The 72,089-nt window shown below is 46.0% G+C and overlaps 1 protein-coding gene and 1 pseudogene across 1 annotated transcript; both read right to left on the bottom strand.

The window, feature by feature from the left end:
• Positions 1 to 20,008: 20,008 nt before the first annotated feature.
• On the bottom strand, positions 20,009 to 54,130 carry Ankrd50 (ankyrin repeat domain 50). The gene is made up of 5 exons (XM_038348023.1): positions 53,982 to 54,130; positions 52,010 to 53,300; positions 33,982 to 34,211; positions 24,241 to 27,776; positions 20,009 to 22,787 (listed from the first exon to the last, which is right to left on the bottom strand). The coding sequence occupies exons 2-4, from the start codon at positions 52,519 to 52,521 to the stop codon at positions 24,244 to 24,246; spliced, it is 4,275 nt and encodes a 1,424-aa protein (XP_038203951.1). The 5' UTR covers positions 52,522 to 53,300; positions 53,982 to 54,130; the 3' UTR covers positions 20,009 to 22,787; positions 24,241 to 24,243.
• Positions 54,131 to 62,217: 8,087 nt separating this feature from the next.
• LOC121677354 overlaps positions 62,218 to 72,089 on the bottom strand; it is a 17,666-nt pseudogene continuing 7,794 nt past the window's right edge.

The raw sequence follows: 72,089 nt of genomic DNA, 5'->3' as shown, positions 1-72,089 counted from the left end.
TTCGCAGGGAGGTTTCAGCCCTGCAGGAGTGGCAGGGCCACCAGAGCCACTGTGGTTCCGTCACTCTAACTGTGAACACACCCCTGTGGGTGGTAGGATGGAACAGCAGCTCTCTATTCTGTGAATGGGTGTGTGAGGGGTAAGTCGCAGTGTGGAGATTGTAGCTTTCTCTCTCTCTCTCTCTCTCTCTCTCTCTCTCTCTCTCTTTCCTTTCTCTCTCTTATTTGGGAACTTTGAGGGCTCATCTCACAAAGCTTGTAACAGCCTCCTTCTGACTTACGGAGACATCTCAAATATTCTCGGAAAAAGCCTCTCTGTGCATGTTCAGAGAATTTTCTGTGTTGTGTGCTTCTGACGCTAATGGTAACCCAAAACACACAGAACATTCCAGCTACCAGCTCTAGTCACGAACTGATGACTGCCTTACCCCTCGGAGTGCCCCTTTCCCAGAGGAGCCCTGCAAGAATGCAAAATGTTCCAATCCCTCAGCAACCACAAGTGTAATGCAAGGACTTTTTTCTGGAGCTGCCCCCCCCCCCATCCTGCAAACTCTCAAAGCCTGCTTATTTGCCATTGGCTGGATCTTCTGATCTCCACTAACACATGGGCCCTGAGCTCAGTCTTTGTTCACATTCGTTAAAGAGCCCTGGAGGACAACAGCCTCTGCCTTCATGTACTCTCCTGAGATGACTTCAATGTATGGACCTTAGGGAAACGTGTGTAGGTTTGAAAGGGAGTGGGGGGGGGGGTGTAAGGTCATGGTCACATGGCTCTAGAAACCCCACCTTTCTCTCCACCTTTTGTTCATAACTGGGAAGTGTCATCGTAATTTTCTGTGGGAGATATATGTTCTAGAAGCTCGTGTCAGTTGCTAATCAAAACAGTACCTTGGCCTGACAGTGGTGGTGCACGCCTTTGATCCTAGCACTCGGGAGGCAGAGGCAGGTAGATCTTTGTGTGTTCCTTCAGTGTTCTCTGAGCCTTACATGGATTGGTATAAAAGTCTTCCTTAGTGCTGGGGCCCCAATCATTATGCATTCTCAGCACCTTGCCAGCCTTCTATGGTGATATCTTGCTTGTACAAATAAAGCTTGCCTAAAGATCAGGCTTGCCTAGCCTGATCTACAGAGTGTGTTCCGGGATATCCAGGGCTACGCAGGGATACCGTCTTGAAAAAACAAACAATCCAGTACCTGGATTCCGTTCTTAAGAAAATAAGAGTATGTTTCCTATTTCCACTTCTTTTCTTCTGTACTCAAAGATAACCAAATGTCTGTGGTGATCTCTCTTCCCCCTGTGCATTCAGAGCCATGGGACACTGAGAGCACTCGGGGAAGGTCATACCTGTGCTAAAGTCTGACTCCAAACATCAGCTGGAGAGCTGGAGCATTGCCAGTCCAGAGACAAGCAATCAGTGCAATCCATAGACAAGCAATCCGTGCAATCCATAGACAAGCAATCCGTGCAATCCATAGACAAGCAATCCGTGCAATCCATAGACAAGCAATCCATGCAATCCATAGACAAGCAATCTGAGGGGTCTTTGTTCCCTCAGTGTTCATTCGTTGCCCACCTCAGAGTGACCTCCCATCCTTAGCTTTCTGTCAAAACCCGTGGAATCCATCATCAGTAACTTAGCAACCACCTGGATCTACTAGCCCCAAAGCTAAGAGCATCCCAAGCCGACATCTGAGACATAGTGGAGTTTTATCACTTTTTAGTAAAAGCTGTGGTTTATGGCTTTCTTCTGTTCTGTGACCCTAAGATTCAGGGACTCCCCTTACACTGGAGTGTGGCGTTAAGACAACAAGAATCTGTGTTCTCTGGCTTTGGCAAACTCTTATTTCTACAAATGTGGTACTTTGTTCTGGATCAACAAAACCAGGGTACTGTCTCAGTTTCGAGAACTGCCAAGACCCCGCCCCCTGCTCCCAAGCCTTTCTGACTACCAGTCATCTACCAGCAAAGAGCAGAAGATAGGAAGTTCCAGGGATGGACCATTGTCATTGAGCCCTTGCCACGGGATGTTTGACTCACTGACTTATTCCTGTCTTGCCATGGCTCTTCCCATGGTGCTTCCCACCAAGATTAAATATGTTTTTCTTCCTTAAAAAAAGTTTCTGGGAAAATGAATGGGATGGAGATGCATGATGTGAGAGACACAAAACTGAAGAGGAAATAAACGTTTCTGAGAAGTACTACTCCTAAATTTTTGAATTTTTGGATTATAACAAGGCTTATTAAAAATTTATTACATTCATCTATATCTATCTATCTATCATCTATTTATTTATTGTGTGATGTGGGAGGTCCTTCTGTCTGTGTGTTACCTTTATTGGTTAATGAATAAAGAACTGCTTTGAGCCTATGGCAGGAAAGAACAAAACCAGGTGGGAAAAGCTAGGCTGTATGCTGGGAGAAAGCGGGTAGAGTCAGAGAGATGCCATGGAGCCGCTGCCAGAGTCAGATATACTAAAACTGCCGGTAGGCCACTGTCACATGGCAATACACAGATTAAAGGAGATGGGTTAAATTAATATAAGAGTTAGCCAATAAAAAACTAGAGATAATGGGCCAAGCAGTGATTTAATTAATACAGTTTTTGTGTGATTATTTTGTGGCTGAGCAGCCAGGAACTAACTAGCGGCCTCCTTGCAACAATTGTGTGTTCCTGTGCCCTCTCCCACACACACTTGGAGGTCAGGGGACCTTCTGCCCTGTGAGCCCTCAGGATTGAGTTCAGGCTATCAAACCTGACACCAGCTGTCCTTGTTCACTGAGCCTTTACACTAGTTACTTACTGTGACAAAACTTACCAAAAAACTTAGCTGTGCCCATTTCTTTCTTTCATACGTAAGACTCAGAAGAGCTGTAGTCTTTTAGTTGATTTCGTGCACTCAAAAGGAATGAATACTAACTCCCTGCATCTTTACTTCTCATGTTTTACTGAACTGTTTCTTGAGACAGGGCTCATGTAGCCCAGGCTGGCCTTAAATTTACTACGTAGCTGTCTCCACCTCTCTAGGGATGAGATTAGGGGTTTGCTGCCACATCAGGTTAGCATAGTGCCAATGACAGAAACCAGGCCTCAGTGGGACTGTCGGTTAAAATTCCACAGCTCTGTTCTGCTTGTCCTCCAACATAGTATCCAAGAATTACAAGTGAATATAGAATTATCTGCAGTGAACAAACTACCTTATTCCTAAATTCCTTTAATTCCCTTTTTCCCCTTGGAGACAGGGTTTCTCTAGCTGTCCTGGAACTCACTCTGTAGACCTGCTGGCCTCAAAGACACACAGGTCCCCCTGCCACTGTGTTGGGATTAAAGGCGTCCACCGCCATGCCCAACTCTTTAATTTGTTCTAGACCGTTGCTAACAGCCCCTTTGATGGACTTTTGTAAGGGTTAAATTCACGAGGTTGTACAGTGCCCCCTCAGCATGATGCCTGGAGCACAGCTCTTGTTAAATTACTTTCAGTCCCTTTTTCCTAGGCGTATACAAGCGCAGACAAGCGATTTCTTCTTCACAAAAGGGGAAAGGGTAGAAAAATAGCAAAATCACCATGTTAGCTTTTTACCAGAACTCAGGATCCTCTACGGAAGGCATTTCCAGCCACCTTGGCAGGTTGTCGGGACTTAGCTCTTTTGGGGTGCCCTGGTTGCATTGCTTGGGTCTGGTGCCGCCTCAGGCCTCCTCCTAAGGAGGCCCGTTCCTAGCAGACAGAACCTCTGACTGCCTCACACCCCTGCCTTCTGCCTGCTGTTCTCATTTCCCCAATTCCGGAGCCAATGTTCTCCTTCTTCAAATCCAGGGCGCCCCGAGGATGGAAACCCGCAGGGAGGCAGAATGAATTTAATCCTGTTGTCATTCGTTTGCATTCTAAACTGCTCCGCAAGTGGGGGGAGCAGCTCCTTCCAGAAAGTGCTGCTGCTGAGAGCAAGGGGAAATGGATCGCAAAAGCAGATGGTTCAACAGTTCACACCGCTGCGGGGTTAACGTCCCTCAGCCTGGAGCCCCAGAATGGCAGCTCCCGCTTGGTGCCCCCATCCCACCCCTGTGCACCACCTCTTTGTCTTAAGAGACGTTTCCCTCTAGGGAGAAATATTAAAACGTATGAAGATGATCGGCGAAGGGACTAATCGCGGTTCCTTGTTATAAAAACTAGACATCTTCTGGTTTTCTTCCCCAGAATCCTGAAGAATTGACGCTTAGGTTTGGAGAAGGTTGTTGGAAGACTGCCGGGAGTCAGAAGAGAACGTGTGCTAGGCTCTATTTCCACAGCCCGCCCGCCAGTTGCTCCCGTTGATGCTCCGGTTGGTGCTCGGCTCTGCCCAAGCTCTTCTGTCTTCCCTTAAAAAGGCTGCGGCAGGGCTGCCACGTCCCTGACGAGGCAGAGTCTGCGCGTGCTTCCCAATGCTTTCATGATGTGCTCAGGCAGCTCCCTAGAGAGGAAACAGAAAATAACTCTGCCCCTTTTGTTCTACCCTGCTTTGTCTTTAGGGACAATGAGGGGTGGGGTGGTTATCGGCCAATACAGTTTCTAAACGCTTGTTTCCACTATTGAAAATCTTGGGGAGTCCCTTCGTGACCGTCAGGTGATACCAGGGCCCGTGGTTTCATTAGCAAAATAATTGAAGAACAAACTCAAACAGAAGCTTGAGGAGGTTAAAAGAAAACTCCCAGGGCAGACAAGCTGCAAAACCTCAGCAGCTTCCCAGACGGAGAAAAATGGAAGAGAGAGGGAAAAGGCTGCGTCCTCCGAGTTAAGCTGCCACGGAAGTTAGGCAGCAGGCAGCCACTTGGTAGGGAAGAGGCGTCTTAACAGAAGCAAGGAAATCTAAAGTACCAGAAGGCCCTACATCAGCTCTGGCCAGCACCTGGAAGACAAAAGAAGAAAGGGAAAAGTTACTCCTCAGGGTGCAGAAAAGCAGTCGGCCCAGCAGAGCCTTGTGGTGGCTTGTAGGGACGGCACTAGGAGAGGGAATGCTGGGAAGGAAGTGTGCATTCTATCCCACTGAAAGACTAATCACTCCTCCCACCTCCTACAGGGTTTAAGGTGAACCTACTTTCCTCTCACCTTGAGTTCCTGGGGGTGGTATCTTAGTAAACATTCTCACTCTGTCAACAAGTGCCCAGGTGACAAACTTGAATGGAGAACAGGTTTTCTTTGGCTCAGTTTTGGAGGTTTCATTTGTTTGGCGTGGTGTCTGAATGAAAATAGCCCCCATTGAGTGCTTGGTCCCTAGTTGGTAGGACCTTTTGGGAAGGATTAGGAGGTATGGCCTTGTTTGAGGATGTACGTCACTGGGGGTGGGGCTTGAAGTTTCAAAAGCCATCAAGCCCTTTGCACTGTCTGCTTTGTAGTTGTGGATCAGGATGTGAGCCATTCCTTCACTCTGCCGCCATGGACTTTAACACTCTGAGGCCAAATTAAATGCTTCTTTTATACATTGCCTTAGTTGTGCGTCTTACACACATTTGATGGTTCCTAACAACCATCACCTGGCTTAGTCACTTCTTATCTACCATCTTGAATCCCCAGTCTGCTACTACTTGGCTGTCAGGTGTTCTCATACTCTGAGGATAACACAGTGTCTTTCCATTTTGAGAGTCTCAAACCTTGGTACCTCCTGAAACAGTACCAAAAGGTCTTTTTCTTTTCAAGATTTATTTATTTATTTTATGTATATGAACGCTCTATCTGTATGCACGACAGCACATCAGAAGAGGGCATTAGATCCAACTACAGATGGCTGTGAGCCACCATGTGGTTGCTGGGATTTTCAGGACCTATGGAAGAGCAGCTGGTGCTCTTAACTGTGGAGCCATCTCTCTAGCCCCAAAGAGGTCTTTTTACCCTCCTAACAAGGGTGCTGCTGGGGACAGATCCAGGGCTCACATACTCCAAGCAATTGTTGCACCCCTGAACTACACGGCAGATGCCTGCTCCTTTCTTTAACAGTTCATTCTTTAAGTTTTCCAAGCCTCGATGATCCATTGAAGACCTCCCAACTTACCACCCAAGGGCTACCTGTGGCTTCATTTTCCCAAGCAGAATTCTTTAAGAGAACGCTTAAGATCAAAGTTACTGTAGTTTTTAATTTACCTTCATCCCATTCTGCTTTCATCCAGGTTGACTTCCACAGGGAGCTGACTGGTTTTATGTCAGAACACTCTAGCTTGACAGAAGCTAGAGTCACCAAAGAGGAAGGAACCTCGACTGAGAAAATACCTCCACAACATCAAGCTGTAGGCGAAGCTGTGGGGCATTTCCTTAATAGTGGCTGATGGGGGAGGGCCCAGCCCTTGTAGGTGGTACCATCCCAGGCTGGTGGACCTGAATTCTATAAAAAGCAGGCTGAACAAACCCTGGTGAGCAAGCCAGAAAGCAGCACCCTTCCATGGTTCTCCAGGGTCCTGTCTTGTTTGAGTTCATATCCTGACTTCCCTCAGTGATAGACTCTGAGAGGGAAATCTAAAATCAACCCGTTACTCCCCAGCTTGCCATGGTGTTTCTTGTTCTTGTTACACAGCAGGAGTAACCCTAAGCTAACCTGCATGGTGTTCTTTAGGCATACAATCTTCTCCCTCTTAATTCTAAATCACACATCATGCAACAATGTATCCTAAAAGCAATCCTAATTAGCAAAGGGAAAACGTTAGCATTTCCATGGGATGACCTTTTTCCATATAATCTGTTGTCTTAGTATTCTGTTGCTATAAAGAGACACCATGATCATGGCAATTCTTATAAAGGAAAACATTTAGTTTGGGGGCTTACTTACAGTTCAGAAGTTTAGTCAGCATGGTGGAAAGCATGGCACACACAGGCAGACATGGTACTAGAGAAGGAGCCAAGCGTTCTACATCTGGAGCTACATACAGAAGGAAGAGAGAGACACTGGGCCTGGCTTGAGCATTTAAAATTCCCAAAGTCCACCCCCAATGACACACTTCCCCCAACAAGATCACACCTACTCCAAGAAGGCCATTCCTCCTAATCACTGCCAAGTAGAGCCACTCTCTAATGACCAAACACTCAAATATGAGCCTATAAAGACCATTCCCATTCAAAGCACCACATCTATGAAATAGCTGTTAGTGCTTTTGGAAAGGATGAATGCTCCATTTAAACTCACAGAGATGTATATTATGGTCAAAACTATTACAACAGAAAGTCAACAGAAAACCTGGGTGGCTGAAGAGTTAACTTAGGTTAACGTTGGTTAACTTGGGTAACTGGTGTACAAAGTATGAGTAAGTGTCTTAGTTAGGGTTACTATTGCTATGATGAAGCACCATGACTATAAGCAACTTGGAGAGAAAAGGATTTATTTCGTTCATAGTTTCAAATAACAGTTCATCATTCACGGCTGTGAGTACAGGAACTCACACAGGGTAGGAACCTGGAGGTAGGAGGTAATGCAGAGGCAATGGAGGGGTGCTGCTTACTGACTTGCTCTTTGTGGCTTGTTCAGCCTGGCTTCTTACAGAACCCAGAACCACCAGTCCAGGGATGGCACTGGGCTGGCTCCTCACCCGTCTATCACTAATTAAGAACATTCTCTACCGGCTTGCCTACAGCCTGATCTTATGGAGGCATTTTCTCGACTGAGGCTCCCTCCTCTCTGATAACTTGAGTTCAATGGTTCTCAATTTTCTAATGCTGTGATCCTTTAATACAGTTGTGGCAACCCCCCACCATAACATTATTTTCATTGTTGCTTCATGACTGTAATTTTGCTACTGTTAAGAATTGTAATGTAAATATCTGGTATGCAGGCTATCTGATATGTGACCCCCGTGAAAGTGTCATTTCGACCCCCAAAGGGGTTATTGCCCACAGGTTGAGAACTACTGCCCTTAGCTTACGTTGTTGACATAAACTTAGCTCATACAGTAAGATACTCTTTGTACTTGAGCATTTAAACTAAAATGCTTTTGGCTAAGGTAGCAAATGATGCGGGAAATAAGCGGGAAATGAGGTGACAAGAACAGCAGGAACACGTGTTTAGGGCCACAGCAGGTGCTGGATATTTAATTCCTGTGGTTCAGTTAGGCTTTCTAGTTAATGTCTGATCTTCATTTTGCAAAAAGGAAGCTAGGAGAAGTTAAATCCTTTCTCACAGGTCACATGACTCAAAAGCAATACAGACTAGGTTTAACATTAGGTCTGACTGAAAGCGTCCATGCCTCCCAAGCAGCTGGGGCAGGGATGAGCTTTTTCACCCTGAGCTGACTCCCGAGTCACAGAAGAACCGCTCCAGCTGGTGGTCAAGGAGACAGGTGGACCAGTTCACTACTTAGAGTAAGATAAAGAGGGCTAGTGACCAGCCAACAGCACTTCGACAGATGGGCACTGATACCAGTCCAGAGAACCTGTCAGCTGCTTCATGTTGCTTTTTAAGCTGGGAGTCAATTCGGGAAGCAAATATGTAGTGTGGAGCTGCGGGCAGCTTCCCGCCGCCCTGCTCTCAGCCACCGGCTAGCTTAAAACCCAAAATAACATCACACAAATTGTATTCTTTTAAATACTGCCTGGCCCATATTAGTTTCAGCCTCTTACTCACATCTTGATTAACCCATATCTAATAATCTGTGTAGCACCACGAAGTGGTGCCTTACCGGGAAGTTTCTAGCATATGTCCATCTTGGGCTGGAGCTTCATCGCCTCTCTCTCCCTGAGCAGAGGCATGGCAGTCTGCCTAACTTAGGAGAGGCGTAGCATCTGACTGAGCCTTCTACCTCACTTCCTTCTTCCTGTCTGTCTACTCCGCCCACCTAAGGGCTGGCCAATCAAATGGGCCAGGCAGTTTCTTTATTAGCCAATGGGAGTCCTCCATCACAAATAGAGATGAGATGTTGACTGAGGAACCTGAAGTCCATCTTTGCCAGCTCAGCTCCCATCCCTCTTCTTCCGTCAGAGAAGCCTGGTGATTAATGACTGCGGCCAGGCTGCCTGCAGATGTTTCTGTTACCTTTCTTACTTAAAAGCACATGTAGGCCTAAACTAACTTTTCTTTCCCCTCATGGTGACAAAGTACCCTTCAGAATGCTCACATTCATTTTTCAAAATGTTTTTTCTCTTAAACAAAATAAAATGAAACTTTTACAAGTTGCAACACGCTCCATTGTGTAGAGCATTTGTCTTCTGCAAGACCTTCCAAAGTTTCTTTGATCTGGGGGTGTCACTCTTGGGTAGAAGCCTGCCTGGGACATGTGAAGCCCTGGGTTGTATCCGTAGAGCCTCCATCACAAAAACCAACAAAAAAAAATTGAAATAATTCCATTCTCGGGTCAGTTAGAAAAAATGACATTTTCCTAGAAAGCAGTCCATTTCCAAGGACTCTAGTGTCCCTGGAAGGCATCAAATTGGTGAGATACCATCAACTGTGGTAACTGTTGTCCCAAATGTCATCAGAATCCTACAGTTACTACTGTTCCTTTGGTCACTTCCCTTGAGGTGGGACTTAATTTCCCTCACCCAGGAGGTTCCTGCAGACCTGACCCTCAGGACTGAGTCTGTGAGTTGTCTATGCTTGCCTAAAACAGTGTGCCCATGTTCCCTTGCAGGGAGGACATGCAACTTGATCATTCTAGACATGCCAACTTTTCAACTTAAAGTGAATTAGATCTTTAGCCTTTGTATTTAACTTTGTAAACTGCAGTTTTGATGTTCAGTGGTTTGTAGATTCTCCTACTATAGTTACCAAATACTACATGTCATGAGGGTAGGTGCCCAGTCACCGTAAACAGGCAGGTTCATGACAGGAACACCTCTCTGTTTCTATAGTGGGGAGCTATATGATTCTGTGTATGTGGTATAGAATTGTTGGGGGGATTATGTATAAGAACTTGGGACATACAAATCGAGTCTGTAATCTTTCATAGTGGGCTTCAATGTCAATTTCTTGGATTCAGTCAGTGCATGGTAACGTAATATACTATTGAGAAAAACTGGGGTTAGGAACATGCTTGGTCTCAGAACAGTAACTGTTGATAGTCAAGCCATTTCTTTATCTCTCGGGCCAGTTTCTTCTCGCAGAGCTAGAACTTTTGCCATAGTGAGGCATACTCCCAAATGCTCAGGAGGCTGAGGCAGGAGGATTGGTACAAGTTTGAGGTTAACTTGGATGAGCCAGTTACCTCCAGGCCAGTTTGGGTTAGAGTGTGAGAACTTGTCTCAAGAACAAAATAAAGCAACCTCCCCATCCCTAAAAGGAAATTGGTCTTTTAGATGTATGTTAATAGTAGAAAAACCAACATGTTGGAGGGAGGGCTGCTTGTTGGTTCCTGTCCTCCCGGCTAGCTTAGACCAGAAATAATCACACAGAAACTGTATTAATTAAATAATTGCTTGGCTCATTAGCTCTAGATTCTTATTGGCTAATCTCTTACATATTAATTTAACCCATTTCTATTCATCTGTGTATTGCCATGTGGCAGTGGCTTACCGGCAAAGTTTTGGCATGTCTGACTCTGGCAGCAGCTCCATGGTGTCATTTTGACTCTGCTCTTCTTTCTCCCAGCATTCAGCCTAGTTTTCCCTGCCTACCTAAGTTCTGCCTTGCTATAGATCCAAAGTAGTTTCTTTATTCATTAATGGTAATCACAGCATGCAGAAGGGACTCCCACATCACCAATGGTTTTTGTTTTGTTTTTTAGATGATCATATTTAAGGCTACGTGTCCCGTGTGTAGAGACTGGATTCCTACCTCATGACTGGGTAAAAATATGACTTCAGTATGACATGTCTCTGTCCTGTCTCTGATGGTGATACAGCGCTGTGCTCCAAGTGACAGGCAGAAGGAAGTAATGTCATCTTACCTTTAAGATAGTGGAAAATCACTGAGGACACGCTGAAGGAAGGCAGGCTGTCAGAAAAGTCACACGAAAGGTAGGGACACAGAATTTTAGATGGGAACAGAAAATCACTTGGTGTGGATTAAGACCTGCCATACAGAGAGACTTGGTGTTCTGAGTCACTCTGTTCCCTGAGGAAGTCGAGTCAGGTAGCAGGGCAGAGTCACAGTATAATAAATAACTCAGCAAACAGGGATTGGTTGGGGAGATTTTGATTACGATTGGCTTTGGGTTCACTGATCCAAGCCAAAGTTTACATAGAAGATGTCTGTGTTGAGCAGGACAACAACTACCTCTACTAAAGCCATAGATCTGTTCCAACTTAGTAACCAAGTGATTGACAAGACAAAAAAAAGGGGGGGATGTAAAAACTTTAAACCCATACCTGCTTTCTGTATCCTTAGTAAACATTCTTACTGGCCAATCGCTTTTCATCCAGACAATTCTGAATCCACTCCAAGGCTTCATTCCCAGGCTTCCTTGTAGAAGAAAGTATTTTACTTAATATGTTCCACAGGTCAGCTTCACGTGCAACAATGTCAAGCCTTCCTCTCAGATATTAAAAGGTGTCATCATCATTTGTCATTCAAGATTTGAATGGCGAGGATATGCATACAAAGGGGACATTTCAGATACGGCTTGTAGTGTGCCTTTATAGGCGACAACTCTCTCTTATTTGATATAAGCTTTATTTTTTATATTCCCACCGGCTCTGCAGGGCTTAAATTTCACAAAGGTTTAGTTTTCTCTTCAGTTAAAAATATCTAAAAGGTGTTTCGATAGAGTCATCCACCCACACAGGGACCCACAGCTCCCGCCTCATACGCCGTCCCACATAACCCCGGGATTAAGTTTTAGAGCGCATTTACAGTAAGAGCTTTCTCTTCAGTTCTGATGATTTACCCTTGAATGACAGCTTCCCTTTTCAAGCAGAGACCAAGAGCTGTTTCTCCAAGTTTCCCTGAGAAACAGGTTGCATGAGAAATAGCTGCAGGCAGGGGAGCCAGGGACCTTGCCCACACTTGCCCTTCCTCTTCCATTAGGGCTCTGGGGTGTCACTCTTGGTTCACAGCCGGCATTTGTAAGATCATTACTAGCCTTGGGGAAGGGCTGGGATTTGCAAAGGTAGAACGTGGCTTCTGTTCTCCCAGGAAGCATCTGGAAACGTGAAGGCAGACAATTCCCATTCACAGGAAGGATCGATGCAGAAAAATATTTCAAAGTATGGCAGTGACATTTTCCTCCCACCTCAGAATCCTATGAAACTCCCTGCCGTTGGGCTCGGGATGAACACCTCAGGGAAACTCACTGAGAATAGTCTCAGAGGTCAGGGCTGCTGCAATCAGCAACCTCAGAAGTAAGTGTTCTGTCACTAGGCAACAGAGTGAAGCTGACCTCAGAGAGCAGTCCCGGTAAAGTTCCACTGGTCTCCATGTGATCCCCCACCCGCACCTCAGAGATATGGCCATGTGCTTCTTCATGTTCAGACAAACAGATGGACTTGTGATTTCCTGCTCTTTTCTTGCTAGGCTAAGCCAGCCTGGCAATAGGCATTGGAGAATAACTCACTGCATCAGCATCTGCTCCTCTCTGTGTCCGCTCACCCCAGATCTCTTCGCTGTGTGCCCCGATCTTACACTTAGCCTTTGGGCTTTGTTTAGTTACGTTCTTGACATGGGCTTTCTCTCTCATCTTTTGGGTAAATCAGATGGTCATGAGCCATTGTCTCGTCACGCACCCTAAGGACCCCCTCACCATGCTTGGGAAATAACTCTTCCCTCATGTTCCTGCCCATATTGCTGTTTATTGTGAAGCTTCCTTTGGAAGATGATTGTGTGGGCAATGACGTGCTGGAGACAAAGCAGCTACTTCTACAGTAGCATTTAACTCACTAGTAGCTGCTTCACAAGACTCCCCTTTCCAGGTTCTGGAGGTGTGGTCCATAGCCTCTATGAACAAAGCCTACAGCATCCTTCTAGTCTGCATCCTGATTGATTCCATAGGACTGACTAGTTCAAGGCGGCAAGGCCCGGCGGGCTGTGAACAGTAGTGTCCCTCATCTCCGAACTAGCCCTGGGTCTTCTGGCATCTGTGAGGATGTCGCAGGCTATCTCATCGTCTTCAGGTGGAGAATATAAGTTCAGACCATTCATATTTCTTCAGATGTGTTACTTCACTTCAACAATACAGTTAGGTTTTCTAGTTTGAATTTTCTTAGCATTCATTTTTTTTTTTTGTTACTCATAGCACCTTGATTCCCTCTTAAGTATTATGTATGTGGCACTGAGTGCTGTCTTCGGGAATTTAATTATTAGGTGTTTTGTCCTCTGCTAGTTAAGGGACAGAGGTATGACCTCACCTAACCTCAATGGAACTAACGAAGTAGCCAAGAAGTAGCCAAGACAAAGAGACAATGGGTGCCCATTCATGGTACAGTGACTCCCTAAACAAGCTCATCCTGCTTTTTCTGTGTTCTGTCTCTGAATCTATAGATAACCTGAATTTAGCTCGTGTCCAGACAGATTATTCCATTCCCCATGAATTGTGTGAGTTCCTATAGCCTCAAATACATTCCTTTTGGTCTAAGTTGGTTTCTGTTTCCTTCACCCAAAGAATTCTAACACAATAGGACAGTACTCTAAGCCATCTGAAGCCCACTTCCCATGGTCAGAATGTAGGTTTTGGGTGGTGTGAATGGTCTCTTCCTGTAGCACCATTATCCCCTCTCCAGTTTAGGGATTAGGAACAAGACACTGCTGAAGGTATAGACACGACAATAAAACACTTTTCATTTGTAGACCTTGTGTGTCTCCTTTCTGATTAGAAATCTTAGTGAGAGCGTTCATTCATTCACTGACTGATATTTAATGAACACTTCCTTTATGCTAACAACCACTGGAAAGATGATAGAGAATAAAACAGAAAAGACATGGAACCTTGATGTTTCTGTTCTAATAGACATAACTAAAATTAAGGCAGTATACCAAATATAATCCTGCTGCAGCCAGAATTACAATTTTCCTTATTAGATTTATTTATCTTATGTAGAGAAGTATACGTGGAGCTGAATGTGCCAAGATGCACATGTGTAAGTCAGAGGACAGCTTAGAAGGAACCAGTTCTCTCCTTCTACCATGTGAATACCAGGGATTGAACTCAAGGAGTCAACCTTAGCAGCAAGCCCCTTTACACACTGAGACATTTTGCCAGCCAAGAAAAGACAGTGTTCTGGTTTGTCACTTAAGTGTTCAGTCAGTATTTATGGAGGGAGTAAATGAATCTACCTTCCAGGAAAAGGTGCTGACATTGCAATAAATGCATTGTTGGCCACTAACTGTGTCCAGACTTAAGACTGGAACATAAGAATGCAGAAGGGGAGAAGCCGAGACGCTCTCAGGGGTAAGTAAGGCCAATCTAACCATTTCCTTACTTATTTGTCAAATGCTCAGTGCCCCACACACAGGTCACAAAAATCACTCTGTAACTTAAGAATTTTATTAGATGCTAAATATGATGACAGCTGATCAGAAAAAGTCAAAGTGTCAGAAACACAAATGAAAATAAGCAATAAAAGCAATGCATAAAGAAAATGTAAAGCATGTCTTACACAGAGTAGATGGCATAGGGCCCAGACCTGAAGATAAGGTCAGGTCAGCCTTCCCTGATCGGGCTTTACCATCTCATCTCGCCTTTTAAGAGGGTCTAGTTTATTTTATATTTTAAAGATTGCACTTCCTTTTGTTTTCCATCCGGGGCCATCTTCTCTTCTCTTGCTTCACTAATGTCATTCCATCTCTAATGTGTCACTGGCCCGACTGTTTCCATTTCAGTTTCTATCCAGATGTCTCCTATCAAAGGTCACCTGGTCTCAGATACACGCCTAGATTACTGGCAAACAGAGTTTCTGATAGACATGTAGAGACTGCGTAGGGTTCACCAGGAAGCGCTTGCCTTTGATCAGGAGGGGTCTGAGTGCTTAGACTCAGTCTTACTGCACTCGTGACAGTGTTTGTCCTCTGTGCTTGGAGGATAAAGAGCAAATGAATCATTTTCCCCCAACATCGTAACTGGCTTCTAAATTCTTCTCTCTTGAAAAGTCAGCTGAAGTCAACTTAATGGTTGCCAGCCAGTTCAAAGAGTTTCGAACCTGGTATCTGCTGAAAAGCAATTAAGCAGCCAGGCATGGATGTGCAGATGAATAAGGGATGTGTAACTACCTTGCCGCACTCAGCACTGTCTGAACTCAGCAGATGGGAAGGCAGGGAGAGAAAACATACACTCGCTTGGGCCATGAGTGGGGTTCCTCTTTGAGCACGGCCAAGCCGAGAGTATGTTCTGACAGGTGGTCTGAAATAGCAGGGTTTCCATGGGTCTCACAGCACACAGCTGTTTCTGAATGAAAAGAAAACACCATAGAAGTAATCGAACACTTACTCCGCAAAGATAATTCAGACACACCGGGATAAGGAAGGCTTGATTTCTACCCCTCCCCTCCAGCAGATTCCAGCGTCAGCAAGGGGCGTCTACTCCAGCTAACTCAGGAAAGGAACCAGCAAGGAAAAATACACCATCGCAGTATGAAAAAGAAAAGTCTGGGAGAGGCAGACTCAGGTCGCTGGAGGTGGAGACCCAGCCAGAGAGGAGGAAATTATTTTAGAAAGGGGAGGGAAAGGATGAGGTTCACTAAATCTTGTGGGGTTGGCTAGAGGGAATGTGTTGGAGGAGGTAACTGGAAAAGCAGATGAGTCTGAGAAGGGCCCTGGGTACTTTGACATTGCCTTAGAAATGAGAGCTGGTTAACCCAACCAGAAGGGGTAATTGGTTCTCTGAGAAAAATAGAACAGTGCCTTGGCTCTTCTGGGCATCAGCCACCCAAATGGGATCTTCCACGTTAATTTAGTAGAATGACCAACTTGGGCTTCTCGTTGGCTGGCTGCAGGGGAAAGTTGACAGTCTCAGGTGTGTATACATAGTCTTTGCAGTGTCCTTGGAAGACACACATAGGAGAATTTCAACTTTATGAGAAATAATGACAGGGTAACATTTTGTTAAAGTTTATGTGTGCGCCTGTAAAAGTGCTTATATTACTGAAGTATGGTAGTAGGGATGTGTGTGTGTGTGTGATTGTATGTGTTCATGTGTGTGCTGGTACACGCGTTTGAGTGTAGATGCACAGATGTGTGTCAGTGTGTGAAAACTGGAGAACGACCCGGGGTGTCATTCCTCAGATGCTCTCCCTGTGTTTTGAGACAGGGTCTCTCACTGTCACAGAGCTCCTGAACGAGGTTAGGCTGGCTGATAAGCCCTATGGAACTGGAACTGCCTGACTCTATTTCTTATGAAACGTAGCCAAATTATTAAAGCACCATCAAAAGTGGAAAATCATATGGTTATCTTAACACCGTCTTTCTTTCACAAGAATATTACTTTCTTAAGACATAAGGAGGATTACGTTGGAAAAGACTGGGCTGCATCAATCTGGGTGTGCAGAGAAGCATAAGCAGGTACCGTGCCAACAATGGCACATGGTTCTGCTGCACACATTGTAGGGGGCTGAAGCATGGGTACCCAACAATATAAGTCTTAGCTGTCAGCACATTTGTCTTTTCCTGTTTTTGATTTGGGGTGCTGAGGACAGAACCCAGGGCATATGCTAAATGCACACTCACCCAGAGCAACTCCCAGAAAAAGGTGAACTCTTGTTTTTACAATGTTAAGGGAACCTGAAGATAAGATACTGAGAAAATTCTTTGAGAATTTCATACATGACTCTGTGTGCTATACAACAAACCTTAGTCACCAGGCTGAGACAGGACGATTGCCAGTCTGCCCTGGGGTACATAGCAAGGCTGCCTCAAAGCCAAACCAATCCAAACCAAACAAAATATAGAGCCAGGTACTTGTATTACCATCCTACTCATTGTCAAGCCTAGAAAGGCAAAACAACTAAGAAATCTAGTGAGTGGTTCTTGGGGGTGGGTGAGAGGAGAAAACTGATTGGGAGTAGGCAATAAGCCTTGAGAGGCTCAGGATATTCCCCAACTCAACTATGCTAGTGAGTTTATCAGACTCATCAAAGCACCACAAACTTTCTGGGCACAGTGGCATATACCCAGAATCCCAGCATTTGAGAAGCTGAGGCAGGAGAATCAAGGCCATTCTCTGCTACAAAGTGAGTTCAAGGCTAGACTGGGCTATATGAACCCATCTAAAAGAATAACAAAATTGAAATTTACTAAACAATACATAAGAGTGAATACTGGCAGATCTTGCTTTAAAATGCATTTAACAGGACTTGTGCCAAAGCAAACTGTATTTCTGTGTGTTAACAGGGGAAACGGAATTTAAGATATCATTTATATCACTATCAGTAACCAACAAAGCACCGGGGAGCCCTGCTAATCATTGTCCATAGCTTTGTGTGAAAGACACATCACTCAAGTAAAGATATAAATAACGAAGGAAATGAAAAGACTAAAATATATAAACAATTTGGTTAGCAAAAGCTCACCTGTGGAGTCATTATCTGAAACAAAACCAGAATTTTAAAAATTACATTTTGTTTACAAGTATGTGAGCAATTCATATATATTGAGGTCATGGCCACTGTGGGATCCTTTCCTTCTTCACCCTGTAGGTTCCAGAGACTGACCTCAGGCTTGGCGTATGTATCGATGCTCTCTGAACCATCTTGCCAATCTTGAACCAGATGTTTTAACAATCAGAGTTCAAGCCTCTCTAAAACTCTTGGGAGATGCGCTACACCAAAAGAAACTAAGGCAAGATTCCGGGAGGAGACGTGAGGACTCTCAACACCCTATGAAAACGTAAGGAGCTACTGATTACTGATGGTGGTAATTCCCAATGGATGATGCTGGTCAAAAGCTACACATCAAAACACAATGAGGAAAGTGGTCACTTTAACAGGCGATGCTGGTTACATCACTGACTCAGAACAACTAAGATATTAGAGGAAAACAGAGGACAATGTCATCAGGACCTTGGGATGGAAAAAACATATAAGAATCTCTTTTTGTTAACATATGCCTATTAGAGGAAGAGGGCAGAGTCTGAGAAGACACTTGAACATATTACCCAAAGGACGTACTGACAATGGCAAGGGAGCCTGCAAACCAAGAAACCTAAGGGGGATCACGGGTGAGTTTTCTCCAAGTTAGAATATCCTAGTACACTTTCATGCAATGCTTAATATCATTAGTTGCCTGACAGATACAAATTTAAATATCAATGCACTATTAATACATGACTAGAGGGGAAAAAAGAAAATTAAGTAACCGCTGGCAAAGACGTTGAGAGTCCTATATAGAGTTGATGGAATGTAAATGGATAAAACTACTTCAGAAGAGTAACTGCTTTATTAAAAACAAATGCATACACTTACGATACATGCAGAAAAACCTATGTCAACTGCAGTACCTTAAGAGGCTCCAAACAGAATCAGTATCCACTGTAAAGTGGTACATTCAGCCAACAGTGGGCTACTCTAACATTACACAGGGACATGGCTGAGTAGTTAAGGCACCTGCTACTGAGGGGGTGAAGGCCAGTTCAAATCCTCAGAAACCACATAAATGCTGAGTGGGCGTTGCTGCCTGCCCATTTGTAACTCCAGCACCCAGAAGCCAGAGATGGGATCCCCATGGGCAAGCTGGCTAGCGTTGGTGAGTTCTGGATTCAATTCAGGAGACCTTGACTCATGAGTGAGAATAAAGAAAAGAGCAATGAAGACTCTTGATAGCCCTGGGCCTCCTCCACAGATACACAAGACTATATAGACACACATGCAAACACAACTGCACAGACACAGGCAAATACATACAAATACCTACATATAAGAAAAAAATCTTGAAAAAAATGAAAATCTAAACATGTATTATTGTATATTGGGTTGTTTCATTTATCCTGTAATGGAAAGCCTGGCAGGAATATCTCCTATCTTTACAGTAACATTAGCACATATGTTGTATGATGAAAATTTCCCAGAAATGCAGTATATTCTTGAGTGTATCACATCCATTAGCTGGCTTCTTTCCAACTGCAGAGTTCCTGTCCTGTCTCTTTCCTCCACCAGCTGAATTCTACTTGGCCAAAAAGTGTTTTTTAAACCCTTTAAGTATCACTTATTCTGCTCAAACATCGCCTACATTAAAATTGCTTAGAATATTATTTTATTAACCCATTAAGTGCACAAAAATACGAGTGTAGGAAAAGTTTTCTGGTCCCACAGCCACTCTCAAATAATCACTAAAAGGCTTAATATTAGTTACAAATGCTCATCCAGTAGCTCAGTCTTGTTACTAACTAGCTCTTAACCTATTTCTATTAATCTATGTGCTGCCCCAAGGCTTGCGGCTTTTACCTCTGTCCCATTTTGTTTATTTGACTAGCTCTCCATCTGGCTGGTGACTCCCTGAGTACATCCTTCTTCATCCCTGCATCCTCCTTAGATTGGTTGTCCCGCCTATACTTCCTGCCTGGCTACCGGCCAATCAGCTTTTTATTAACAATGATGGCGATACATATTTACAGTGTACAAGGACTGTTCTATAGCATATGAGTAAGCGAATGATTGCAGGAAATGATGAGTTCTAGGGAACTACATTACATCATAAAGTCATGAAGGACAAAGAACTGTTGGCCTTCTTAGGAGACTTCCCTGGAAAGAAAAGAACGTACATAAACTCACGGCTTCATGTCCGGGTCAGTGCTGGCTTCTTCTGGGGAAGAGTACACAACTTTTATTTAGAAAACAATCCATTTCTCCAGAAAATAAAACAAAAACCAAAAAACAACAAACAAACAAGCAAAAAACAAAACAAAACAAAACAAACAAACCCAACTATCCAGGGTAAGACTGTAGTAAACCAAGAGACATGCATGTACACATCTCATCTGGGATAGCGGAGAACTGACAGAGAGGTCTGACTGACAGTCACACTCTGTCAGAGGAGAAACAGAAGCGAACACTTATCAAAGCTGTGTAAGAGATAAAGGCTACCATCTTGGTCTCCTGCCTCCTCCGGACAGCGTTATATCTCACCCCCAGTTTTTTAACTTATAAACTTTATAAACTTTACATCATGCACGTGTTGCTCCTTAAAGGATAAAATTAAAAACAAGGCATCATCTGTAAAGCAAATAGATTTATTATGCACTTCATGTACATTGGGATGTTTTCGAATAATATAATACAAGGGAGAAAATAAAACTTTACACTGTGAAATTCAATGTACATTTTAGGTTATTTATACACCCCACACAGAGCGAACAATAGAAGGAAAGCATTTGTCTGCCACTATATTTGTGGAACGTGTATATGGAGGGCATTAAGCAAAACAAACAGTTGCATAGCCAAACAGCACGACGACTCGCTCCTGTCTCTGAAGTAAGGGGCTGTTTTTGGTTGAGGAATCTGGTAGGGGCGGGAGAGGAAGGAACAAAAGGTATTTGCTGTACACCGCAGGGCGCTGATTTCTGGTCCTCTTTCTCCCCACACTTTCCTGGACTCCCTCCCAGATGTTCACTTTTCTGACATTTTTACCACTTCTCCTGCCAGTGGCCCTGACCTTCAGCACGGGGTGTGAAGGAAACGATACAAAAGCATTACAAACACACGACATCCCAAACTGCTGATTTACAAAATTTAAACATTTGAATTTCAAAAATAGCTATTTATTATTTATTTGTGGGACTGTTTCTTATCTTTGTAATAGAGCAGAAGCCATTGCTTTTTCCCCAGTGTGGCACTAACCTCCCCCATCCCAAACAGGACAAGCACAGGGGGGTGACTGCAGCACTCTGGTCAGCCTGATCCTCACACCAGAAGCCGTCTCTGTTCTATCAAAACTCCTTGAGGACTACTTATGAGAACCCTATTTTTCCAACAGGCTCCCCTCCTTCCAACTTTTCCAGGCATGTAAAAATGGATACAAAAACACTTGGAGAGTACAGATCCCTACTGCGATGAGCCCTTTGCCCTTTGGTCACAAGGTGCAATTTTGTAAAAGCAATAAAATTAAATAAATACAATTTCAATAATTCAAGAGTAATAGACAAACTGGCAGCTTTTGTGGTTCTCTTCCTTAGAAAGAAAAAAAAAGGTACACCTAATAAGAAGTCAAGAGGTTCCTCTTCTATGGCAAATGTAGTGTGTGTGGAGATGGAGTCACACTGGTCCTAGGAACAGGGTACTATCAACAGATTCAGAAACACTTCTTAGGCTGCCTTGCAAGAGTCCTGTTAATTGTCATTAATCAACGTCCCATAGGGACAAGAATTCAATCCTTGAGGCATTCACATTTGACTTGTCAGTATCAACCATGCCATCACCTTAACTTTGAGTGAGTTCATCAGCTATCCCTCTTCCTGGTTATGACTGGCAGGCGACACACAGGAAATGAGTTTGGCTGACATTGAGAAAACAAAGCAAGGAAAGGCTTTCACAAAGACTGGAGAGAGAAACACACAGCACAAGCAGTTAACGTCTGGGCTTCCACGAACAACACTACTCGTGGCTTTCACACATGGTGACCATGACTGGCCTCTCATTAAAACATTCCAAAGTTTTCAGTAGTAGCAATGGTTTTGTGCTCAATTTCCAAATTCTCTTTCCCCATTCCCCCTTAGCAACAGTACGAGGAGAGCACAGGATCTCCAGGACCTGGGAGATGAACAGGACTACAGTGCTCAAGGATCAAACCGCCCTTGGCTTCTATACCATCCTGCCAGTCATTTGCACAACCCATCTAAACTGTCCCACGTTCCTGATGCCGATGCCTCCCATACCTTGGCACCCAGCCATCCTATGTGCAATTGTGCAAAGATAAAAACAGGAGAAAGAATGTGACCGGGAAAGTGCAAGCCCACCAGTTCTGTCGAAGGACAAAAGGTATGTGCTGTGACTAACGGTTAGTGGTGTCACCTGTGACAGATAGCACAGTGGACATGCAAGAACATCCATCCCAGCAAGTCATTCAAATGTACCCAATTGGTTCTGACTGGGGCTAATTTGGTTACGCAGTAACTGGCAAGTGGAAACAGCTCAGAGCAGTGAACATTCAATTACAATGAGAGATTACATTTCATTCAGCTGAAGGAGGCGAAGGTGGCCGGTGAATGATTCAGGGACCAGAGTCACCCTTAGCTGGACCTGGAGCCTCTGTCTGTACATGTGCCCCCGGCACTAACTGCTCTGTCCCTGAGAATGTCCAAGCTTCAGGAATGGTGGTCCATCTGCTCGCAGGTGGGACGACAGGCTCAGGGCCTCTGTGGATGCACAGCTCTTCCGCCTGTAGCCAGAGTGGCCAGCGTCTGTCTGCTCTGTCATTCAGTCTTACACGGATGGTGCTTGCCTGGATTTAAACTGCCAGAGTGACCCTTACACCATGGAAAACTCGTCACCAAGTCATTTGTTCACCTCCATGTGGCATCAACGCAGAAACTCATTTTTATCTAACGCTGAAGGTTAGCAGACAAAAAACAGTTGCGAGCATGGCTTTATTGAGTAACATCTTTAAATACACAAGAACCGGGCACACCAGACAACGCGATGGGACTGAGTACACACCACAACGCAGGAGACAATAAATACGGAACACTGCCTTTGCGGAGACACCTGACTGTGGCACATGCACATTTACAGAATGGGAAAATACTCAAAACCGGGTCTGGTTGTATCGAGGAGCTGCAGTTCACATCTGCATTTATTCGGTGTGGCGGAGACTGCTTCAGCGTGAGGTTACGCTGAGAAGGGCAGCCTTACTGGGTAGGCACATGACAGTACGTCAGGACACAGTACTGAGGGAGTCACAGTCTGGCCAGCACATCCTCAGGTGTCCTGCTTCCATCTGGCAGCTGGACGGCCATTCTGACCACAATGCCTTCTGTTTCACAGAAGGGGAAACTGGAAAAAAAAAATTATATTTTTCTTGTAATGACAGTTTTAAGACCTTATAAAAGAAAATTATTCTACCAAACACTTACCTTCTATCACATTTTTACCGACACAGACGTAATACTTCATTTTCCTAAGACATATTATGACCTTGCTTGTGTGTGTGTGGGGGGGGAGGTGTTGCACCATCAGAACCAAGTATTTGGAGGAATATTTCTGAATGACTTTGGATTGACCATTCATCCGACCTCACAGAAGGATGTTTAGTGTTAGAAGAAATCCCTAAACTAGATCACTGAAGACAGGAGCAGAGATGGAGATGCCAGCTTGTCTGAGTGCGACCGTCACCAGAAGTCAGACCTTCTACAAAGTCGCTGGACATTAGACAAGCTGCTTAATTAGACACGGACAACTGCCTCTGAGGGGCACCCAAGGCGTACACGTTAGCTCCTACTATTTCTCCACCCACTTTTTCCTATGCAGTGAAGCCTCCTTTGAGATGGAGGATAAAAAAATCTATTTAATAAAAAAAAATACTAGTGATCTGAACATAATATATGGTCTCTATATCCTGCCCCTAAATATGGAACTAAGTAAATGATAGCCTAAACCCTTCACCATGGTCCACACCTCTTCATGATACATGCAAAACTACTAGATTTCTATCAGTTATTATAATAAAACTTGATTACCAATTTAAATCCGTGGTCTGTTTCTGGGTGAAACAGGGAAACTAACACTTGCCAACCATCCACTAGGCACAGCCTACTGTTTCAAAACCAAATAGTGAATACTTAGAAAATAGTCCTGTTTCCCATCAGAAATCTCCCAGGAGAGGGAAATGATAACACAGGAGAAAATTCTTAGTCTAGACTTGATAGATGATATATTCATCTGTTCATCTACTTATCCAATACATTTTTACAAAAGGACTGCCACAGGTTCAAGATTAAGCACATGAACTCAGCATCAACTACACACATCCCTTCAGTCTAACATTTTGAGGGGAGGAAGGGAGAGGAGATAAAGAGCAAATAGATTAAGCGTCTATGTATATATCACCAACTATATATTATCTGTCACCCACTGTCTCTGTCTATCGCTATTACCTGTCATCTTCTACCTATCAATCTATGACTATTACCTATCATCTGAGCCATGTATCAACACATCCATTACCAACCAATGTCTATTACCTATCTACATATCGGCATATCTATCCACTGTCCATTACCTATTAGCTTTCCTATCCTCGGTCTTTGCATCTGTATGTGGATCTATCAATCCTATGTTACATAGGTGCTTTGGACAGGTGCTAGCGTTTGGAGACCTCAAACTGAGCTGACTGGCTGGGATGAGATCCCTGAATGCATGCCCAGGGGAGGAGCCTGGAAGGCCTTAAGAGCACCAGGAAGACGGAATTTTAACTTTGGTTTCTTCATTCTCCCCACTGCATTCTTACCTCTCACAAGGGTGTTTCCTTCTTGTAGTTGAAGCTGGGATCAGAGCCTTCAATCTGGAGCTTTAGGGCTTGTTTAAGGTTCAGCTCTGTCTCCGAGGGAGGGAAGCCCTCCAGCACCTCCGGATGCCCTCGCTCCTGCACTGTTCGAGGGACGGAGACCCTGCCCAGGAACACCTGGTTGCTCTGCAGATGGTAATTGGGGTTCGTCATTATCCCGTTCCTCTTCTTCTGCTCCCCACTCTGCTGGTGGATGAGGAACTGCGGCTGGGAGCGGCTGCCGTCCTGAGCCACAATTTTACACTGAGATTCCCCGGGCGTCTGTTTAGGTGGGCTACTCCCAGACTTAGCAACAGGTCCTCTTTTGTCAAACTGGGTCATTTCATATTCTAGAACCTTTGGCTGTGAGGAATTATTTTGTTTAGCTTTCTTCCCAGCTGACCCAGACTTGCTGGAGTTTTCTGATTTGCCTCCTTTATTTGACTTTGTTGACTTCAGACTTGGTTTGACTTGGCTCCACTCAAACTCGCTACTGGGGGAATTATGGCTGTGTCCTAAGGACTGGGTGGTGGAAGAAGGGGACACGACCGACTGCCTGCTGCGGCTGCGCGGCAGCGAGTGCTGCTGGATCTGCTCCGTGAATGACAGGCTGTGGAAGCTGTCAATGGGCACCGTTTGAGCCGTCGCTGTGGAGGACGTTGTCCTCAGGGAGGAATTTTTGGAGCTTTTCAGGGAATTGTTGGACAGGGACGATTTCTGCCGATCCACAGTCGAGTCTGGAGACTCTGATGGAGAGCTGAAGGCATGAGCGGGCCCATTGGGCAGGCCCCGGAGGGAAGGCTGCAAGTCACCTCCACCAGTGCCCCCAGAGCTGTTGGACCTGATGGTCAGAGACTGCATCTTGGTCGGTGCCGACTGTGGAGGCTTCTGCTCCATTGTGTGGACAGGGGAAGGGGAGCAGCCATTCAGACTGGAAGCACCGTATTTTTCTAACAACTTAATGATCTGAGAATGCCCGTTTTTGGCTGCCACTCTCATGGCAGTACGTCCAAACTGGTCGGCGTGGTTGGGGTCAGCGCCGTGCTCCAGCAACACCTGCACCACATCCACATGTCCCTCCTGGGCCGCGATGCACAGGGCCGTGGCGCCTTGGTTGCACGTGTGATCCACCACGGCGCCATGCTCTATCAGGAGCTGGACCACTTTGACGTGGCCCTGCCAGGCTGCAGACTGCAGAGCCGAGCGCTTCTCATTGTCTGCTGCGTTGACGTCGGCGTGGCAGGCGATCAGCACCCGGACCATCTCCACGTGACCCTGCCAGCAGGAGACGTGCAGCGCTGTCCTTCCCTCTGCATCGCTGGCCTCCACGTTCGCACCGTTCTCCAAAAAATACTCAGCCATGGTAAGCTGGTTCTCTAAGGCCAGTATGTAGAGTGTGGGCCGCCCATCGGCGTCTTTGTAGTTCACATCAGCCCCGTGGCTAAAGAGTAATTCCACGATGTCCCGGTGCCCTTCCAGAGCAGCAACACGCAGTGCGTTCCTGCCATCGTAGCCTCTCTGGTCTATGTTGGATTTGTTCTCCAGCAGGATCTGGACACAGTCATAATGGCCCTCCTGTGAGGCCAAGATGAAGGGGATGCGCCCGTCGTTGTCAATCTCATTTGTTCTAGCACCTTGTTCGATTAGAGCTTCACATATTAACCTGTGGCCCTCAAAAGCTGCCATGTGGAGAGGCGTCCAGCCAGCATCATCTCGGTGGCTCTCATCCAAGCCTCTGTCCAGGAGAGTGCGCACCACCTCCACATTGCCCTGTGCCGAAGCTATGCTGAGGACTGTCCGGCCTTCGCTGTCGATGCTGTCCACGGCTGCGCCCCAGAACAGAAGCGTGTTGACCACAGAAGCGTGCCCCATGGAAGCTGCAGCCAGCAGGGGCGTCCGTCCGTTGTGATCCGTGTGATCCACATCTGCTCCTCCTTCCAGAAGCAGGTCTACCACATCCACATGGCCTTCGTAGGCTGCCACCAGCAGGGGCGTCATTCCGTCCTTGTCACAGTGATCGACCTCAGCCCCTCTGTCAATCAAGAGGCTCACCACTGACGCGTGCCCCTTGCTTGCAGGCACACAGAGTGCGGCCACTGAGAGAGCTGTTCTGCCATCCACGTCCTCGTGGTTGACCTCCGCACCGTGGTCCAGCAGGTGCTCGACGATCTCTCTGTGACCCATGTATGCTGCAGCTATCAGTGCAGTCCGCCCCTCGTTGTCAGCCTTGTTGACCTCGGCACCATGCTGTAGCAGGTTCAGGACGATGTCCTCATGGCCACCCCAGGCTGCTGCCCGCAGAGCCGTCCGGCTGTCCGCATCCGCACAGTCCACCTTTACGCCAGCGTAAAGCAGGGCAGACACCACCTCAGTGTGGCCCCCCCAAGCAGCAGACCTCAGCGCTGTCCAACCGTCCTGATCGGTATGATTAATGTTGGCTCCACACCCAATCAAACAATTAACCACCTTCGTGTGCCCTTGTCTAGCAGCTAGCGTGAGTGGAGTGTGTCCATGGGAGTCTTCGATCTCTAAGTCAGCTCCCCTGGAGACCAGCAAATTCACAACATCCAGACTGCCACTGTACGCGGCATTGGCCAGCAGAGTCCTCCCGTTGGAATCACACTGGTTGACAGAAGCCCCATTATCCAGCAATGTCCGAATGGAGTCCTCTCTCTCGAGGGCTTGCCGGACAATGCAGGAAGTGCGATCGTCCTCGCTGTTGACGTGAGCGCCGGCTCGGATCAGCAGCTGCAGCACCTCTTGTTCCTTGGGTATCAAGGTGGACAGAGAGTCTTTGACTGGGGTGCCATTCCAGATCATCCACAGGGCCAGTTCGGCTGGCTCCAACTGCAAGTTTGAATTAATCAAGTGCAAGGCAAATTCTTGTGCTTCCAGTGGGGTCAGGTTCCGGGCCTGGCAGGTGTAGCTCATGGCCAGCATCCTGTGCCCTTCTGCCGCGTTACACAGGTACTTCTGGGTGCAATGCTTCACATCCAGGAGCCACTCGGCAAAGCTGTGGTGAAACAGGATCTTGGTGCTGCCCAGTCCATCCACCAAGAGCTTGGAGAGGACATCCAGCTTGCGCTGGAAGTCTTCCAAGGTTAGAGACATATTTTTGGTCCACACGGCATGGTATAATTCTGTCATGGTCAGGGGCCGGCAGGCCGCAAGGATCACGTTCAGGATGGGCTGAACTTTGGCAAACTGTTTTCGGACAAAAAGTCTCTGGCAGAGCCAGAGATAGAGACCATTCAGAGTCCCTGGGATGTCTCGGATCTCTCGAAGCATGATGAAATTCTCCACAACCCCGTCCAGCACGCGCTCTAGATACAGGAAGCACCCGCTGCTCTTGATGTGCAGCTGGTTCAGAGTCTCCGCCGTCTCCTTGGTGAGGTGCTGCCGAAGAGCCTCCTCCTGATCCAGGCGGTGGAGGATGTACTGCTGAACATCCTTGACGACGTACGCCTTCCGGAGGTCGTCCAAACTGATCTTCCGGAACCCTGTAGAAGACGGCCAGGCTGGGTAAGTAGAGTGCAGAGGTGGGCGCGCGTGTGACGAGAGTGGACCACGGCAAATAGCCTGACTCATGGCTTAATACTAATAAGAGGATCTACCACCACTGCTTGTATGTCATGTGGAAACACGAACAACAAAGCAATGAGGAGCTGTCTTGCAGCTCGATGCCTATTTCAACCCCTTTGCAAGAAGCACTACGTGGAAACAGACACACACAGCTACAGAAGCACCCCGTGAAGACACTCTGAATATCAGAGATGTGAGAGCCAAATAGGTCTGTTTTTACAGGATGATCTTTTTCACACAAATAATAGCTATTTCTGCCCATCTGTTTGACTATGCATCAGCCTTGATGTGAACGGTTTATATCAAAACAGTAACACTAGTCACTCTCTTTATACTACATTGCTTTATGATATCAAATTAAAATAATTAAATCTCAGACTGTCAAGAAATAGCTGGAACCAATTAAGATGCAAATTTCCAAATTACATTTGTAAAATTCTAGCACTGTAAAAATAAAGACACTTACTGAAAGTCAAACAAAGCTAAAAGCACACGGGTGGTGGCTACTCTAATATCTTCAAAGCAGACTATGACAGCAGCTTCTAAAGCAACAGTTCTCAACCTATGGGTCGTGACCCCTTTGGGGGTCACATATCAGATATCTTGCAAATCAGATATCTACACGACGATTCATAACAATAACAAAATTACAGTTATGAAGTAGCAATGAGATAATTTTATAGTTGGGGGGTCGCAACATGAGGAACTGCATTAAAGGGTCTCAGCATTAGGAAGGCTGAGGACCACTGCTCTAAACGGACATCAGTGTGCATACCTGGATTTGTTAGCTAACTGTTGGTCTCGTAAAAGTAAAGGCTATGGATGAACTCATTAAGGTTTGCGTGTGTTAGGAATGGCCATCCCCAAACCACTCAAGAGCAGAGCAGGCGAGGCTGCAGACCCTTTTAGAGAAAAGACACTCCAGAAGGGACCATGGCGTGTCTGATAACAGCAGCACCCTCAGGGACATAGATTCATGCTGTGCTGGGGATTACGTGCAAAAGGAGGTCCACACAGGGCTAGGTGATAAGTGCAGGTAAGTCGAAAGTGAGTCCCACATTTGCCTTGACCAACAGGACTAAGCCACTATCACAGGTCTGGAAAGAAGACTGACCACTTCAACTACCTGATCCTAAGGCTGAAATACCTGAGAGCATTTTTTTTTTTTTTGAAAAGCACAATCTGCCAACAACAGACAAGATAAAATAACAGATGTGCAGTGCCCAACATTTATAGAGTGGGACCTGTAACACACAGCACACACATACACACACTACCTAAACCCTCCATATCAAAAGACGAACTCTGAAAGAGGCTGACCAACAAGGAAGGTTTAGAATTGAGTTTGGCCTGAGTCTGACCTCTCCCACATTCCCGGCCATGTTAGCATGTACTTCACAGTACAGACTTGGGCCATGTTACTGCCTAGTGTGTTTTCCCTTGAGCTTTTCTTCCACAAGGTGCCTAATAACCTCACCTGTGTGCCTCACACTCTATCCCTTTAGAAAACACACTTCGACCAAAGCACATTAAAAAAAAAAAAGAGCCAGGCAGTGGTGGCACACATCTTTGATCCTAGCACTTGGGAAGCAGAGGAAGGTGGACCTCTGTGAGTTCAAGGCCAGCCTGGTCTACAAAGTAAGTTCCAGGACAGCCAAGGCTACACAGAGAAACTCTTATCTTGAAAACCAGAAACAAACAAACAAACAAACAAAAATCAAAGAACCCTACACTTTATTTTGCTTTCATTTAGTGGCTGTATTTTAAGTGTTAGAGTTTTGTAAGCATAATTATTTTAATTTGATACCATAACATAAAAATAAACCCTTCCAACCTAAAGGAAGGCTGAGCACATCACCAGGAATGTCTGGCACCCCACATACCCTAGCCATTTGATATGACTGGTCTCCAAACCTCTTGTATGTTCACTTCCTTGTTGTTTATAAAGTCATTACAACAGTTTAGGGGAAAAATGAACCCATCTGGGGAGGTGGTTTATGCCTATGATCCCAGGACTGGGAAGCTGAGGCAGGAGGATTATGAATTTGAAGCCAGTCTGGAGTACACAGCAGGCTCTAGGCCTGTGGCTAATAAAGAAAACATTACTACAGTGGTGTGTAATAGTGTTTTAAAGTTTCCAAAGTGATGTGCACACAGGCTGATCTATGTCAAAGAGTATACAACCCATTATGCATAAATATGTATAATTTAAGCTAATTAACTAAGATCATCTGATGAAAACTTGAGATAAAGAAGCCTCCACAGTGCCAGACCTGATGTGTTCAAAGTGGGCTAAAGAAAATGCACTGAGTCAGCTCTCCTTGTGTGTGTGACAGAACTGGGCACTGAGTGCCAGGCCAGGGCCTTTCCCCGTGGGCTATGTGCACTGTAAGTCTTCACTCACACGGCTGTCCTGTGCACTGTGACGTGAACTCTGTTCACGCATGGAGAGCAGCCTGAGTCACACACTGTGACCAAGGGGTGAGCATCAGGGCTTTGTGTGATGCTGACAGAGCTAGGAGGAGGAAGTGGTGGAGCACAGACCGGATGCTCCACAGAGGGAATCGAAATGCTTACAACTTGGAACATGATCTTTCCTAAATTTAAGGAGTGATGTGGATTTAAGAATTTATATTTACCCCCAGCAACAGTTATGTTCAATTAAGACATGATTAAGAGCACGGGGCAGGCAGCTTGTACCAACAATCCTAGCACCAGGGAGGCAGAAGCAGGAAGACTGCCACAGATTCAAAGTCCACATCGTAAGGCCCATTCCAGTCAGGGCAAGACTTAGTGGCAAAAACAGAACAGAAATAAGAGCAGAGGTTTAGTAGTGCTCAGTAGTGCAAGCTGGGCCAGCACGTGCAAAGCTCTGGCTGAGCTGCTGCACACACACACACACACACATACACACACACAGAACTCAGACTGTCTGCTGACCACCAACCTTGAGCGCTGAAAATGACTTCATTTATTTTTGGGGGGCTGGGGATGGAACTGAGCACCACACTCATGTAGGGGACGTTCCCACAGAGCCAACACCTTCTCTTTTGTGTGAGAGTCTCTCACTGGCCTGGAACTCACCACACAGGCTAGGCTGCCTGACCAGTGAGCCCCAAAGGCCCTCCTATCTCTGCCTCTCCAGAAGGGAGCTTATCACACCCTGCTTTTTTATGTGGGTCCTACAGCAGGTGCTCTCACCAATGAACCATCTCCCCAGGCCCACTAAACCACTTTTTTTTTTTAAATATTTATTTATTATGTATACAATATTCTGTCTGTGTGTATGCCTGCAGGCCAGAAGAGGGCACCAAACCTCATTACAAATGGTTGTGAGCCACCATGTGGTTGCTGGGAATTGAACTCAGGACCTTTGGAAGAGCAGGCAATGCTCTTAACCTCTGAGCCATCTCTCCAGCCCCACTTTTCTATCTTTGGTAAAATATTTCAGTGGGTATGACACTCCTTGGTGTTGGCTGAACAAACGGGTTTGAGTCTCTGCTACAATCAATGCACATAGTTGGTACTCTGATAGGGCCAGTCCCCATGCTTACAAACAGGAGTTCACATGGTCAGAACCCTTCTGGGACCCCAGTCTGTGCTCACATAGACAGCACCCTGTTTTCACGGAGACTACATCCTAGTTGAGAGGATGGCTAGTAAATACACACATGAGATCCAGAAAAATTTTCAGTGATACTGCATTCATGAATGAAATGAAACCAGACAGAGTCAGAGTGTGACTGTGCAGGAGGGAGCCACAAATAAACAAGAATGGAGAACACAGTCTGTGTGCGAAAAGTCCTATTCGGGTGGTCACCTAAGTGGAAAGATGGCAAGAACTTCAAGGGATGAGCATTTTAGCGGAACATCATGTACAAACCGTAATGCGGAAGAGGCAACTTGACTTTGCAAATGCTGGCTGAAGACAATGCAAAGGGAGCCCTCATGCTGAGGCAGGCATGGGAATCACTGCGTGCACGAAAGACTGTAATACAGCAGAAGTAACCCAGGACCATGATGGGCACACTTCCTAACTCAGCAAGTCCAAATGGACTGGAGGACAGACGGTCGTTGACCAAACCATTCTGGCAACTGAGGTTGAGTATCTCATCCAAAATGGCCGGGATGGGAAGTAGTTACACCTTCTCGGATTTGGAATATCTGCTTATACATAAGGAGAACAGAACCCATCTCCCAGCACAGAACCCATCTGTGTCACGCGAACGTTATCCGCACATCCCAGAAGTGCAGGTGATATTTTAAGTACCACACAGAACACAATCTAGACCTGGAATTCTCCTAGGACGCGCTCAGTTTTTGGATTTTGGACACTGTGGACTTTAAGGGTCAGATGAAAGAGGATCAGCCCACCGTGAAAGCACAAGGAAAATCAGATAGATACCAAGAACAGAGGACAAAAGGGATGGAGAGGAGGCCTGTCGTCTTATCGGATCTCTGTTACTGTGATGAAACACTATGACCAAAAACAACTCGGGAAGGAAAGGGTTTATTTCATCTCATAGCTTGTCCTCCATCACCCAGAGAACTCAGGGTTGGAACCTGGAGGCAGGAGCTGACCCAAGAAACCACCAAACAACACTGCTTACTGCCTTGCTCCCCTGGCTTGCTCAGCCTGTTTCCTTTATACAACCTGGGGCCATCTGCCTGGGGGTGGCACCAGCCACAGAGGACTGAGCCCTCTAACATCAATCATCCATCAAGAAACTGTCCCACAGTTACCTGCATACCTGCCAATCTCGTCTCAACTGAGGTTCCATCTCCCCAAAGGTCTCTAGCCAGCACACTGTTCACGGCCAAGAACATCCAGCAGTTGAGGTCAATGACCCAAAGATTTCAGGTCAAAACTAAATTTTAATAACAAACGAGATTGAGAGGACTAGAAGAAGAAAATGTGTAGGAAGCCCTTACCATGCCTCAGGCACATCTAACCTCTAAGGACCCCACATTACATACAGACAGGAAACAGGAGGTCAGGCAAGCGGCCTGAGGTCACACAGGCAGCAGTGAGCACTAACACATACACATTGTAGTGAGTCACTTGTGCAAACAGAAGACTATAGCTCGGGGCTGGAGAGATGCTCAGGGATTATGGCATGTGCAGCTTCTGCAGGGGAGCTGAGTTTGGTCGCCAGCATCTCCACTGGGCCACTCACAACTGTCTGTAACTCTACTTAGAGAAACTCAAGTCCATATATACACATACATACTTCAAAATGAAACTGAAAGTTTGTAAGATATACAGAACACAAAACGAGCTGATGATAGTGGGTGACTTGGACAGGGAGAGAAGAGGCCACGCCCTCAGCCATACACAGGAGCTGCTGCATAGCACTGGCTACGGTCACTGCTGTGGCCTTATCACGTGCGCTCCTTTCATCATGACAGGGCCAAGAAGAGCGCTTTACAGAATCCAAGGCCACAGCAGTGACGTGCTGGGCTTGACCCTGTCATGACAAAGGATGCATGTGAGAACCCCTGGCAGGACTTCAGGGGCCACAGGGAGGTACTGACCAATGACCAATGAGCTGGAAAGTGTAGAGACCTACTGAAAAATAGCACAGCTCATCGCTATGTTAGGCCTTACATGGGAAGTAGGGAAAGAACATTTTTTTTCATATGCGCACACATTTTTGTGTATGTACACACATGTTGAGGCCAAAGAATAACTTTGGGTGCTACTCATCCTCAGGAGTCAGCCATCTTTTTTCTGAGACACAGTCTAGGCTAGGATGGTGGCACAGTGAGCTGTAGAGGTCTGACTGTCTGTCTCCCCAGTACTGGATCAGAAGCTGTACCAGCATGCCTGGTTAGGTTTTGTTGTTGTTTTTGGGTATGGGGTTTTTCATGCATGTATGACAAGTACTTCACTGTATTATTCCCTCAGCGTAGGGAAAGAATTCTGAGAAAAGCTAATGTAAGTGACTCTACAACACACCATGCCTTATCAATATGATCCTAAGGCATGGTGGATGGTGGCGAGAGGCTGGAGGGTGTGTGCAGCACTCTGGCCTCCATCTGCCTACTCTGCTCCTTAGAAGAAACCCGGGCTGGGCTCCGTCCTAGAGCACACAACTCCGGGCGTCACGCAGCATTGCTCACCAGTGAACATTTTAGTGACCGCTCTGCTTTGCTTCCGGGCGGAGCAGAGGAGCAGTAGCCATGGGGGAAAGAACTCGTGGTGACCAGCCAAGAGCTCTGCCACAGTCCCGGAGAGGCTGGGCGATGTCTGCTCCCCTTCCATCACATTGCAGCCTTCGTCCACGGAGTCAACCAGCAGGTAGAGGCTCTGTGAGGGTGGCTTCATCCCCAGGAGCGGGAGCAGCACACACCTGTAAGACAGCCAGAGAGCAGGTCAATGTCACTGATAGGGCATTGGCATTCATAGTATGCGTGCTGGCATTATTGGTTAGACTGTCCTAAGAACAGAGATTTCAGACAAAAATGCATCTTCTAAGTAGTTCACTTCCCAATGCAATCAGCTTCCAGTACACTGTTTGCTGTGTACTAGCCTGTGCATAAGCTCTGACTCAGGGTAATTAAGGGTGGTAGGAACTGGATGAAACTAGATTTCAACACCCTTCCTGGTGTTTTGAGTCACTTTAAAAATGCTTAGATTGTCCGTGGGCTGAAAAGAGACAACTCCGAGGAGCAGAAGAAACCTATTGTTCTGGTTTGATTTTTGGTCAACTTGACACAAACTAGGGTCACCTGGGAAGAAGGAGCCTCAGCTGAGAAAAAGACTCCATTAGACTGGTCTGTGAGCAAGTCTGGACTGCATTTTCCTGACAATCACTGATGTGGGAGGATCCATCCCAGTGTGAATGACGCCACCCTGGGCAGGTGGTCCTGGGAAGTATAAGAAAGTGGGCAGAGAAAGCCATGATGAGCAAGCCAGTAGGCAGCGGTCCTCTCTGAGTCAGTTCCTGCCTCCATGTTCCTGCTTTCAGTTCCAGCCCTGATTCCCCTCAGTGATACTCCCTGGACCAAACACAGATTAATAAAGGCAGCTTAATTAAGTTATAAGAGTTAGCTGGGAACAAGCCTAAGCTAAAGAACAAACTTTCATAATTAATAATGTCTCTGTGTCATTTGTCATTATTTGGGAGCTGGTAGTCCCCAAGAAAAAGTCCAACACAAGAAAGTCCTACTGTTTACCATCACTGACTCTACATTTGTCAAAATCACAGAACTGTACAAGGGCCACTATTACCACATGAAAACTAAAAACATTTACATGATATAAAATATGCGAGAAAAATATACTAAGCCTCTCCTGGTAATGTGTCCCTCGGTGTGGGACTCTAAATTCTCAGTAGTCGGCTGACTCTGCTCTTCACACACTAATGTCGAGCAAGTCAGTACACAGAAAGTCTTTGTTCAAGGGCTAGCCTGGCCAGGGCCTCCAATCCCATCATTACTCCTCAAGCTACCAAGGTCCACCCTGCCCTGGCAGCATGTTGAGTCCAACTATGGGTTTCTGTTCCAGACTCTGACCAATAATTGCTACTTACCCATTCCCTCCAACTCTGCGGGCCTGCCTGTGGGCCTATGAACAGGCCCTCTCGTGCCAGAGCCCTCCCTGTAGGCCTACTACCATGCCTGCTCTCTCTTCGCCCCAGAGCTCAGCTCAGACACACTCACAGAAGGCTTGGGATTACACTGCTCACTTTGCAACTTGTAAACACACACTGCTCAAATGTCCTCAACAACTGGGACTGATCAGGTAGTTCAAGGAACCGGTAGTGTAGCATCTATCTTCCTGATCTCTAGGGAAGAGAAGGAATTGCCAGGAGAACTCACCTTTTCCCCACCAAGAGCTCACCCAGGACCTCATGAAGACTTACTTATGTTTGCTAAGTGAATGGATGGGTGGCCTGATATATCTATAAAACATTTGTTTATAAAGATTTTTATCCCCCAAACATAAAAAGTTCACAACACTCAAGAATGAGATACCTACAACGTCAGTACTGACAGAACAGTGCTCTTTGTTCCCAAATGTAAACATAAATGACACACGGCTGGCTACTGTGGGCTTGTGGAAGTTAGCTTTATGTGACAACTTGACTGGACCACAGGATGCCCACATGTGGTCTTCTCTTCTTCTGGATGCTTCTAAGGTTCGAATAGTGGCTCTTACCCAATCAGCCAAAAGCTAACTGCATGACTGCCTGAGTTGGGACATCAGTTTATTCCTTTCTTCAGGCTCAAAAGAAGAATCAGCTGTTTGAGAACATGAACTTTGCAATGAGAAACTGCACCACCACTGCACTGATTCAGGTCAGCCTTCTAGGCCTCCAGCCCGCTAGCTGCACAACTTGCAGTTCTCAGCATACATCACCATGGAGGCGAATTTCTTAAAATTAATCCATGCATTACAACTTCTGTGGAGCATTTTGAGGGCTTACTCTAAAGCCATTCACCTGTTACTTTCTATATACTCTGAGGATTTCCACGTGGAATCCTTAATTTGACCTATACAGCATGGTTCTACCACCCCCCCCCCCTTTCTACAGGGAGCTGTGAGGTTACAATACTCCACAGTACTAGAGAATCACTCATTTTGTGATTTCTTTTAAGTTTAGTTCTTGGAATAAACAATTGAAACTATTCCCAGAGAACACACTGGACCTACCAAGATAAGCAATGTCATATATTGTAAGACAGTATATATTGCTGCAGGGCACCTGTGATCCACAAATTCAGCAGGGTTGTTACAGTCCAAGAAACAGTGGGGACTGGACCTTCTCAGACATTAGAAATGTCCTAAGAAATACCCGAGGTCAACTCCGGGAGTTCAGTTTCAATAAAGCAGAAGCAGACTGACCTGATCCCTCCATTTCTGACAAATAAACATTTATTCTCATTGTTAGGACACGTTAGGGCACGGCTGCTGGTGCAAACCTCAGCCAACATGATTCTAAATGGTCCTGCTGCCCCAAGGCTGAGGAGGGAAATACAAATTCTGGAAAACAGGGCGCGCGTGCACATTTAAGCACTTAGTTTAAAGGACATTTACAAAGATACATACTCAGAACTAGTAAGTGAAAAAAACAGCAGATACCAGCAGCTAAAACTGGGATAAGACAAAAAACAAAAAACCAACCAACCAAACAACAACAACAACAACAACAACAACAACAGCAAAAAAACCAAACCTAAATCAAACGATACAATTATTTCAAGTAGGTTGCATTAACTTTGTAAATACATTTTAAAAGGTCAGGTCCTATAGTGACCTACTACAGAACAGTTTATGTCAACTTGACACAAGCTAAAGTCACCTGAAAGGAAGGAACCTCAATTAAGAAAAAAAAAAAAAAAAAATGCCTCCATAAGATTGGGCTGTAGGCAAGCCTGCAGGGTATTTTCTTAGTAATTGAGGGAGGGCCGAGCCCATTGTGGGTGCTGCAATTCCAGGGCTGGAGGTTCTATAAGAGAGCAGGCTGAGCAAGCCATGATGAACAAGCCAATGAGCAGTACTCTTCGCCGCCTCTGCATCAGCTCCTGCCTCCAGGCTCCCGCCCTGACTTTCCTCAGTGACAGACTGTTCCCTGGAAGTGGAAGCTGAAATAAGCCCTTTCCTCCCCAAGTGGCTTTGGCCATGGTATTATTATAATTTGGCCAACAGTAACCCTAACTAGGGCACTCCCCATCCCTGCAACCCTAGTGCTGCTAAGCAATTCCTGGTATCTTTATTCACAATAGAGTACCAGAATCCTCTATTAAACCGGGGTGGACAGACATTAAAGCCGCTGCTCTGTCTATGAGAGAGAGCGGAAAGCGGGACAGGCACAAAACTTTGGAGCCCATGCATCTAAAAGCAAACTGTGTCAGCATTTACTCTGTTTCCTATGTAACAGTATCACTGGGTTCTACTACATAAAAATGCACTTCTGCTGGAGGCTCAGGTCTGTGAGAGAACATGAAAAGGAAAAGGGACAAGGATGGGAAGAGCCAGTGGGGTCCTGTGGACTCCGAACATCGTGGCTCTGCTTTGTTACTTGCTGTTTCCCAGGGAGAGTGTGCACATCCGTCTCTCTGAACACTCACATCTGAGCCATCCTTTCTCCGGGCTTCCGCACAGCACTCCGTCAGTGATGAGTGGTGCATGACTGAGTGTGCAGGACTGTCCGCTTCTGTTTTAAATGGTACCGTGGACATTCTGACTTGAGGGGCTTGAGGGGATGGCTCAATGGGTAAAGTCCTTGCGGCACAGGTTGAGGACCTCAGTTAGAAGCCTCAAAAACCAGGTAAAGTGTGTATCCTGAGACTCAAGACTCCGAATGAGAAATGAGCCATGAAGATAGAAGAGTAAGTTCAAAGGCCAGCTAGTCTGGAGTGCACAGTGGCAAACGAGAGAAAAAGGAAACGGACACCAAGGGTGCCCACTGCCCCCTCCACATGCACACCATGGTGTCCATCACTTATAAGTGGGCACTAAGCTAAGCTGTTCTGATTCCAGGGAGTGTGAAGAACCAAGATCCTCAAGTGTTTAGCACTCAGAATTCCACACAAGACACTGAATTTGGGGCTGAAAGGTTTTCAGGTCATGAGGGCATGCCCTTGAAGCGGTCACTGGGACTCAGGCCTCCTTTTCTCTTTCAATACCCAGCTGTAAGAACAGCAGCTGTGCTTTGAGCATGCTCCCCACTGCAGGCTAGCACCCCAGCAGGGGCCTAGGGATAATGGGCTCTTGAGCATGCTCTCCCACTTCGGGCTAGCACCCCAGCAGAGGCCTAGGGATAATGGGCTCTTGAGCATGCTCTCCACTGCTAGCTAGCACCCCAGCGGAGATCTAGGGATAATGGGCTCACCTGACCAGAGACCAGAAGCCTGAGCCCAAGTTCAACGGCCTTTGTCTCTGAGCTGCTTTTCACACAGAATGTCCGAGTGTGACATTACCAGATTATGTACTTTTAATCCTAGAGTCTCAAGTCTCTCTCCTCCCTGTAAAATTCAGTATCCATGTATTAACCACGTAAGAGCTGATGATCTAGCTCAGGCTCAGTGATGGGGCACCCCATGTAGCATGTGTGAGGGTCATTTACCTAGAAGTTTAATGTTAAATCTAGCACGTCCTAAATTATCTTAGAGGACATACTCACATTTCTACCAAACATTTTATTACTTAGGCACTCAATTCTTAAAGCAAAACAAACAACTACAAAATAAAAAAAACCCAGCATTGATAAATTTTTTCCTGGGGGGTTTATTTGCGTTTTGCAGAAGATTAAAAATACTAATAACTTTTATTGTCTTATCTTGGGAAAACAAGCTTAGATTGTGTTTTCTTGTTTTGTTTTTTTGTTTTTTTGTTTTTTTGTTTTTCGAGACAGGGTTTCTCTGCAGCTTTTTTAGAGCCTGTCCTGGAACTAGCTCTTGTAGACCAGGCTGGCCTCGAACTCACAGAGATCTGCTTGCCTCTGCCTCCCGAGTGCTGGGATTAAAGGCGTGTGCCACCACCGCCCGGCAGATTGTGTTTTCTTAAAAAGTGAATCATCTACCCAATAACTGAAAACATTTGTAAGGTGTGTATGTGTGTGTGTGTGTGTGTAGATGATAATAGCTGGTATTTTCAATCATTCGAGAATATAACACTACATATTCATTCTCCTAAGCAACTGTAAAAATATTTCATCTGTGTTTTAATAAATAAAGCTAGCCTGAAGATCAGAGAGTAAAACAGCCGCACTGATCGGCCTTACAGACCAGGCAGTGGTGACACACACCTTTAATTCCAGTAGCCACACTAGTTGCCACAGAAACTGGGCAGTAGTGGTGCTCACCTTTAATTCCAGCACTAGAGAGGAATGAATATAAAATAAGAGGAGACAGCTCTCACACACAGTCTCATTCTGAGATTCCTGGTGGAAGGATCTCCATTTCAGACTGAGGTTGAGGTAAGAGCCATTGGCTAGCTGTTTTGCTTTACTGACCTTCAAGTTGAACCCCAATATTTGTCTCTGGCTTTTTATTAACCGTGCTACAACCAACAGTAACAACAGCCATCTGTCGATTAAAACAAGGTCAGTGATTATCCTAAAGGGGGAAACCTGTTTCTGAAATCTTGACCAAAGCAAACATGAAATATGATAGCATAAAGAAAAACATGCAGCAGTCAAAAGCAACTCCAGAAGCTTAGCTCTGGGTGAACTGGGCCCACTCTGCCCAAACGTGTGCAACGACGGCCAGAGACCTGCTAGATGTGTGGCGAGCACACGCATACAGTCCCGTGAAGGCAGGAACTAAGTGGAAAACCATCTACACACGCATACAGTCCCATGAAGGCAGGAACTAAGTGGAAAACCATCTACACAGGCATGCAGTCCCGTGAAGGCAGGAACTAAGTGGAAAAACATCTGTGTTGATGCCAGAACCAACTCAGGGTAGTGACTTGTAGTTTCACATTGCTACCCTTATTCAAAGGCAACAATGAGGGCAAGGCATTGCAAGTGGGGGGAGGGGTGACAGCAAGCAGAATGGAGAGTCTGGGGATCCAGACAGAAGAGGGGTGTAAAAGACAGGACGGCCAGAGTGGTCACCCCAGAGCAGACCAGACCTAACACTGATGTACAAAGAGAAGTAATTTACAACACAACCAAAGGACTTAGAAAAGCCAAATTAATATTCACAGGAAAAAAAAAAGCAGGGATGAATTCATTTTAAAGAAACAACACGAGGCACAAATCCATACAATGGGAAAGTTCCAGGGCATTCCATCCGTGGTGACTCTGCAGGGTGAACATGGAGAGTGCCAACAGCACAGGGCTGCCTGGGCCACCAGAAAAAGCAAAGGCCAGATTACAACACCTGCATCTATAGAGACAGGCAACAAGAAGACTAGATGAACCACAACTCCAGGCAACAGGGGCATTTTCCTGCTGGTTTCGGGATATCTGAGGATGGGCGGTGTGAGTGGTCACAGGTGCAGAGCAGGAGGCAGCTGGACCCACTAAGGGCCTCTGCCAGGAACTGCGCCCATGGGGCCGATGGAGGTCAGTCAGGTCCACTTCAGAGAGCAGCAAGTCTGAAGTGTCTGCACACAGATTGGTTTTCCCCACAGCGTGTTTGCTAAGTCCCGGTCAGTGTTTACAAGGCTGAGGAAAGTAGGCCAAGTGTGTCTGCAGGCCAGCAGGCCAGCTCTCAGCCTGCCTGCTGGAAAGAGAGTTCTGCTTACTTTAAACACAAACAAAACCCTAGAGAGCTGGAGAAGTCTGAGGTTGAAAAGGGCAGACTCTACAGAGCTAATCTAAGCATCACTGAGGAAGACCTGAACCTTAGAGCCCCAAGGAGCTGACATGTCTCCAGGACCTGGTCAGATGTGTGGCAAACTATACAAGGCTTTGGCAGAGACCACAAAGAGTCCTGATGACAGCCTTCCCTTGGCACTGCTGGCCGGAGGAGGGAAAGGTCCTCACTGATAAGAGACACCATTAGGACACTGCTATCATCCAACACACTGACACATACTTAAAAATTTATTGGGGGGTGGGGGTAGAGGGATGACTCAGTGGTTAAGAGTGTTTGTTGCTCTTGCAGAGGACCTGAGTTCAGGTCCAGCACTTATGCTGGGTGGCTCACAACTCCCCGTAGCTCCAGCTCTAGGAGATTCAACACCATCTTCTCACCTCTGCAGGCAGTGCACTCACACCACAAATCCACTTCAGGCACACACACAGGAACAAAATGAAAGAATAACAACGAACCTCTTTTCCCTTTTTATTTTATGTATATGTGTATTTTGCCTGCATGTACATATAGGCACCGTGTGTTGGGTGTCGGCTCTCTGGAACTGGAGTTACAGATGGCTGTGAGCTAACATGTGGGCGCAGGGAACGGAACCAGGGTCCTCTAGAAGAGCAACTGCTGAGTCATCTCTTTGGCCTAATAAAATATTTAAAGTAGCTGTGGGAGCTGGCAAGATGGCTTGGTGGGTAAATGCATATACGGCCAAATCTGAAGGCCTGACTCCAATCCCTGTTGCTACATGATAGAAGAAGGGAACAGACCTCCACACAGATGTCATGGCATGGCCACACACACATGCACACACACATAAATAAATACATGCTTAAAAATTAGGAATGTGGATTGGTAGCCTACCGGCAAAAGAGACAACAGGTAGCCAGATACTCCAGATTATTTCCAGCACTTGGTTCCTGGTCGTCTTCCATGCCACCCTTCACAGCATATCAACCATATAAACACGGCACGTGTCAGAAGACAACTCCATTAGAGCTGCAAACTAGCCCACCCTGCTCACAGCTCCACCGTTCTCCTCTGACTGTGGCCATGGGGGATGCTCCCTTTGCTCTCTTACCCTGGCAGCTTATTCATCAGACTCCACCCACCTCAACAACAATTTCCAAGGCTCCTTGGTCTCCCTTGAAACAGACGGCACATCTCTTCATTGCTCCTCCCCTTCTACCCAGTCTTCTCTGTCTTCCGCCAACAGCACACAAGCCCAGGGCTCCTCCAGGTTCTGCTAGAGTTGCTCCTGCATCACAGTACAGTCTTCAGTCTCCTAAGTCCTCACCCCTAGGGTTCATTCACGATGCCAGCGGTTGGAGCTTTCTCACGCTGTGGCTATTCCTAAGACTTGCCTGGCACTCGCTGCCATGCAAGATCCTCAACTTGCAGGAATGCTTAACAACTGACACCTTTGTGCATGCTCCTCTCCTCCTACTGCAGCGATTCCTTCTTATGTCTTAACAACCACTTAATCAGAAAGCCCACCAGGTTCTGAGCCCCATGCTTCTACTCTGCCTTAGATGCCAGCGACGTCCCACACAAGCCTCAGCTGCATCTGAACTGTTTGCTCACCTTCTGTGCTTACACGTTAGAGAACAGCTTTTCAGAACTCACCCTCCAGTGTCCAGCCCTTGCTGGGCTCCTCCCTTCAGCTTCTATTTTGCAGTAACTCAAACTTCCAGCCTTCCAGTTTTCTAATTGAGATCCCAAGAGCCAGACCGTGGTTTATTTCTGTCATAACTCACGTCCAACAAGCTCTCAGGTCAACCTGAAAACAAACTCAGAACACACTTCTATTGGGCCCTTCACTTCTCCCAAGTCCAACCACCTGCACATGGATGACCACACTGTCCGTTTACTGCTTTCCTTGTTTGAACTCATCAGTCACTGTGACCTTATGAAGCCAGACATCAGATTATTTTTGCCGAAAGAGCTTCCAGGGCTTCCAATCTGCTCAAGGGAAAAATAAATGTCCTCACAACCATCTAAGGAGCTTTCAGGCTCCTGGCTACTCTGCTTCCCACTGTGTGCTCTCCTCAGCCATACAACCACACCTCTGTTCCTAGACGGTAAACCAACTGTCCTACTCAGGCCATGACCTTGCACTTGGTATCTCCTGCGTCTAAAGGGCTCCAGTCAAACTTACTTCTAAACATCTTAAGGAAAGAGCAGCCCTCTCTACTTTCCCAGCCCTGGCTCCTGCCCTACTTTGTTGCCTGACATTGTAACTTCTATTCAAACCACGAAAATTTGCTCTCATTACCAAAAACAGAGCCAATAATCACACAGGACGTTTGCAGTACCTGCTTACTGCATATCCTTGGACAAGACTCGATGCATTCCTCATCCCCACTATACATACGAAAAAAAAACAAATGAAGCAAAGTACAACAGCGGCCTCAGCCACACTGCACACCTCAGGCTACCCTCAAGACCAGAGTTTAGTTCCCAACATTCCAATCAGCTGGCTCACCACTGTGACTCCAGCTCCAACGGACCTGACTTGTTCTTCTGGCCTCTCAGGATCTACACCCATGTGGCACACACACACACACACACACACACACACACACACACATAAAAAATAAAGCAAATCCTTAAAACAAAAAGTCACACAGGAAAATGTTGCCTAACGATGCTGGCTGCACAACACCATCTGCACAGTGCGTCTCTGGGACTCCAGCTATCCCAGGTCTTGGACCTCCCAGAGAGGACCAGTGAGAAGAAGGACCTCCTTAGCTGTTCTTACTTTTACTCCCTCTGAATTTGGGAGTATCTGGCTACAGCAGGAAGATGATGTAATTTGTTCATCTACAACTCTGTAATTCATATAACTATATGTGTAAATAGTTTCACACAAGAAAATGGAGTATTTAAGAATCAAATGTGGTTGAGACAATAAAAATTATATCATTGTGGCCAATATTAGAATGCTTTATATTAAAACAAGTAGTTGGCTATTATTATAGTGATTGCTCTTATTATATCTATCCCGAAAAACCACGTACTGCACTTGCTCAAAAAGGTAGGCAAAAAGTCAATTAAAGATATAATAGAATGACTCCAGATGGTGATCATTAGGAGAGAGAGAAGAGTGGGGTGGTAAGATGCACAGGACAGCCGAGAGTGGGAGTGTGGCTTGGTGGGAGGGTTTGCTAACTTGTGTGATGCCCAAAGTATGGGCCCCCGCACCACAGGAAACAGGAAAATAAGAGGAGAACTGAGCAGGAAGGCTTCCAAAGGCGGTAAAGACACAGACACTAAAGTGACTCTAGGAGGAACGGCCATGCAAAAATGTCTTGGCTGTAACATAGCCTATTTCAGGGATGGGATGAAGGCAGTGTGACTCAAAAGCAAGGAAGAGGGTCAAAGCATTTCAGGGCAAGGTCAAAGGACAAGGTCAGCAGGAGAACACTGAGAGCTCTGGTTTTCTTCTCAAGGTGTAAGTGGGGAGGTAACATGACCTGACCTGACACTGACACTTTCTCTCATGGCGCAGGGAAGGCTGCCATGGTTCTGGCAACACAGAAGGATTTAGCCATGGTGGGAAGTGGAAACAGGTGGTGTTGCCTTAATCTTGCAGGTAGAACAAGTTGCTGACAGATGGAGTATATGGTTGAGTGAAAATAATTAACCCATGACCCCCAGATTTCTAATGAAAGCAATGACTTCTCATTTGAAATATTCCTTTCTTCTTAGTTTTGCAGTTATTTTCATACTTTGTCTGTATCACACCCTGCCCCCAATAACAAATATGTATACTCTCCTTTGTGTCTATGTGTGTGTGTTTTATCTACTCCAGGCTTGGGGTCAGGTTGCAGATGGCCTGTCTCTCCATAACTGTTATCATCTCTGGATCAGCAGGCCAACTACAGCACATTCTCACCACAGTTCCGTTGCTATGGTGATGGCAAGAAGTACCAGAGGGAAAGCCGCACTGAAGCCTCTGTTAAGGCCACATCTACCACCGTGGCCCAAGCCTCAAGAAAATCAGAGGCAGACTTGGCTCTAGACTTCAGTTGCTTCAACCGTAGGCTGCAACTCCATAAGGGGTCCCATAATTCTCAAAAAATACTGTGTAACAGTACAGATTTCTGAATACACCACGATCCAAAATTAGATCGACATAAAATGTGGAATGAATTCAGGGTGTGTCTGGCAGCTCGCCTATGCTGTGTCCCAGGACTTCACTGCAGCCTTGGCTCTGAACATGGGACACGGAAACTCCACACTGCACACACTGTTAGACAGGAGGCCTGAAACACTTCAGCGTGGATTCGGGACCTGCACTATGAATCACCTTGCTTATTGCACAGACAAAGCCTTCTGCTCTTACAGAAATACGGCAGCTCATTGCAGAAAACACAGTCTTTCCGTGCTTTTCTACTTCATTCCTTGGCACGTAAGCAGCAAATCAGGATATCTCTGGATTGTATTTGCAACGTGTTTTTTTTGTATTCATTTAATAAATGTGTAACAAGTATGTGATACATGTGCACACACAGAGACCATACACAGACACAAACACACACACACACACAGACACACACACACACACACACACACACACACAGACACAGTGTTAGAAAAAAGAAAGACGCCTTGGAAGGGAAGTAATTTTGAACAAAGGTCAGCGAGGGAAGGCCAAGTGAATGACAGGTATAGGTCAGGACAGAGAGATCTGGTGACAAGTAGGACAGCTACACTGTTGACCACGTCACTAGATAAGATAGAACCATGTACATCAAGAACATGCGAGGGTGCTTTGTAAGGCAAACCTGAGAGAAACCAGAGGAAGAGCCACAGAAGAACAGTTGAAGGAAACTCCACAAGAAAGAACGATGAAAATTGTTCAATGACATCAGCTATGCAAAAAGTAGGTTGAGCTCAGAGGCTGCCATTCATACACCCAGATCTCCCTGTGAGTATCCCTGACAGAAGTCACTTTCCAATATGAACTGTGACAGAGAGGAGGCAGAAGAGGCATTTACAGGCGCAAGTTCCAGACTACCTGAGTGCAAGCCTGTAGCGGACACTCTCGGTGTTACTGACATATGCAAACAAATGAAACTGTCTGCATGTGAAACAGTGCAGACGAGTCAATCAGAGCACGTCAGCCCCACTGCAGACAGCAGCTGGCTCAGACTCCACATAGAGAACCTTCCCTAGGAATGAACAAAAATCTGAGTGTAAATGTTAAATTCTGGAATTGGGTAAAAATATCCCAACCTGTAGGGCACAACTTTCTTCTCTCTGGTCTGAAAGAAAATCAAAGTTATACAAAGTGAACTAAAAATATGGGCACGGGAGCAACACGCTGTGCCGGCGTGGTGCTGGGCGTGGTGCTGGGATGCCAAGGATGGGAGGAGTTACAGAGAACACTTGAGGTGCTCACCTCTAAGAGTCCCCCCTCGGAGCAAGAGAACAGATCCGAGGGAGAGAAAGTGAGAGGCTTGAAAGAATGCACAGAGTGGAGCTGAAGGAATGGCTCCGGGATTAAGGTGCTTACTATCTTCCAGAGGACCTGAGTTCAGTTCCCAGCACCCACATGGCAGTTCACAACCACCTGTCACTCCAGCTCCATGGGATCCAACTCCCTCTTCTGGCCTCCGCAGACACCTGAACTCATGTGCACAAACCCACACACAAACACATGCAACTAAAAATGCTCTTAAAAATAAATAAGCATTTTAACCACCTATAACTCTAGCTCTAGGAGCCCTGACTTATTCCAGTGTACATATACATGTACATTATTTTTTCATTTTTAAAAAGAATGGAAAGTGACAGTTATCCTACATAGTTATTAGTTATAAAAAACAAGTGATGGAAACAGTATTTTTCCACGAGCACACACAAGAGAACAAGCAAGCAGGCCTTCTGCCCTGAGTCCACTGTCGAAGAGAGGCGAGATGAAAGACGGGTCTGGTTATGAAATTACCTAATGTCAATTCACACAGAAGACTAATAAAATAAAAATCACTATATTAGCCTGCTCTGCATTTAAAACTAGCTTTAACAATACAACATTTTTGTTTCTGTTTTTTTAACTCATGCAAAGGCTTCAGCCTTTCAGTTATGTTCGGGGAAATTTTAGATAGGCAAGCAGCATTATGCATTCATTAAATAATTACTTAGCAGCTGCTGACATCATGCAGAGTGCTAACTAAGCACTTGAGTAGGCAGGAAAAGGTCCTCAGGCATGAATGACATCACGAAGATGGTGAAGAGGTGGGAACAAAGGATGCCTGATGAGTAAGAGACCCCAGGGAAGAACATGGGGTTGGTGGGTGAAATCTAAACCAGAGAGATTCAGTTCTTCCGGGATTCCTGTTCTGTTGGGTCGGGGTGGGGACTGATCACTCAGCTTGAGATCTTCTTTCCAAGTCCACTGCCCTTGACCACTGACTAACACACTTCCCTGGTAAACTCTCAGTACCTAGTGCCATTCACCCATCTTTAATATTCCCTCACAATTCTATTCCATAACACTTAATACCAGAGGGAAAGGGACACCCGCAAGTACCATCCAGAAATAAAGGCAGGGATAGAGATGAGGGATTCCGGGCACTGTGTCCACCTGAATCTAAAGGACCTGGAAGGCCTCACTGGGAGTTTGTAGCCTAGTGAAATGACACCTGTCCTGCTTCCAAGGCACACAGGAGAGCTGAAGCTACCGTCCCCAACACCTCACCACAGAGACAGTTACCACTTGCTCAGACATAGCTGGGATTTGCTAATGGTTATAGGGCTGACAGGAAACCCTGCCTCAATTGTTCTAATACTAGAGAAGAAGCCATGTCGAAAGCAAAACACACAGCTCTTTATAATGAAAACCTGAGGGTCACGGGGGAGGGAGGAGCCAAAGAAAGAAAATCAGCCATCACTTCTCAGCACAAATAAAAATGGAAGAATTATAAACCTAGGTGCTTTGAGTAACAGAAATGAGGTTTTTTTTTTTAAACCCTGTAAATATATACAATTAATTGAAAACTAAAAGGAAATGAAAAGAAACAAGCTATCACGTGTTTCTGTGTCTCCTCAGTCAGTGAAGCAACACTGCGTGGCACAGTGCAGACACTCACAGGTGGTCAGCCTTAACCTCGCTCACAGACGCAGGCCGGGTGTTACTGTCTCTCTGACAGCAGCGTTGCAGCTGCCCCACACTGCTTTATCTCCAGCTCAGCTGGACCCTTCCAGAACTCAGCACAACTCTCTGCTCAGGAATGAATGAATGAATGAATGAATGAATGAGAGGGGAACTTTGAACAACTCTACTGAGAAGCAGCATGGCATGTCTGAGGGGTAAGGAGCTGCCATGTGTATCTAGATTAAAAGTCACTCCAATAAATGCAGCCATGCATCATGTCACGGAGGAATGTAACCAGTGGGACCACACAGTCTACCACGGACTAAGAGCAAAACACAAGGAAAAAGCTGAAAAGCAAAACCAAGGGAGAAAGTCAAGTGGATGAAAAAGGCATGACTGAATCTCCCTCTGCCAGTTCCCCAGCTAAGACTTTTCTTCATCAAGGGTAGATTGCCGCCCTAATGCTTCCTGTGTATTCATAGAGCCATTAATTATCAAGATTTATATGTTAAAGTAAGCTACAAAAGCTGGCTTTGAAATTTTTATCCAAAGGAAAATGGATGCTTCTATTTTTCTAGGCTTACATTTATATTTTATTTAGTCCTATTATCTAATTTCACACTGTGCTGGCTGGTTTTCTGACAACCTGACACAAGCTGCAGCTATCTGAGAGGAAGGAGTGTCACTTAAGAAAGTGTCTCTGTAGGATTGGGCTGTAAGCAAGCCTGTAGCACATTCTCATTATTGATGATTGATGGAGAGGGGCCAGCTCATTGTGGGTGGAGCCATCCTGGGCTGGTGGTCGTGGGTTCTATAAGAAAGCAGGCTGAACAAGCCAGTAAGCAGCACTCCTCCATGGCCTCTGCATCAGTTCCTGCCTCCAGGTTCCTGCACTGCTTGAGTTCCTGTCCTGATTTCCATGGATGATGAAGTGATGTAGAAGCAAATACCCAAATAAATCCTTTCCTTCCTAGATTGCTGTTGGTCATGGTGCTTCATCACAGAAACCCTAACTAGTAACCTTGACTAGGACACACCCCCTTAACTGTCTACTACAAGGTCTCCCCAAATAAAGTAGTTATTTGGAAACAACAGCCCTTTCCTGGGTGACCTGCTGAATGTCCAAATCAAACACATTCCTAATAAACTTTTCTGAAGAGCTCACTCCAAGTGAGTTGTGTATGTCCACTTTGTACTGTTATAACAAGATATGAGCGGGAAGGATAACAATGGGCTTAATGGGCTTCTTACAGTTTAAAGAGTGGGAAACTCAAGCTGGAGGAGCCTCTTAAGGGACTTCCTGCTAAATGACTGAACGGAAAGTCAAGCAAGCAGACACACAGGAAGTAGAGGTGAGACCACCAAGGGACCGGTACTTCTGTCAACCAGAAGCGCAGTGTGGGTGTGGTTTTCACCCACAGTCCTAACTTGGCTTCCTTCCCTTTGATTAGTTAATAACTTCAAATTAGGTAGGAAAATAGTTACAGAGTAAAGTCTGAAGGGGAGAGAATTTCCTGAACTTTTTTTTAAAAGGAAAATCAACAACATTATGAAGAAGAAGTTGCTCGGGATGAGACCACACCAAAAAAGGAACTCAGATATCGGAAGACACCCTCTAGGAGTAATTAAGATGTCACCCAGATAACTTACAGAATTATTTAAAACCCGGCTCCTTAATTACCAAGTTACCTTCAGAGAAGGCAGTAAGGGGGAAGGAGAGTGTTTATGTACCATGTAGAAGGCGTGGAGGGCTTCCACACAGGGTGTCCTCCACCAAACCTCCCACCTGCCTGAGTCTGTGCCACAGGCCTGTACTGATTTCCTCATCAGCTTATGGGCAGTAGTCCTGAATGGGATGGCTAACAAAACAGAAGATTTGTCCAGTTTACTGGACTGTATTTACACATAACATGTCTCTCTGTATTTACACATGTCATGTCTCTCAAACCCTACCCCAAGCTGACCACACATTTACACTATTCACCTTCAACCCTTATGGCGACTCTACCTACATGACTCTTTCCAGTACTGTGAATAAATGCCTAGCAAGAAGCAACTTAAGGGAAGAGGGCTTAGGGCACAGTTTGAGGGCACACAGTCCACTGCACTGGGAAAGGCATTGTGGCAGTAGCTTGTGGCAGGTCGACACATTGGGAAACAGAGAGCAAAGAAAAAATGGGGTGGGGCCCACGAACTTCAAGGTCCACCCCCCAGGGACCCACTTCCTTCAATTGGGCCCCACCTCTAGGGCTGCACCTAACTGTGGTCCAAGCTTCCAAACACAGTCTATGGGGGCATCTCCCATTCGAACCCCACTCTCACTGTCATGCTCCGGGCCATCTGAGCATGGTACTGAACACACACCAACACCTCCCAGCTCTCCACCTTCACCGCCCACAGCTTCTACTACTCAGTTCATCAAGCAACTCCTCAGTTACAATTCTATAGAGATATATTTCAAGCGTCAGGTATGCTGTCGTGTGATAGTTTGATCGTGTTCTGATAATAATGCTTGTTTGGAGTGAGAGGGCGGAGCTAGCTACTAGCTGACCAAAATTAACCACAGAGGTTTTGGGGGACCGAGGACAGATGGGACAGGAAGTAGTAAGGCGGGGTGGAGAGGGATCTCAGCCCCTTGGGGGAAGGAATGGAGCAGGTAGGAGAGGACTGGTGGTTTCTCTGCTTCTCTCATCCATCAGGGCCTTACCCCCGATATCTGACTCCAGAATTTTTATTGATAAAGAATATTTAATGTTTCGGTATGCAACTTTCCAACCTGTTTAACCTTAGGTAATTTCCTTCTGCTTTCTCTCCCTCAGTTCCCTCATGGGAAAAATGGAATAAAGGTTCTCATGTCACAGAATTCCTAAGAAAATTCCATGGCTTAATATCTGTAATGCATTTCACGTAGTAAGTAATTCCCAGTGTTTGTTATCATTATTGACTACTTCCAGTATCACCTGCAAAAGCACTGGATTTCAGGACGTAAAACACAGCTTTCTGTCATCCTCTGCCAAGTCCCTCCTGCAGACACACAAAGCTCTCGGGCTTGAGAAGGGCCACAGAATACTTTACACAGACTTGGTCCTGGTGGAACTGGCCAGTGCGGAGCAGAAGCAGGTGCACAGGGAGCACAGGAAAAACGGGTACACAAGCAGGAGTGAGGCATCAAGGACCCCGTGACCGCTTCTACATGAGCAGGGACCCACGAGCATCTGAAACCATTTTCGAAAGCAACACGTTCCCTTACACCAACCCTTCTATCAGAGATTCTCAGTGAGTAAAACAATGGTGTCTTCCTCACTCAAAGCACTAAGATGCTTCAAACGTTCGCTACTGTATAAATATCACCCTAGCTCACTCAACTTTTCCCTTAGCTAATAGGAGAATAAACCCCACAACCTGAGCGAATTCCCCGAGACTCTGTTTTAGAGAAGGCACCTTTTGTACGACTATAGACAAAAGCTGGCTTCTGTGAAATCGCACCCCGGTGTCTCAGCACCTACTGGCTGTTGTCTTAGAACAAATTCCTCTCCCTGTCTACAGGCACGGTTCAAAAAAGGAGCATTCTATTATGAATGAGCAGAACTAAGCTTCACTTCTACGCCACACGCCATGCAATAAAACAATAAAACAAAGTTTAAGTTTGACTCTCTTTCCTATTAAAACTAAGGAGGTGGAGTGAGGAGCAGTGCTTGACACCCAACAGCTAGGCAGTGTAGTCAGGGTTAGCTCAGACTCGGATGCACAGATATGCCAGCATGGCTACCTTCTCACGGTTACCTTTTAAATGCTTCTGCTGGGTTCCTCTCACACTCTCCAGGCTCTAGGAGACTCTGGACGGCTGGATCCCTTAGCTTGTCCTCATAACCTTGGAGGAGTCCACTTTGGCAGATCTGGGCTACCAGCCCTCTGATGAACCCTCCGACACACAGAGTGTCCGAGTCCTGGGCTTTGCAGAAGTGGAAAGCCAGAGCCTGGCGATGCAGACCTCTCTGCACGCTGGCTGGTGAGCTGGGCCACAGGAGCTCAGTGCACAGGGCCGTCTTCCCACTGCCAGGCCCTCCCACCAGCAACACGCCCCAGGAGGCTCCCTTCCCAGAGATGGCACTAGCATTATTCCCAGCATTCCCCACGAGGGACTGTGTGTTGGCTGCACTGGTGCAGCAGTTTGATTTCTCCTGGAGGCAGTGCTGAAGTTTGTGGAAAACCCACTCCCGACAGTAAAACTGCTTCCCTTGCAGTAGACTCGTTTGGGCCATTCTGCAGACTTTCTCTTCCCAGGGATTAGTCATAATAGGCTTTCTTTTGTTTTGTTGTTTTGTTTTTGTTTTTTTTTTTTAAAAATCTTCAGTGTGGGCTAGAATCCAGATACATTGCCACAGGCTTCACGTCCATTTGTACATAACTTATATGTTAGTTAGCTGGAAATAACCAGTTACAGGGGAAATTCAACAGCCCCAGACTTCATTTGGCAAAGGAATGTGCATGTCTTTATTTGGTTCCATAGCCTTAATTAGCAAAGGATATATTTATTTAATTGTCAAGCAGATGTAAAACTGGCTTGTCCCGAAGCCGGGCAACACCATTCCTTTCAGGGGTCACAGAACTCTGTGGCTCAGTCTGGAGTTCATGTGACGGTAGATGCTTCAAGTACACAATTGAGAAGACACATCTGGAAACAGAAGCGAACGGCCAGTGCTTAGATCCGGAGAAGACGCCCCCACAGCACGGCAAGGCTCAGTGCTCTATCTGAACGCGAGAAGCAGAAAAGCCATCCATTATGTTAAGTGGTACCAGAGAGATTGCATTTAGACCGTAGGTAGGTAGCGCTGCGCCTCTCGCTGAAGGATGAGCATTCCGAGCCTGGTTCTCGCCAGTCTCAGACATCTGACCACAGCCAGGGAACTGTTTCAAATTAGTCTCTTATGTGGCAAAAATCACAAACCTCTGTTGACACCTTCTTAATGGAAAACAGTCATAAAATATTTCTTTTCGAGATGACAAATCCTTAATAGACCTGTTTGTAGGTTTCTTGGCGTTCCCATGTCCAGGTAGTCAACAATTCCCAAAACTAAAACGAAGCAAACAAAAATATCTTTAGTGCAAAACACCGCGTTCAAACCCATTTGTTACCACTCACCCCATAAAGCACTTTCAAAAAGTTACAGGATTACCCCTTAAATAAGCCCATTTTCCTTTGTACACTTTTTTCTTCCCGTATGGGTATGCTTCCGAGACAGACTTTATCAGAATTAACCCAGATTTTGAAAGCCTCGCCGTCCAAACGGAAACAAAATGGTATTTTATGCCACCTACAGCACCACCCTGGATTTCAGCCCGAAAGCCCTCAGCAGTGTAGCCCTGTCTGAGCGCCACTGAGGCAGCTCGGGCTTGCCCCGTCCGCCGGGGCTTCTTTGTTGATAGTTTGCAGACCCTAGGGGAGGCACGGGGCAGCGCTGCACCGGACCTGCTCCTGCAGAAGGCCGGCTGAGCCCGGACAGGCAGTTCCCACTCGGACCCAGGAGGACGCCTGCTTCCCTCCGTGCTCCCGGCCGCAGCTCCGGCCCCCCGGCTCGGCTGACAGACAAAGGCTCGGAACGAGGTGCAGCCCGGTGCGGCGCGGGCAGGGCGCGGCCCAGGTCCCGCCGCGGGCGCCGCCACCAGCCCCGGGAATCCAGAGAGGGGTCTGACCCGCTCCGGCCCGAGCTCGGCTGGCAGAAGCCGCTCCACCCGGCCCGCTGCCCACGGTTACCTCAGTCCTTTCGGCTCCACGCTCCCGGGTTCCTCGAAGCCATTCCACCGCCTCAGCCGCCCGGTGCACTCCTCCTCGCTCCCGCCTGCGGCTCCCGGCCGCCGCCAGCCCGGACGCCCCGCACCGCGGCGCTCCGCCCAGCCCCCACAGCCGCCACCGCCGCCGGCGCAAAGACTGTCTCCGCCAGCGCCAGCGCCCCGCCCGCCGCGCAGGGCCCGCCCCGCAAAGACACCGCCCAACCCCGCCCCGCTGCACGCAGGCCACGCCCTCCACGGACCACTCCCCTCCCCATAGGTCACGTCTCGCATAGACCCCGCCCCTCACACTCAAGTCCCACTCCATTGGCCCGCCTCGAGCAGGCCCGGCCCAGTCTTTCTTTCCCCACAGGCCCCTCCCAGCTCATAGCCCCGCCTCCTATGCCCAGCCATTCCCCACAGGCCCCACGAGCCGCGGCCCCGCCCCACCCCGCCCACCGTCCGCTGCACTCGCACGAAGCTAGAGCAGGCGGCGGCGCGGGGGTGACCCGGAGTGGTTGGGCGTCCTGGTCCCCAAGCTCGGCTCAGTAGCCGCCTTTGTGCATTGGGTCCCGGGGCTCTCCCGTGGAAAACCGGCGTGTCGTCGGCCTCTGTGCCTTGCTAAATAGGCGGCTCAGTTAGACCCGCCCAGGCTGAGGGGCGGGACGGTATCGCGCGCACGCTTAACTCCTGCACCTGTAGTGCTGCACACCTTGTCCAGGTCGGCAGCGAACCTGCAGAAATGACTACGTACCCCAGAGTTGCCTGAAAGCGGATCTTTATAAAGTTACAGTTTGGGGAAACAGCTTTAGTCTTTCCTTAGCCTGTGTCTCCTACAGCATAGGGCAAGTCGGTAAATGCAGAGATTTTAATACGTATGTAGACTAATTTGTTTCAGTTTACCCTATAAGTATGATTTCTAGTAAACTAGTCGCCGAGTTAATTAAAGGAATAGTTTAGGCCTGGACCAGAAGGTGGAGGAACCTGATGTAGTCGGCCATGGAATACTGTTTTTGAAAGGCAGTTTTCATATGTAGCACAGGCTGGCCTTAAATGTGGCTATCCTGCCTCTACCTCACTAGTGCTAGGATTACAGGAATGGATTATGTCTGCTAAAAGAATATCTTCAGCTATAACAGTCTTTAATCTTCAGGCCCATTTGGGTTTTAATTTTTCACTTATATGTATCTCACAGTCACTTTTATAATTGTGTTCCTCCTAACAGGAAAAAAAAAGTCCAATACGTTACATACAATTTTATCGAATTTATTTTTATCAATTACCTAAATACTAGAAATAACATTAGCAGACATTTGTTCTTGCTATATACATCGGTTTTACTTTGTTTGAGGCAGAGTCTCATTGTGCAGCCATGGAGGGCCTGGAACTCACTATGCAGACCAAGGTGGCCCCACTCGTAGAGATCTACCTGCCTCTACCCACTAGGTTGCTGAGATTAAAAGTGTGTGCTACCAAGTCCGCTGACTCTCAGACATTGTTTAATTAGCCATATTTTCTCTAACAAAATCTTTCTGGGAAAAGAAATGTAAAGAATTGTTTTCCTTATCTTTTTAAAATTTCCTTAACTTCTTCACAGTTGCATGAATTTGAAATTATTCACATTGTCAAATATATTTCCTTGTATATTAATTTTTATTTTATCTTTTATTTTCCCCCTCTTAGAGGTGAGGTACCTATTAAGCTCAAAGCAAACTGGCTAAATATAGTCTCACTTTCTAATTTCTTTATTTGAAAGCACATTTTTCATTCCAAATCATTTCTTAGATTATTTTTGTTCCATATTCAGGGTTGTACACCTCAGCAAATATGGTTGAAAACATGCTCATCATACGTACTTTTAAAATTTATATTTATTTTAATGTTTTAAGATTTATGCACTGCAAAGTTATATTTTTTATTTTACTCATTTACATATAAAATAAGTTTTTATCTGGTTAGGAATGTACCTCCAGCCAAAAGATTAACCCCACAAACAAAGGTACTAAAACGCACAAATAAAAATTCAAACTAGAGTGTTAAAAAAAGGTTTGCTTTCTTTGGCCGAGAAAAAAATATCCATTTCTACCTCTTTGGCAGAGAAAAATATCTATTTCTACCTAAACTCTGATTTCAGTCATTTCAGCAGACAGAAGCCAAAAACATCAATAACTGAGATTTTAGAGTGCTTAAGTAAGATGCTTTGAAAATGTAGAGGACTACTGCCAGTACTCGGATGTAGATCCTTGGGTTTGCTACAAAGCCAAGCTAAGGACTTGGGCATCTTCAGAGTATGCACAATTTTGAAGATTGAGCTTGCTGCAGCTTCCTTACCAGATGACACGGTCTTTACTGCACATGTCCTAGACAGCTTCCATTTGACACCCATTGAGTCTCAGGAAGGCACACATTGCAGGGATCCCAAGTGTGGGAGGCAGTAACTGACCACAGCACAGAACAAATCCACAAGTATCTAGACACACTGCACACGCATGTGTGTGTGTGTGTGTGTGTGTGTGTGTGTGTGTGTGTGAGAGAGAGAGAGAGAGAGAGAGAGAGAGAGAGAGAGAACTAGCCACTCCCTTAAAACTATAGTTTGTGTTTTGAGATAGCTCAGCATCCTAGAAAGAGAAATGCTTTTCATCTGGTAGAGGTAGGGAAGAAGTTGTACCCGGTGGCCTGTCCCATTTCCCCACAAATGTAAAGAACTCTAAACAGATTGTGCCATGCCATTCAATAGGGCAGAAGCTGAAAGCAATGAAGGTGCCACGCCCATCCCACATGAGCTTCAACGTTGCTATTAGTACAGGTGTCGCTTGCACAAATATGGGGCATGTTGGTTATGCTAACTGAGCTTAACAGAAATGAAAAGCATAAAACAGATTTTTACCATTTAAGAACATGCTAGCTCATACCTAGAATTCCAGCACGCCAAAGCTCAAGACAGGAGAATTAACTAAGAGTCCGAGGCCAGTCTGGACCTCAAAGGACCAAGACAAAGAGACTAGAGCTTAGTAAAGGGACATCTTGTGGCTGTCCTTCTGAGTGCCTTTTGGAGGAATGCCTGTTTGAGCTTTACATATGAAAGACACTTATTGCCTGCACTGTTCTAGAAAATATACCTGAAATAGCCTTTGCTTAGAGAATATAAGAGGTACAGGTGTTTTCTCTCAAAGGATAGGAGAAACCCCAGATAACTTGTGTTTTGCAGAATGCCAGCCTAATGCAGCTATGGTTCAGCCTCTGATTGCAAAGTTTTGCCTTTGTTCTCTAGGTTTCGAGACAGAGCATCAATTGTCAGTAGACCCCGACGTTACACCTACAACAGACTTAGTCTCACGAATTTAAAATGTCTACCCTTGTCCAACTTTCAGAGGCAGAAAGGAACTTTTAAAGAGCAAGTTAGGGTCCCCTAACAATATGTCAGTCATTGAACTTGCATGCAATTTTAATGATCTTCTAATTTCAGCCTTGAAAGTGTTCCTCCACCTTTCAAAGTGTCTCCTGTGCTCATACGCATTCGCTGAACCACACCATAAATATCTGAGCACCTTGGAAACCGACTTAGCAACAAATGACCTTCAGGAGTCCTTATATATGGCCTGGGCCGTATGTTCATATACAGTCATAGCGATAATCCCACGGAGTTACAGCAATTTGAAAGTAATGTTGAGTGCCATCCACCAAGGTGAACTTTTGCAACTTTATTATGTCTGCTACACATCCTCCAGTGAGATGGCAACATTGCCTAAATTAATCACTTCATTAGCTTGCATAAAATTTGTTAACTTGAATGTTCCCAGGGAAATGAGAGCCGCTGTTTAATCACTTGTCCTCAGGCTGGCTGCGCTCCCAGCAGCACACCTGACTTTTCTTTCCCTAGACTGCTCGTGTCTCTGTCTGCTGAGCCACACTGATAACTTCAGCCAATGTGATAACTTCACATTGATACATTGATAGCTTGCCCTCCCTCAGAAGACTAATGTCATGGGCTAGGAAGCGCAAAGGTAAACTGGGGAACTCACAGATCTAATTAGACATTCCCAAGGGCTGGAGAGATGGCTCGGAGGTTGAATTAAGAGTGCTTGCGGACCACCAGAGTTCGGTTTCTAGCACCCACGTTGGTTGGCCCATAACCTCCAGTTCCCAGTTGTTCCTATCCCTCTGGTCTCTGGGGACACCCACAGTCACAAGCACATACCTATTTGTGTGCACATGCGCGCGCGCACCCACACAATCACACAATTAAAAAAATAAAAGTAAAGAAAGCAGACAATTTCCTAAGGCTTCAGAGGCTCCTGTGGGTCCCACAGCCTCTGTTCTTCCCCAGCACTTAGAGCTCATGGAAGTGAACTGTGATAAGAAGCAGATGACAGAGAGAGCCTCTGACACCACAGGAGGCCTGCCATGGTGTCTGCCAGAGAGCCGTGTTCCTCTTTAAAGCTGGGCCACAAGGTTTGCCACAAAGCTGTAATTCATAATTTTCATAGCAAGTCAACTGGGAATAGGTGCCTGTATTTTTGATTAGCTCAATATAGTCTATCATCCTTCTTTTAAGGGTGTTAATTTTTTTTTTTTTTTAAATTTTCATTGAATGTTGCCTCAGCTTGTTCTGGTCTGAAAAACGCTTCTGGCAGAAAAATTTAAGTGAAATTCCAAGTCAACACTGAGTTGGTTAGGCACTGTCCAGTCAGTGGAGGCTGCGATGCCGGAATCATGGAAAATATCCTACAAAGTAAATGAAAAGATTCCCATTCTTCAACAGGGAGGCAAAATTAACAATGCCTCTCCCCCCCCCCCCCCCCCCCCCCCCCCCCCAGCTACCGGGTTTCCTAGGTAGATGCCAAGATGCTCCCTAACTCCTGCAGTGAGTGTCTTTAGGCAATCCCCCTCGATGGACCCTGTTGGCCACATTAGAATGGGACAGCTTGAGAGTACATCGGCTCCAGGATTTTCCACTATGGGAAGGCTCACATTTAAGAGCCATCACTAAGAAAAGAGAGGCCCAGGCGGTCCAACACCCCGTGATACAGTGGAGTTCCAATGTCACCACCTCCATGAACTGCACCAAGGACAGTGACAAGATTGTCCAGCCGAGCCTGTGAAGTGAAGCCTCGGGGACTCCAGAGTTAACAAAATGGCGTCAGCGTCAAGCCTGTACCCTGCCTGGGTGGTATGAGAGGCCACCGAGTGACCCACAAACGCAGGCTGAACGTAATAATCCGGACTCTGGAATGGAAAATGCTCCAAACGTGGAAAGCGCTCTGACGATTGCACAAATGAGAAACCCCACTCGTGACTTCACAGGGCGGGCTACCGCCACAGTTTGGCATCTCCGGGAACAGGGAACGACAGCACAGGCAGCTATCGGGACAACGTGCGTGAAACAGCTGCATTTTGTGTTTACGTTGTTGGTTACTTTTCTTGTTGTCACACGAATTAGCTGTCCAAAGCAGCTTTAGCAAGTATGATGGGAAGTTTCCCCGTCAACGTGCAGAAGCGCCCAAGAGGTTAACACCCAACTGTGACTGGTGGGGGCGGTATTTTGGTTATGTTAATTGGCGTGAGAGCTGTGCCCACTGCGGGTGGCATGCACTTCCTGATTGGAATCCTGAACTGTATAAACGGAGACCACGAGCTGAGCACATATTATGTGTTCTGCAAATGAATGCAATAGCAAAATAGTCCTATCTCCTCAGTTAATTCTAGAAAGTCGGTCGACAACTTGGCATTCCCTAAGATTAGATTATTTTAAATGAAGGTTAAAATCACCTAATTTTTAAACGTTGGGTGTTGGTTGGAGTGATTTCCATCAAACAAGAAAGTCAAATTCTTAATTTATGTTGTTAAAAATTAAACTATGTGTGCTGCAACCTATCTTAAGATGATTTTTTTTCCCCAAAGGTAATTTGCTATATGACATAATCGTTGGCACTGGTGTATCTTCCTCAGAGACGTTTGCTGTTTGATACGATCTTGGTCCTGTGAGCATGTATTATAGCGCGTGGTAGTTTGATTTGGCTGAGTTTCAAGCGAAATGAATGAAGAGTGTTTTATTCTTTATAGGCCTTCATTATTTGCTTCCGGAAGATCTTAGCAAAGTCACTTGCACAAGCGACTGGCACTTTCTGTGATTGATAAGGTACCAGCTGTGCTTTGCACGAGTCCACACGGCACTGGCTAGAAACTCTCCCAGAGTTCCTGAGCGGCCAGGAGAACAAGGTGTTACCCTAGATAAGGAAAACCTGAGCTGAGAGAAAACACAGCAACCAAAGGACAAAGCAGAAACCAAAATTTCACTGCAGGGAACTGTCCTAATTTGCTTCCTGATGCTGTGGTAAACACTGACCAAAAGCAGCTTTGAGAGGGGAGGCTTTTTTAGGCTTACATTTTACAGCCCATCCTTAGGGATGCCAGAAAAACCTAGAGGCAGAAGTTGAAGCAGAACCGGTGGAGGAGTGTTGTTTACTGACTTGATGCCCAGTTTTATTCAGTCTCTCTCTCTCTCTCTGTCTCTCTGTCTCTCTCTCTCTCTCTCTCTCTCTCTCTCTCTCTCTCTCTCTCTCTCTCTGTCTGTCTGATCTCACACAAGTCTTTTTAAAAATGTATATGAGCCGGGTGGTGATGGTGCACGCCTTTAATCCCAGCACTCAGGAGGTAGAGGCAAGAAGAATTCTGTGAGTTTGAGACCAGCCTGGTCTACAGAGTAAGTTCCAGGACAGGCTCCAAAACTATAGAGAAACCCTGCCTCAAAAAACCAAAACCCAACAAACAAAACTGTGGATAACTGTTTGCCTGTGTGTATGTCTGTGCACCACATGCATACAGGACTCTGGGAGGAAGGCAGAAGAGGGCATCGGAACCCCTGGGACTGTGGGTGCTCCCGATTGTACTTGGGTCCTCCCGAAGAGAAGCCAATGCTCTTAACCTCGGAGCCACTTCTCCAGCCCTCAGTTAACTTTCTTATATAGCACAGTTCCGCTGGCCTTGGAACGGCATGGCTCATAGTGGCCTGGGCCCCACTGTTCTCAATTAGCAATCGAGAAATGCCCCACAGTCATTGCCCCAGGCCAGTCTGATCAAGGCATTTCTTCAGCTGAGGTTCCCTCTTCCCAGGTGTGTGGAGAGGATGACAAAGATCAGCCATCACAGGAGTTACCAGAATGAGGGCCCATCAGGGGGATTTCAGTCACAGTATAGCCTGATGGTTTTCAGGCAGTCTCTCTGATTCTGTACTATTCTGGGTACAAGGAAGTTTTCGTGCTCCTCTGCGGGCTTGGAAACAGCAGTGGCCTCAGGTAAGCATGGGATAGTGACCTCGGGGAGCTCCGTGTGAAGTGGAGCCTGGCTAGCTGCCAACAGGAAATGGCTACAGCTGTAGGACACTAAGCTCTCCCAGTCGCTAGACGCAAGTCTGGAACTGAAACTGAACTCCCCCAGCGAGCACCTGGATTGGGACTTAGTGACACCTTAAACCTAGGGTCACCTGATAGAGTCACCCCAAGTCTGGCTGCGTTTCTGCTGCACAGAAACCGAGGGGGTGATAAGCCGAAGTTGAGATCCTGAGTCTGTGATAACTTGTTTGCTAGCTGCAGAAAACTGATAGATCTCAGAACCACAAGGCCACCCCAGAAATTCTCAGATATGTGAGAGGCCTTGTCTGGGAGTGAGCCAAAGCCATTAGAATTTTAAGAATAATAGACAAGGCTTAGAACCTTGGCATGTTTACTAGAAACACAGATAAAAAACAAAAGCAAGCAAACAACAACATTGCAAGAGAGGGCTCTGGAGGCCCGAGGCCTGAGGAGGAAAGTGTTATCAGAACAGGAAGAAGCGACATTTTTGCTTCGTGGTCGGGGCAGGCTTAGGGACATGAATTCCAGAGGCTATTTATAATATGCAGCCTTGACTTGGTGAGCTTAGGTGAGGAGCAGAGGAGATTGCTAAGGGCCAAAGGTGAAGCCTTGCCCTTTGTTTCAGTAGAGAGAGCAGCTCAAGAAAGGACTGGGAACCGCTAACAGAGAGGTCACAGCTTGGGAATTCCCCAGATTCAGAACTGGGATGCAGACAAAGGCTGAACATGCGCAGACAAAGACTGGTGGACCCTTTGCTGAAACCCCAGAAAGAGGAGGTTTCAACACCAAAGACTGAAGGGTAGCCTCCTGCCCAACCTGAGCATCCTTAGTGGCAGAGGCCATAAAGGAGGTGTCTGTCTGTTTTGTGTCTCATGGGGGCATCCACGGGAAGCCCAAAGGATGGTTGAGAACGTTATCTCCAGGAAACTGTCCACCTGGCCTGAAAGGAACAGAGATTTTATAAAATAGCATAGACTCAGGAAGCTGGGGCCACCAGAACCACTCAGCTACTGATACAAATCACCTTTCCTAGAAGAGGAAGAGGGGTCAGAGTGAAGGTTCCAGAGGACCAGGACCAAAACCACAAAGGATGTTCCCAGACTTTTCCCAGATGGGTTGAAAACCATCTGAAGTTTCCCATTTTTGGATGGATGAGAATGTTTATAACTCCAATTCCCCCTACTTCCTCTTCTCCTTCTCCTCTCATCTCCTTCCCTTTCTCTCTCCCTCCTTCACTCCCCAACTCTCTTTTTCTTTCATTCTCTCTCTCCTTTCTTCCCTCTGCCTTTCTTTTTTCCTTCCTTCCTTCCTTCCTTCCTTCCTTCCTTCCTTCCTTCCTTTCTTTCTTTCCTTCTTTCTTCTTTGCTCCTTCTCTTCCTCCTCCTCCCCCCTTCCTCCTCCTTCTTTCTTCGGAGACATGCTCTCACTATGTAGCCCAGGCACCAAGTTCCTTCAGCCTTAGTCTTTGGGATTATAGATGGGTACCACCATACCCAGCTTGAATCAGTTTTTAACTGCCCTATAACAACCTGCCATGCCTATAGTGTTCAAAACAGTTGAAAAAAGTGTCCTGTAGCTCTGGGGAATCCACTGCCTTTTTGTGACCTCCAAGGGCATCTGCATACACAGAGCATACACTCCCAAGACATATTCACACACAAACATGAAAAAATTAAATCGTAAAAGAAAAAAAGAAGAGGTATTCTTCTTCTCTCTTGAAATTAAGAGCATAAGGCAGTGTCTCTGTTGCGGGCACCACCTTGATCTTGTGTGCCTCATCCCATGGACTGGCTTTCTTTTATTGCACCATGACTGGGTATTTCATGAAAATGTGAAATACATAAAAATGCAGAAAGTGGAACTTTTGAACCCCACCACTAAAATATGCATATATGCATAAAGGGGCATATTATTAATTCATACATGCATGCATATGCATAGAGGGATGGCTTTCTAACTCTCTGTGTAACTGTCCCTGATGCTGTCGGCTGCAGTCCCTCTACGATAGGAGTTTTCACCAGGGAGCCTTGTGACTTCTGAGCTTCATTGTACCGTGTGCATTCTCAGCCTGAGCATGCTTCACACACACACACACACACACACACACACGATCTCTGACCCTCAGGAACACAGGTGCCTTCTCATGTTGTTCATCTTTCCTCTGACTTTAGCTCTGACTTCCTCTGAGGGTTATCTTATCTGCTTTTTCTGTGGTTAGAGAGCAGAAGGGTACACCTCTGACACTCCAGTTAATACCTGGTGTCCTTTTGGATGGCACCCTTCCCCGCACTCTCCAGTGCGTTCATCTGGATCCCTGATGTCCAGGTGTATTTGGAGATAAGGCTGTAGGTGGTGATTCAAGTCAAATGTGTTTACAAGCTTTAGATAGTAGCACTGGAGCCGCAAAAGAAGAGGCAGGGATGCTTGTGCGGAGGAAATGCTAAGCGAGGGTGCAGGTCAACTTGGCCATTGGCAAATCAAAGTCAGATACCTGGCCAGATTCCAAGACTGCTGGTGCCTAACCCTTAGACTTCTTGTTTTCAGAGCCACAAGAAGCTACATTTCTGTAGGTCCCATCATCGTTTGCTGCTTGCTCTGGCGGCAGTTCTAGCAGTGGAATTCAGGGACTGTACAGCTTCCTGCACAGTTCATATGCTGTGGCCCAGTAACAGAATAAAATCCAGACAAAATCAGCAGACACTCACAAGCTCAGCTGGCCGTGTGAAGGTGAGATTGCAGACTTTTCTCCTTAACGTAAAAACTTGGGAAAGGCCAGTTTCAGTGTTTCCAACTTTCTAGTTCTCCTAAGTTTGCCATCGAACTTCCCCCCTACGCTTCTGATAAAAATGCTGTCAGAGGTCTCTAAAGACCTGTGCCAATTTTCAGACCTCCCCCAGCTTGTCAAACAATGCCTTTATATTAGCTGCTTTCCTGGTTATAACACTATACCCAACCAAAGCAACTTAAGGAAGCAACGGTTTATTTTGGCTCACCATTAGAGTGCATCGTGGTGGGGGAAGTGTAGCAGCAGAGGCAAGAGACAAGAAGCCTAAGACGGTGAACGCGGATGTTCAGCCTGCATCCTCCTTCTTATTTAGTTAGGGGCCCTCAACCAAGGAATGGTGCCACCCACAATTAAAGTGGGTCTTACCATCTTAAATGACCCAATCAAAATTGTCCCTCCTGCTTTTCTCCTAGGTTCTTCTAAGTCTTGTCAGGTGGACATCCAATGCTAGCATCACGTTTTTCCTGATTAAGAGGCCTGTTGGTAGAGCTGATTTCTCCTGTAATCTTCTTTTGGTCCCACTTCATCCATGGTTCCTTCGGTGTGATGTTTTCCCTGGCTCTACATCCTATCCTCTCTTCTCTGGACACAGTCACATTCAGATGTTTAACCTCTGCTCTTGTCTGTATCAAAGGCTCCCTTGAACAGGCCCTGCCTAGTTCACCTCTTTTCTGCACCACACTCCCCGACACTGTCTTGCTCTTTGGTTTTGCAAAGGTTTGGAATTTTATGTGTTTAGATATTGACTGCCAACAGAAACTTTGAGAAGGAGGAACTAGAGAAAGGAGATAATGAAGGTCTTAGAACTGGGGTAAAGAACTTTGCAGAACAACCTCGCTAGAGATAAAGAAGAGTTAAACAAAACAGTGCATGCTGGATCTTCAAGGGAGAAAGAGGAGGATTGGATAGCTGCCAGCTCAAGAAGCCCCTAGGTCTGTTATGCTCTTGGCTGGCAGCCACCGGGGCAGGACTTAAGACATGCATCCTCTGGCAGGGAGACAGGTCAAAGGAACACCTGTAGACATTTTGAAGGGAACTCTCATGAGCAAGCTGTTAAGGCCAGCCGCTTGGTTTTCTCTTTTCTTTCTTTGTCAGGCCGTCAAGTTTTTATTCTTATTTTTCGCCTCTGCACACATTTATACTTTAATAGTTATTGGATAATCATGTTTATGCAGCTTGCACACTGTGCTCCGATGGGAATGTACTTGCCCTCTTAAAACAACGACTGTAAATATATTCTGCTGAAATGATCATAAGCCAATTACATGCTGATGCAAATAATATAATTTTATAAAAGTTTTGTTTTTCAAAGCGGTAATAGCTAAAGATTGGGAGAAGATTTCAGCTCCCCCCTTTGACAAAGCTCTCTAATGTGAAGTGTAATAAGGGACAGCTGGGATCTCGGCCTGCTGGGAAACACACTCTTGTGTTGACCTGTTCTGGCTCATGTACACACCACAGCCAAGCCAAGCACAACATGTAGTTAGAAAAGGCACAGAAGTGTAACAGTTTTTTTAATATAATAATTAATGTTTAGCTTCATATCGCACCAAAATTTGGCAAACAGCAGCTTCTTAAACATTGTTTCAAAATAGGATCCTAGTTCATGTCAATTTATTGATGGATTCAGTAAAATTTGGTTGGTCTGTCTTACACCATAACAATATGTTATATTACAATAAATCCGCTTGGTCTATCTTAAACTTCAAATGGACATTTTCTCAGACAGCACCGAATTTTTATGATTTGGCAAATGTTCTCTGAGGCTGGTAGCCACCTCCCCTTACAGAACACTCAGACTAACAAGAAACAAAACCCAGTTCTTGGGATTCCCCACAAAACTCATTCTAAAGAGAGAGAAGAGGGGGGAGGTTATGTGAGTAGGGAAGGAGTAGCAAAGGGAGCAAGTAGGGCAAAGAGGAAGAACAAGGCATGAAGGCGTGCATGCATAAATCTCCAGGAAGGGACCCTTTACTTAGTTCCCTGCTTTGTAGGTAGCCTTTTATTTAGAAAATCAATTAAATTAATTAAAAAATTAATTTAAAAATATTGGCCAAGTTGACAAAGACGACCACTAGAATTCTGAGATAACTGTAACGTGTATCTTGTCTGCATGCATGTTTGCACACCAGGTGCATGCCTGGGGACTGAAGAGGGCACTGGTTCTTCTAGGGCTGTAGTTACAGACCAATGTGAGCCTCCTTTTGTGTACAGGAAATCAAACCCAGGTTCTCAGGAAGAGCAACAAGCGCCACTCTTACTGAGCCATCTCTCCAACCCTAGTCCAATTTAATTTAATTTAATTTTAAAAATTTATTTATTATGTAGACAACATTCCTTCCATGTATGCCCGCACACCAGAAGAGGGCACCAGATTTCATTATAGATGGCTGTGAGCCACCTTGTGGTTGCTGGGAATTGAACTCAGGACCTCTGGAAGAGCAGTCAGTGCTCTTAACCATTGAACCATCTCTCCAGCTCCCTCCAATTTATTTTTATTGTACTTTGAAAGCCAACAGTTTGTCATTGGCAATCAATACTGTCCCTTGTTTCCCTGAAGGTGACAGACGTGTCTTTCATTGTTGAGAAAACCTCCATGACACACCCCAGGCTGAAGTGTGACTGTCTGCTGTCCCATCCGTTAAAGATAGTGCTCATGAAAACTGCATAGTTCAACTGCTTAGAGCACACTGAACATATACCAAGACAAGGGGCTCACACAGGTATGCAGGAGGAAACGCACTCAACTGTGGAGATTTTAGTAGACATAACCTCTGTACTCTCCTTGGCAGGGTTGTTAAACCAAGCTGCCTTCGTTCCTACACTCTAGCCCTGCGGTGGTTCAACGCAGCGACCTATGACCCCAGCGAGTGCCCCTACCGGTAGGATCTGGAAGCGTTGACGCCTTAGAACCATGAGTTAAATATTGGTGCAGAGAAAAAGCCAATTTCTGTTTATTATTTTGATGGAGATCCCTTTAGCCTGATGGATCTGTTACTAGTGTCTTAGAGACCTTTGATGTCTTAGAGACCATGATGTGTACCTACTGCAGCCCACCCCCCACCAACTGTGGTCATCATCTTCATTAATGTCACCGTTTAGCGATTAAGGCCATGGCAGGAAAACAGAAATTCCAATTAGTTGCTCAAGGGGGTTGACTGGATTGTTTTAAAGACAGAGTCTCACTGTGTAGTCCTGGCTGGCCTCAAGCTCACAGAGACCCACCTGCCTCTGCCTTTTCTAGTGCTGGGGTGTAAGGTGTGCACCACCATGCTGGGGGCAGATTTTATCTGTTAACGTGCACAGCAATTTGAGGCTCCTAAGTATTTGGTTCAGCGATCGTCCTGAGTGTCTGTGAAGGAGCATCCAGAGGAGACCGGTGCATGAGGCGGTGGGCTGTGCAGGGGTACCAACCTCACTGTGTGGCACCATCTACAGAACTGGAGTCAGATAGAACAAGAAGGCAGAAAGGCTAAGTTGTCTCTCTCTTTTCCTGCCACCCCACCTCCTGAGATACCCCTCTTTTCCAGAATATGAAAAACATATTTTTCCAGAATTTCTGACCTTGAGTCTGTAAGGTTTATCAGCTCCTTCCTTCATTCTATATCATTTACCTTTGGCCTTAGAGTTCCATCCCTACTTCCTTTAGCTTGTGTGGTTCAGAAGCCTTTAGACTTGGCTCAAATAGCATCGCCCCTCCTCATCCCGAGCTTCTGAGTCTCACTGGTCTTTCGAGCACACCCTAAGCACTTTAGCCAAACCATGTTTTGACCCTGATTTCAGTGAGCATTTCCAAACTTGATTCCTTTTCAGCACCATCGCCCTGTTTTGATATTTCTGTTTTTGTCAAGGAATCACAACCATCCAGCGTTTCTTCCTTGTCCAGCTTTCTTCAATGTTTACTCCATGTTGCCACAGGGGGTTTTCATTAAAAATCACGTCGCTCGGAACTTTCAGAACTTTGGTTGTTTTATCCAACCCCTGTCACCAGGAGGATAAAGTCAGCCATGCTTATGAGGACACAAATGTCTGTGTGATTCTAATCTTGCCATTGAGATGAATGACAGGTTTCTCCACCTCCCCGTAGTCCCATGGTAGGCTCCCGAACCACCGGCATATGTAAATGCTCTCACCCCTGAGAACTGGGGCCAGAAGATGCAATGTGAGCTTTTACCTACCTGGTCTCTCATCTTCTGTAATATTTAACACTAATTATTTGGACGACTTTCTACTTCACACCCTGTGAGCTCCTCCAGGGCCAAGGCCATCTGTGGGCGTCACGCTCCCTCCCACCCTTGCTCTTCCAGCAGGAATTATTATTCCTCAGGAACTCGTGTTGAATAAATAAGTGTGCTCTGCCGAGCCCGGAGAGCCCCAGAGTTGCTTTTGTAAAAACACTCTCATGTAACATCGCCACAGCGCAGTGTTTTCATTTTAATCTCAGTGAACATATCTTCTCATCCCACACAAATCTGTTCTTCCTCTTGGATTGCGATCACTGTTTGGGTACATTCTCCCTTTGGCTGCTCAAATCACAAGACTAGGCATTGCCCCGTAGAGCTCCTTTCTCTTTGTTATTCAGATGCCATCTTTCTAGTCACCTAAATACCTCCTTTTCTTTGGTTTGGTTTTTTTAGGAGACTCTTTTTGATTCATACAATGTATTTTGGATTTATTCATGCCGCCGCACCCTTTGGTTTTGGAGACAGGGTCTCACTGCATAGCTCAGACTGGTCTTGAACTCTCAAACGTCCTGTTTTTTCCTCATGAGGTCTGAGATTAAAGGCGTGTGCCGCCTTGCTGGCCTAAGCACCTTTACAGCCATGCTCACCCACCTTCTCCTCATTGCCCCTTGTTTTTACCAGTTCAGATTATCCACTTGCCATCCCCACTGTTGCCTTCTGCTACTTGCAAAGTGGTCCGTCTCCTAAGTGACACCCACTGCTTTCCATGAGGTCTTACCATTAGCTGCCCTTCGTGGGTGCAAGGCTCTTTGAACAACTCCCCCTACCCCTGTGACGGTGATGAAGCCCCACCCAGTAACCACTTTATCTTGCCTTCTTCACCTCTATGCATTTATTATACATGCACCAATCCACTTTAGCCCCCCAGACCCCACATTTTGGAAGTCATACACACTGGATTTTCTTCAACGTTTCCTCTATTAGGATCTAGTTATTTCACAGGGCCATTCAATAATTTGATGAATGAATGAATAAGAATTACAGGGAAGACAAGCCCTGCCGCTGCCAAGTACTAAGCCACACTTTATTCAATTTCCAGTGATTATCAAATCACCTTTCAAGGAGGAGAAGGGGGTAATAACCATGGGCTCCATTCATGGCAGAGGGTGAGCCGTGAGTTAAAATTACGGCCCATGAGCTAGCAGCCTTGGCCAGGGCTCTTCTGCTGGAGTTAAAGGGTGAGATGAGAACCCAACACAATATGTAGAGTCCTACAGTGTGATTGAAACAATTACTTCGCAAAACTTAAAAATGCACGGAACATTTTGGGCTCTTGAAATGTGGCAGCATAAAACATATTGATGGTCTTTGTCAATGATGGAACAACTGAGTGATGATTGTTGTTCCACTGTCCTTGAAATCTCTGCTCTAAAGGGAAACGAAGTTCTCTCTCTCTCTTTCTCTCTCTCTTTCTCTCAATATGCACAATCTTGCATGTATGAAAATATATTAACAAATGCCATACTTTATATATTTTATGGCCCAGCATAAATTAAGTTGGGCAACATTCTGTCTGTGACTCCCCCACTATGGACACTCAGGAAATTTCAGAGAATTAAGAGGCTCCGTAAGTCATATTATCTTGGAGTTTTTAATCTTTGTTTCTCCACTAGGACTAAGGTTATGCTCCGTTTATGCCCTGCTTTGCAGATGTAAGAATTATGAATGTAATTAATGTAATTAGCTCCTGGGGGGGCACTTCAGTGGCTTCTAGGGTGTTGGTCCATCGTGGGGAAGAAAAAACAAAGCCGAGTTCATGCTCTGCAGACAGGACCTACAGACTGTTTACCATTGAAGCAGCAATCCCTGGGACTGGCTTCCCCTCCTAGGCTTGAGCTCCTGAAGTTTCCATGACCTCTTAGGACATGCCAGAGCACATGTTCATCTTAAGCACCTGTGGGAGATACTTCATGCTCCAGGGGGAAAAAATTAAAACTATTAAGTGAAGTCTAACACGCAGAAACTGACTAATTGGAGCAGATCCTGGCATGGTCTATCAGGAAATATGAACTAGACACTGCCATGTCCTTGTTGGTTGCTAGTCTGTTGGCTTTCTCATATTGTCTTACTGACTCTCTGGAGTTCTCTAATTAATACACAGTGAACATACATTGTGCCAGACATTGTGTGAAGTTTGGTTTGAACTGAAAACCGATGAATTCTCCCCTCCTTGAAGTTGTGATCCTCATAACAATAGGTACAATGACACCTGGGCCTACTTGTCTACCTAGAGAACATCCTATTCCTATTCTTTCCATCTGCAAGATGGTTAAGAGTTAGTTTTGGAGATGCAGGTCTCTGACTCTGTCTCTGTCTATCCCCACTCACACACACACAATCTCTTCTCTCAGGATCACCCTCTTGATATTTTTTTACTCTAATTTTTTTTCTCTCTCAGGCTGTCTCTTCTGGCTCATACCATTTCCTCTCTTGAATAGGTTAAGAAATGTCTTGCATGTATATACCTGTGAGTTTGAGGCCAATGTGGTCTATGCAGTAAGACTCTGTCTCAAAAAAAAAGAAAGAGAGAAAGAGAGGGAGGGAGGGAGAAAGAACGAGAGAGAGAGGGAGGGAAAGAGGGAGGAAGGAAGAAAGGAAAAGAAAGAAAAGAAAGAAAGAAAGAAAGAAAGAAAGAAAGAAAGAAAGAAAGAAAGAAAGAAAGAAAGAAGCCTTGTAAGGTAGGGCAGCCCATCATTTAAAAATTTTGGCGTGACTTTGTCAGTTCCAAATCTCAAACTCAAGAACCCTGTAATCAAGTTATAAAAACATTATAAAAAGAAAATAACGTAATGTTTTTAAAAATACGTTTATTCTTTTGTGTTGTGCTAAAGTCATAGCTATCCTGGGCTGCACGCTAAAGGCCACTCAGTTGAAAATACCTCTAGGCAGAGAGCAAGTGAGGCACACGCTGAGTGTGCCTGCAACTCTGTGGAAGGCTTCTCCACTGACGAAAAATCCCACCCGTGAATGTGAGCAGTTCCATGCCACGGACTGGGGTACCTGGCAGAGTGCAAAGAATGGGAAGAAAACCCCCTGTCTCTGTTTCCTGGTTCCCCAGATGTGAGCAAGCAGCCCTACGCCGACATCACCGAGAACTAGTCGCATCGCCAGGCCTTGCCCATGGTAACAGACTGTATGTCTGGAGCCACGAGAAAACAACCCTTTCATCCTCAAGTTGCTTCTGTGAAGTATTTTGTTATTCACCGGGTTTCTGCTGACAAGAAAAGCAAATAGCACACGGAAGCAACTGATGCACTGGGCAGCAGCGCGTATGTCCTAAAATAAACATCCGGGGTACAGCTAGGGACCCCTCTTCTACCACAGTCGACAGGCTCTCCCGTTAAGACGGTACTAAGCAGTTGCATGCTGGGAATCATGTCATGCTTGGTGTAACTCTACAGTGGGTCTTCCATTTCCTTTGCCACCTCCGTGGTAAGCCCAATCATCCTTAGATATTCTGCGGGGATCGGCTCCTGGGCTGCTCGCTGCTCCTAAAGTTTAGAAATTGGGCCTGGGACTGTAGCTAAGGGTAGAGTGCATGCCTCACCTGCACAGGACACGGGTGTCTCCAGGGACAAGTTGCGCAAGTCTTGTAGCATTTGCACCTAACCCACCTGTAAGTGTGCACTGTAAGCGCCTTCCCATCGTCACAGTATGAAGTGTAGATTCTACCGTCTGCACATCGATTTTTAACAAGGAGAAATGCCCAGTGT

The sequence above is a fragment of the Arvicola amphibius genome, chromosome 11, assembly GCF_903992535.2.
Source record: "Arvicola amphibius chromosome 11, mArvAmp1.2, whole genome shotgun sequence".
NCBI classification, from domain to species: Eukaryota; Metazoa; Chordata; class Mammalia; order Rodentia; family Cricetidae; genus Arvicola; species Arvicola amphibius.
This window is presented reverse-complemented; position numbering and strand designations above follow the sequence as displayed.

Coding starts and splice junctions, on each gene's coding strand:
- Ankrd50 (XM_038348023.1), bottom strand. CDS start 52,521: ATGACTAATCCCTGGGAAGAGAAAGTCTGCAGAATGGCCCAAACGAGT. Junction 34,212..52,009: donor CCAGCAGAAGCATTTAAAAG/GTAACCGTGAGA, acceptor GCTGTCTTACAG/GTGTGTGCTGCTCCCGCTCC. Junction 27,777..33,981: donor GGTCACTAAAATGTTCACTG/GTGAGCAATGCT, acceptor CGTCTTCTACAG/GGTTCCGGAAGATCAGTTTG.